The 72,089-nt window shown below is 38.9% G+C and overlaps 3 protein-coding genes across 11 annotated transcripts in view; all 3 read right to left on the bottom strand.

Moving 5' to 3' along the window:
- LOC116782508 (stromelysin-1-like) overlaps positions 1-6,427 on the bottom strand; it is a 6,986-nt gene extending 559 nt beyond the window's left edge. The window contains 9 exon segments of the mRNA XM_032679260.1: positions 1,284-1,469; positions 1,652-1,711; positions 1,713-1,741; positions 2,250-2,300; positions 2,303-2,371; positions 2,696-2,844; positions 2,936-3,050; positions 3,053-3,176; positions 6,377-6,427. Of these exon segments, the coding sequence (XP_032535151.1) occupies positions 1,284-1,469; positions 1,652-1,711; positions 1,713-1,741; positions 2,250-2,300; positions 2,303-2,371; positions 2,696-2,844; positions 2,936-3,050; positions 3,053-3,176; positions 6,377-6,427 (834 nt within the window).
- A 3,484-nt stretch (positions 6,428-9,911) lies between these two features.
- Positions 9,912-16,324, bottom strand: LOC116782456 (interstitial collagenase-like). The gene is made up of 10 exons (XM_032679190.1): positions 16,182-16,324; positions 15,798-16,042; positions 15,197-15,345; positions 14,970-15,101; positions 13,957-14,118; positions 13,336-13,555; positions 12,050-12,183; positions 11,339-11,498; positions 10,389-10,492; positions 9,912-10,192 (listed from the first exon to the last, which is right to left on the bottom strand). Exons 1-10 carry the CDS (start codon positions 16,284-16,286, stop codon positions 10,083-10,085), a joined length of 1,521 nt encoding a protein of 506 aa, XP_032535081.1. The 5' UTR covers positions 16,287-16,324; the 3' UTR covers positions 9,912-10,082.
- A 25,045-nt stretch (positions 16,325-41,369) lies between these two features.
- LOC116783339 (collagenase 3-like) lies at positions 41,370-54,027 on the bottom strand. Of its 9 annotated transcripts, none has more exons than XM_032680841.1 (12): positions 53,618-54,027; positions 49,968-50,084; positions 48,769-49,098; positions 48,427-48,668; positions 47,199-47,347; positions 46,981-47,106; positions 45,831-45,992; positions 45,129-45,246; positions 44,412-44,545; positions 43,916-44,075; positions 43,107-43,210; positions 41,370-42,520 (listed from the first exon to the last, which is right to left on the bottom strand). In XM_032680841.1, exons 3-12 carry the CDS (start codon positions 48,889-48,891, stop codon positions 42,420-42,422), a joined length of 1,419 nt encoding a protein of 472 aa, XP_032536732.1. In that variant the 5' UTR covers positions 48,892-49,098; positions 49,968-50,084; positions 53,618-54,027; the 3' UTR covers positions 41,370-42,419. The 9 variants fall into 9 exon arrangements, with proteins under 9 accessions (XP_032536732.1, XP_032536733.1, XP_032536731.1 ...); XM_032680842.1 differs by lacking the exon at positions 53,618-54,027 and adding an exon at positions 51,726-51,779; XM_032680840.1 differs by lacking the exon at positions 53,618-54,027 and adding an exon at positions 51,188-51,246 and having other exon boundaries at positions 48,769-49,118.
- Between the last annotated feature and the right edge of the window lie 18,062 nt (positions 54,028-72,089).

Genomic DNA, 72,089 nt, shown 5'->3' with positions numbered 1-72,089 from the left:
GATTTTTAGACTAAATTCAAGCTTGTTGGATCCTACAGAAAGAGCTTAAATAGTTTTTAAGCCAGACAAACTTTCAAGGCTAATTGGAAGACAACATGTGAAAATAGAAAGACAACATTTTTCCTTTAAAAATGATGGTTTCATCTTCAGAAATTTCATATGCATCATCGACACCAGGTGGCAGCCGTAGCCAGAACAAAGATATTAAATTAAAGTCAGCTGTTCTGATTGCAGGATGTTTGCGCCAAATATGTCTTACATAAATATAGAACAGGTTTTAAATAAAATTAGGTGTTCACACACACTAATTCATGAAACCTTATCATGGCAATCAGGGTAGGATTTATCTGACTCTGAGCAGTCACATTAAGCTCCCCTAATCTTAATATAAAGAAAGCTAATTCCATGGTGGGATTGCTCTCATCTTGATCCAGACATCTAAAATAGGTCAGAGGAACTGTTTGGTCAAAACATTTGTTTTCCCTTACGCAGAAATGGAGCTTAGAGAGACCTGGAATCACATGGCTGGTATGGGGTAAGACTTTGGGAATGAAGCCCACTCTGGGATTATCAGCACCAGTTCAGAGAAACAGTCAGTGTGCGTGAGGCTCTTCTGCAAAATAACACTTTACTGGCCTTGTGGACTCCAAACTCTGAGGTCAGAACTTGCTTCAATGTTGATTTTCAAGGAGGGTCTGAAGCAGGGGAAGCACAGCGCTATCTCGTGAAAAGAAGGGGAATCATCTCCTTTACCCTTCTACTTCAGACCTTGGGATGTCATGCCCTGGAAAGGGACACTTTGAGTTTAGCACTGAATCTATTATCCTTTCCTTTTATTATTATACAAAATCACCACTACAGAGGTTCTTCAAGTAGGTACTGTGTCAAGACTGGTAAACCCTCAGCTCTCTCAAAGCAAGGACAGCAATGAAGGTGTCAAGTGTCCCAGAGCTGGAATTGTGTTTTGCTGAAGCTGAACTCTCCCAGATGCCAAACACTTGGGACTTGCTTACAGCCTAAAGTGAAAACAGTCTGTTTGCAGAGGAGCCATCTTTCTCCGCCCTTTTCACAGCATGTCCTGTTCCATAGGTCATCTTCCTTCTTATCCTTTTCTCTCTTCATTTTTCCAGCAGCCTCTTTATGTTTGTTTTCCATCTCTTCTCCTGATTCCCTGTCTTGCCTTCCTGTCTAGAATGGTTGATATTCTGGCTAAAGTTATTTTCCCATGCTGTGGGGCATAATTTAAAAAATGATACCCAGCTATTTTACTACTAGAAGCTGACTTTCTTGTCTTTAAAAAACATTATTTCTCCATGGAAAGTGGTGACAGCATCAAAAGTTAAATTGGGGCCACAGGTGTTTGTCAGTGCAGGATCTTTTGGCTCAGTTGTGTCTTTTATCTCAGTAGATTCCCTTTGATCATTGTATGTGTTAGAAGATGGTCCTAAAAGAAGCAGTTTATGGAAGAACTTATAGAGAGAACTCATTGAGGTATACTCAGTACACAAAAATGTCACTGTAAGGCATTCCAAAGTCTTTGAAATTATAATTGCTAGTTAGTCAATAACTGTGAGTTACCATAGAGGTACTGAATGTCAGTAATATCATCCTAATGAAGAGGGAGTTCTGAAGGGTCTAATTTCCTGTAAACTGGATACATCAAAGCATTGGGGTCTTTGGAATGGAAGAGTCCCAGTGATTGGCCAAACTCAATGGGCAGCAACATAAAACAGGTTTGTACCTGAAAACAACAAACAAAACATATAATAGGAGAGCTGCATGTTTTCATTTCTTCTGAATAACATTGAAGGGCATAAGGCAGTTCAGAAGCTTTCAGAACTGCTTGCCTAAGCAAGTGAAGCTCTCGTGGGAAATTCAGTTAGAGATGAAATTCTGGTCAGAAAGAAAAATAATGAAATCATTATAGCAGAGTACAAAGAAATAGCCTGTAGATTGTGTAGAAGTCAGTGTGGGAGAAGGACTTTGTGCAGGTGATATAACTGTTGGCAAGAAGGAAGCAGGTTGGAGGAGTGGAGAGAAGGGGGCCCCCTCCCAAATAATTCTCCATCCAGTGCAGCCCTTAACCAGAGGGCTCAGTGGCGTTTTATAGCTATGGAAACCAAAGAAAAATGCTCCCCCAAGTCAGTAGCAATTTAAGCACTTCGTAAGGAAGAGAAGAGACAGACACTGCACCCTTGATTTCATGTACAACTTGCTTCAAGAAGGGCTTGGAGAACTTAATTTCTTACCCTCTATACTTTTGGTCCAGGTTTCATCCTCATTGAAGTGAGCATCTCTCATGCCTTGCTGGTTGCATAGGCATGAGCAAGGGATCATCCTGGGCCATAAAAGGGGATGAAGTTATTGTGATCTGAGGAGCAAATTCCATACAGAGCTGATGGGGTGTTCATGCACATACTAGGTAGAGTACGGTAGGCATAGATCCAGTGAACTACAGGCAGCTCCTTGTTTTCCCTCTCCTTCTCCTCATTTGCCTCTATACCCTCCCCCAAAGATTGTCAAGAATTATAGCCATAGCACCTTGAGCAAGAACTGTGTTTTCTGTCTGCTTGTTCAACCTGACTCTGAACTTCACATGTGCTATTCATGGGAAGAAATCATTAGCATTTCAAGCCAACTGCTCCAGACAGGCAGTAAACTGGCAGTAACTCAAAACGGTTGCTTGGAGTTTTACCTCTGGCTGCAAAGGAGATCATTATGTCTGCATCACCTCTATCCTTCTTCATGAATTTCAGTGGAGTCACACTGCTCCAAACACTTAATGCTTTCTTGATCGCTGCATTGACATCTGCTGGATGCAGGTCTGGTGTGTAGTTTAGTATCCTTCAAAATATAAGACAGAAAACCAACTGTGTTTTTGCCACTTGCACTGTGGAGTATGTCATCTTGACATGAAGAATTCCACTGTAATTACCTGTATGTCAGAACTTGTTTTGCCCATTTTGGCTCTCCTGCCAAGGTAGAGAACCCAGCTATGTCAGGGAATCCACAGTGACATTTCTGTACCAAGTCCAAAGTGCCAGAATCTGGTATTCAGTCACCTCCAGCCCAAAGAATTCCTGCATTTCTTTCAGTTTTTGGTTCACTGGGCTATTACTTTTCCAAACAAGAGATTCTCCATCTTTCTTAAAGCTATAGTAATTTTCAAGATACTTCTAATGAAAAAAAATAGATAATTTAAGACAGTAAATGGTGTTTGCTTTTGAAGCTCATAAGATATTATACTAAGACCATTTAGTCATGTGTGTCTGCTACTTTTCTTTCTGTTCTATGGCTTTAACAATTGTGTTTGTTAAAGCCTGTGTGAATATTTTTCCTCTTAATGACAGTTTTTACATTTTATTATCACTTTTGCAGTTAACTCAAAATACATTTAAAATTAGTATTTGTCTAGCATTTTCTGATAAGATACCCTCCACTTACTCTGTGCCCTAGGGTTACCCAGAGTCCTTTATAAGAGGTAGTTTGGAATATATGACTGAATATAAAATTTCATCAGTATTATCCCATTTCCCCACATTTTTGACAGAAATAATTCATCAAAAACTCTAACTTATTTTATGAAGACCTATGTTTCACAGTACCACAAGTCACATAAATAACTGTGTTTCCACCTGAACTGCAAAACAAACCCAGACTGACTCAGGAATTTAATTGTTTGTAGAATCAACAAGCAAGTGAATACATCATTGGGTTTAATTTTTCTCTAAAAAAGGATAAAGCAAGATGAGTTGGGGCTAAAGAAGCCTTTGTCATCATGATTACACCACCCTTCATTTTCCCCACCACCCACCATTTTGAGAACTATTCCATCATGTTATTTATTCTGTAAGCTCCTCAGCCACTGTTTACTAGTTACAGAGACTACAATGGATGCTCAACAATTGCTAAAGATCTTCCCAAAAGCTACCTTCCTCACCCGGATAAGTTGCATGTCTTCTTCCTTCTTCTGTCTTGTATCTACAGGAAAAGGACAAGAAAGTGCCACACATAATAACAAGATAAATGGGAGGTTCTTCATTCTCAGTTCCCCTAAACTTTAGAGAAGTCTTTTCTGTTGTCTACCACACACCTGCTTCACCTTTGTATAGTACTTGTTTGCTGTATAAAGCTTTCCCTGACTCATTGATGCTCAAAATTTCTAGTTAGCAACAGAACATGCAAAACAAGGATTTTATCATAAAACAGACTGATACTGTCTTTCATCCAGTTCCACCCATGTGCAGCTTTTGTAACATGGAAATATGATTAATGAGAAGATAATAGACCTGTAGTTCATTTTAATAAACTTATTAATATTTTAGTTTTCAAAATCTAGTCTTACTCTCCAAAACCTAAAGCATATCTCTTTAATGTTTTCCATTCAAAGTTAGTATTGATTTCAAAAGGGTTGTTGAAGTATCTAAAGGGAAAAACATACACAGAAGGTTATACAAGAAGCAGAAAAATTGTGTTCTAGGTGTTTGGTTGGTTTTTTGATTATTTGGGGGTGGGGTTGTGTTTTTTGTTTGTTTTTACCTTTTTTTTTTTCAGTTTTATTTTGTTTTGTCTGCAGTTGTTTGTACAGGAGCATGTACTTTTGGAGGTTATTATACTACCACCATCTTTCCCTTTGATATAGTTCTGGCAGTGCTATAACTCCCTGCTTGATGAAGCAGTGCTTTGTTTATGCAGTTTTTCTTTAATACAGTTCTCACGTGGATGAAACTTCCTTTTGTGTGGAGGAAAATGTGGAATTTACAGAAAGAAATGAAAAAAAATTCTCCCAGAATATGTAAAAAGTATAAAAATTGAGCCAAGATGTTTTTGTGCTACTTTTATTCAACACTTTTTCCACTGTTCTCAGAGAATTGCACAATGACTTTGTATTTCACAGTCTCCTTTTATACTTACTATAAGGTTTTATAAAGCGTGGGAACAAGCTGAGCCAGCCTACACCTGCATTCAGTTAACTAGAACCAAAAAAGAGGGTCGACCTTGACTGAGCACTGTGGTCTCAAAGTGGAAAACTGCTTAATGGTCTGCGTGATTGGATGCATGATTTACACTGTGATTGAAAACAATCACAGAATGGTAATGTGTGAATGTGTGAAATCAAAACATCAGCTCAGCAAAATCCTGGGAATTCTAGTTAACTGCATGTCAACACCAGGTGTTGCTTACCCGAGGAGGTTAATAAAAGGGAAGCACAGAGAGAGACCTGTGGAGAATCCCAAAAATGGAATAGTGTGTGTGTTTGCAGTCCCATTCCTTCATCATCGGTAATAAAGAACTGAAGTTTTCTGAATCAAACTGTCTGACGGCTGTCCTAGTCAGAGGAGAGATTCCTCTGTTCTCTATGTCTGTCACTGGTGGTGAGAACTGCTGATACTCAACAACAGGTCCACTCTAGCATTGGGTCCACTTTTCCACACCCAGTCAAGTCACACCCTCCACGAACTGCCACAAATGAGGATAAAGCAGTGGTGATGGTGAAGTCCCTGGGAATCCTGAAAAGAGATGCTTACTGCCATTGAAGACAGTCCTATGTATCTGAGATTTCTTTGTAGGGCTGACACAGGATTTAGGGTACCCCCGCAGAACTGCAGGGAAGGTGGGATGTTGCATGTGCAGAGAGATAAACCCCCTTCCACAGAGCTGTGAAAGGAGAGGTTATAGTACACTTGAGGTATTTACTAGAATTATTTCCTCCTGAAGAGCACTGTGTTGGTACCAGAAGGATCCCCAGAGCACAGGGTGCCTGTGGCTGTCAGCAGGCCGGACATCAGGGACTGTAGGCCTGGGCAGTTGAAACAAGAGCAGTCCCTGGCAAGGCCGATGGGACTCTGCAGGGGTTGTCTGGTCACTGGAGATGGAACTCGTACCCTAAGAGCAGATACCTAGCTGAAACATTCCCCTTAGGGCAGAGACCCTCTCCCTAGCCCTGGAAGGAGGTGGACAGGCTCAGGAAAGGGCCCAAAAATGGGGCAGCTGAGCCCAGGGGAAGCGATCCCCTGAGGGAGGTTTGATGACTCCCCTCACATGGTTATGTGAGGTGACTCTGAGTGGGTGAGAGGAATCTAAATATTGGGTGTAGAGTTCTCCTGTGCAGCTTACACACCCACAATACCTCTTTGCAGAAATAGCTTCTGGGACTTATATCCCCGCTATAGACTTCCAACATTTTTTCTCTTCCCATATTATCTCCATGTATACTAGAAGAAAGAAGAAGCTTTTCAGCTGGCAGTACTTGATAAATGTTCCTCACTTATCTTTTTCACTAATGAGAGGGCCTTTAGAAGCCATCAAAACCATATAGGAAGCTGTTGACGAAATGTATAATGTTTTCTGATTATCGGCCTTCTCAAACACATACTTTTGCTACTCTGTCAACCTCTTTCTCATTTTGCTTGATACTATTCACCATTGTCCTCAAGAGATCAATAACCTAGAATATGCTTTATGAAGAAAACTATATAACCACAGAGATCTTTGATGTTGTCCTTTGAGGTGGCTTTATTAATAACTAGTACAATATATAATGACAATCTATTGGCTTGGGTTAAAGAAGTCAGTGTGAAAATTGTTATGTTCTCCTCTTTTCAACCTGTGAAAGTGCCTGGGTAAGCTTCTAAGATTGCCCTTTTCTCCCCCTCTTCTGGAGTCAATCTTTTGCCTTGGATGTATTCCCATAGCCCCAGCCCCTCTTGGCTGTACCCACTGGCAAGAAGTGTTAGAAGTTGCTCGTTTTTTGGCAAGGTTATTGCTAGTGCACAGTTTATATATTTTAGAACTAATGCATACTGCAGTATAGAGAAAAGCAAAAGAACATCTTGTAGAGCCTCAACAGGACATATAAGTTGAATTGTTCTGCAAAGTCAAAAGCTTAACTATGTAGAGCTTGAAACTGCCCCACTCTGCTGCCTTATGTACCCTCAGTGTCCTGGCCAGGCTGGACTCTGGTAATCCCCAGTCAAAACCTGGGAGAGCAGTTCTGTGCACAGGAAGCTTCTGAACTGCAAATGTGTGCTGCCATGAGCATTGCTTAACTCAATGCCTTTGGCACCTCATTCCTGGCGATGCTGCAAACTCTCAGGCCTGGCAGCACAAACCTAGCCTCAGAAATATGTATTGCTGACAAAGATGAGTGTGTGACCTACTTCTGGCTTTTATATAACAGTCTTCAGCATGGTAATGCTGATTCACTGATGGGGCCCCCCTAGTTCCAGTCAGTTTGTACACAGGTCACTGTTGCTCTTTGTTGGTGAAGTCATTAAGGCATTTTTGCCTGAGATTTCATGTGCAAGAGATTGGGTCTGGGTCAACAGTTGTGCTGTCAATAATTTCAGATGTAATGGGTTATTTTGTGTGCCTCTTTTTTTTTTGTGTGCCTGGCCTCAGGCTTCAGGGAAAGTTCATATTCACAGAGGATAAGTACTTGAAATTATATTTATGGACAAATTTCCCCTTCTGGTACCCAAGAGGCTTTTAATTCCAGCAATCATTTATGAGTTATAAGAAAATCATGGTTACAAGAAATCTCTTGCCCACTAAGTGTAGCCAGGCAGCTCCAGCACTCCTGTTTCCAATCTCATTTGAATTATATTTTTCATTTGCCAGGAATTTCATTGCTTTTCCCAAACCAAAAGTAATGTTCTTTCATTTCAAAGTTTAAGACATTAAGAAAACAGAAATACAGATGGAAATTCCATGGTTAACATTTGTCACCAGTCCTCTTGTCCTGGTGAAATCCATGCCATATTGTCTTCTATTTATCCTCCAGGCTACACTTTCTAGATTTTCCTTCGCATCCAAGTAAATATCACTCATTTTTCAGATACTGGGAGTTTAAGCTAATTAATACCCAGAGGTCGAAAGAGTATTTTAATTTTGCTGTTTACTTGAGGTCATAACTAAAAAAACTGTACCAACCATATATAAAAAAACATGTTAATATAATGTGAGTCATTGTAAACATCAACAGTATTCTGCTTCACCGTTGCTGAGATGCTCTTTTTTGTTCTTCCTTAACCACTTTGGAGTCTCAGTCAACAACCAGATCCTAAAGGCCCGATTTCTGATGGTAGCCCTCACATATAAGAAGGCATCTATTTAGGATATCAAAGCATGTAGGCATTTTTAAAAACAAAGGGGATTAATCCCATTATTTATGTACAAACAGTACTCACAAGCACCCTGCCTAACCCTGGAGTCATCTAAAGTCTTTGAACTGAAGTTTCTTCAGGATATGCTGTGTACACAGCACAAGCTATTGAGAAAGACACTGAGAGATGTTGGGGCAACACAGTTTTCCTGTGTCTCTGCTCTGCCTGGACTGCTGCCAGGTAAACTCATTCACTTGTCAGTCCATGACTTCAGAGTGATGCACCAGTGCCCTTGTGGCAATGCTGAGCTGTTCAGTCCCTACTTGACTTTTAAGCCACTTCTAACCTATGTTCATTTTATACCTTGCTTTTAGAGGTGCTCAGAGTGAAGCTAGCATGCATGAGGAGGAGAACATGGCAGAGAAGAGATATTCCAAGATTATAGAATCATAGAATAGTTTGTGTTGGAAAGAACTTTAAAGATCGTCTAGTTCCAAACCCCCTGCGTTTGGCTGGGACTCCTTCCACTAGGACAGGTTTCTCAAAGCCCCATTCAAAGGCATCTCTGCTGCCCTTCTTTGGTCTCGTCTGCTAGCACAGTGGGACAGTGGGTCTGTGGGTACACTGGGAGACACATGGCTTCCTCTGGTCCGGATAGATGGTGCAACAGATGTTAGAATGTGTTTTGACAAGATCTCTCAGGGATCTACGCTGTGCGGAAAACCAGGAACAAATCCTGTGGGGAAAGTCTGGAGCAAACCCCTAACGGAGTTTGAGCTGTGTTAACTGGAATACTGTCCTTAGCAGCCATTCCCATCCTCTCTTTCTACCTTTGCCAATGCTGCTAGAGAAAGAGGAATAGCGAGTCAACAGCGTCAGTGTTGTGAGAGATGAGACTAGATCCCTTCAGATAGGATGGACTTCAGCCAAGCTTTCTTATACCCTGAAGGGTGTTTAAGGTCACTGAGCTATTGCCCTGTGAGGGGGACCCAAACAAGGTGCACAGAGGAAGCAGATGTGCTTTTCTCTGTGTCTCACCGCTTATCCTCTGGAGGATTCATCTGTGGTAGTTACATAAAAATTCTGAGATTTTCTTATCATTTCAGCTTGTTTGCTCTGGGATGTAGTTCTTGTTAGTGGTTTCTTATTCAGCACTGCAAGGTGGACTGCCAGCCCTGACTCCATTCCCAAGCCACATGGTCACAGTACAGCAGGGCTAATCCCTGTGACCCTATGATCAGTTCCCAACCTGCCTGCATGCTACCTCCGTCCCCAAACTGGACACCTAACCTTCTCTCTCTTGGCTCATGTTCTGCTATATGAATGACTCTGCTCACCAAATCACCCACAGCAGCAGTGGGGCACTGGTCCTTTCAGCTCACTGCCATGCTCCCATCTACTAGCAGGCACTTGTCTCCATCCCTGCCCTGACCATTCAGTTCCTTTGCCATGGGGTCATGGCAGGTGAGTCCCAGGCTCCAGTCTCTCCCTTCACATCCTGTTGTGTAGAATCTCCTCTTACCTTTTATGCCTCCCCCACATTGTTCCTGAGTGTCTTTGTTTCCCTGCTCTGTCACCTAACTAATTTCTTATTGTCTGCCAGAACTGCCCTCCTACTTCTTCTTCATTTTAACTTTCCCTCCATAGACACTGAGCCCTACTAAAAATGGTCATGATGCTGTTCAGGCTTGCATATGGTTATACCAGGTGCCTTGTCTCCAGTGGAACCAGAACACAAAGAACACTGCTATACTTGAGCAAAATACTTTATTACTCAAAAACAACTTGATTAATAAATAGCTGGAGAACAAAATAAATTAAAACTGTACATTAGGTTTTACATTTTACGGTTTTAAATTAGATTTGTCAAAGGCCATAATTTCAGATTCAGATGCACAGTAACAGCTGAATAACACTGTTTAGAACCAAGAAACGTGTAAAACCATTTCTGGTACAAATACATCCCTGCACCACCACTTAATATTTCTGGCAATTAAACCAGCTGTTACTCTTCATTTTACGGATGAGTTTCTTTTTCTTGATGTCAACTTCATACTGGTTTGGTCCATGGAAAAAGTAGAAATATCCTAGAAATGGAAGGACAGAATATTGGAAAATTAATATTTCATTTTTGTATACCTACTGTTATACACTTAATATTTTCTTGAGTGATTAAAAAATCAAAACAAACATTTAATATATATATTTGAAAGATACATATTTTTGGCTTTGGTTGGTGGTCTTTTGGGTTGCTTCTTTTTAGTTACATTTTAATTTATTTACCATTTTTCTGAAAGGCAGCATCAATTTTGTGGCCAATCCCTTGGAAGTCAGCTGCTATTTTTCTTGGATATCCTCTTTCCATTGACTGAGTATTTTCATTGAAACTAAATAAAGAAATTGCATGAAAACAGAAAATAAGCACAGCATGTTCAATGTTGAAATCAGATGGAATTTTTACAAAATATGCCCACTCTCAGCTGAAAATCCAGTAACTGCAAGCATCTGTGATCTCATAGAACAGTCTATGTGAATCCTATCTATGTGAATATTTACATCTTTAGTGGCCTATGTAAGGCTGTTTTCAGAATATCAGACTAAAGAGTTTACTTTCATTCCCAGAGACTGACAGTGAGGCTGGATGGGGCTTATACTGAGCAATAAACTTAAATAATTATTCATCTTAATTTAATTTAACAGCACACAATCTATGGAGTGACCCCATAAAAGAAATGCAAACTTATGGTGTAATAATACTCTTTTAAGATAATATTGCAGATTAATTATTAAAGCTAAGATTACTACTTAGTTGAACAAAGAAATTTCTTAAGAAGTCAATATTTTAATGTCCTTCCACAGCCTTCTTAATTGATTTGTCATTTATAGATTTCATAGAGCACTTCTGCCCTTTAATAGCTACTGAATGAATACATGATATGACGACAAAGTCTACTCACATTGTCTTTTTATACTAAGTTCATAGTGCTTCCTAATGAATAAACAAAGCTCATTCGCTTGTTAATAACAGGCTGGTAAGGGTAAATGAAAGTTGTCTTTACCTCAGGTGCTACAGACTTTGTTCTACGAAAAGACCTGAGCGAAAAAAATGGAGTAATTGCCTCTGAGTTTCAGCTTTTACAGTCTGAGAAGGCTGACAACAAGAGGATGCTAATGTAACTTGATTTTAAAAGCTATTTTTGTTATCTGCTGTATGGAAGAGGAAAGATCCTTACCTCCAGTACTTGTTGCCTACAAAGAAATTGGTTTTCTTGGTATTTTGATCATGAACAGCTGCATCAACTTTCCTGACGCTGGTGGGGAAGCCCAGGTTCTGAATGGGCTTGGGGAAGCCTGGCTCTATACTGTAGCCACTGACAGCCCAGTACTGATCATCTACAGGAAAACAGAAAAAGTTATAGGGATTCATTGAGGAGCCTGATTTGCTTTTCATCAAAGTCCCAGAGCTTTCTGTGTAGTACATGCCACCAAACAGCACAAATGTTCTACTGAAAAACTTACCCTCTAGGGCACACATAAGTTTGAATACCTCACAGCTGTTTATAGACATTAGTTTATAGACATTTTATAGACATTAAGTTATATACTAAATAGTTAAAGGTCAACAAAGGTGTGTTTGGCACCTTTAAAAATGTATTTAAATAACTTAATGTAGCAATAAATTTTGTCTCACCTATGATCTTCTCTCTCACTGACTAAAGAAGAGTAATATCATATTGTATAGGAATGTTGTGAAGCAGAATTAGTTAATGGCAATAACAGCATTTTCAAAATCAAAATGGATTTAAGTATTAAGAATAGCCCCTAATAGTACTAGTATTAGTATGAGAATTAGTATGAATATTAGTGTAATATTGCTTCCATTATTATTAAAAAGCATTAGCATTCATTCATAAAAAGGACTGATAGAAATGTAAGAGAAATACCTTTAAAAAATAGCACTCGATCAATCTTGTCAACCTCATAAGCAGCATCAAAGCCACCTATCAGTGATGGCCAGAAAGAGGAGATGGTGTCGTGCTCAATTTCTGAGAAATATGGACTTTTGCGCCAGACATAGCTGATAGAAATGAAAACAGCGGTGTTTCATTATCTGTACTTCACTAGTAGATCAGGAGCCCAGAAACACACATTAAAGCCTACTGTCTGGGTTCTGGAGCCAGTGCTCCCTATGAGGCAGAGATATCACCCCTTTTGTGATCGCAGTGCTTCACTTTGCCCTGCTCCAACACATGTATTTGCCCTTTACTATGCATTGCTCTGAGGTCACAGAATAGTGGAGGTCAGAAGCGACCTCTCAAGGTCATCTTATCCAACCTGTTGGCTCAAGCAGGTTCACCTAGAGCTGATGGCCCTGTATACCTCTCCACTGGCATCCTGATGGCTTGTCCAGGACAACCTGTGGTATCTGTGGTAGGGTGACAATTACAGCTTTCTCTTTGCCATGACTCATGCAGGTAGGCACAGTTGCATTCTTCATCTCAGTTTGGTTAAAAATGTTAATTAAATATTCTTGAGGAACATGTTAAAACCTAGTTTAAGGAAGAACTGCTCCTTCCTCACCTTCCTTGAAAATTATTAAGATTTTAAGCTACAATTCTTCATCGTATGTTTTAAAAGGGAAATCACACCCGCATCATCAAAGGGAGCTTGTTCAATCAAAACGCAACTACCAACACAAGAAGCAGGTGAAATCCTGGGCCTCACATTCCATTCTCCCTCGCCAGGGTGGATGTGCCCAGCCAAAAACCTGCTACAGTGCTAGTGTTAGAGTGTGTCCCAAAAGTGGACACCTGTAACAGCAGGGATTCCCTACAGACATCACTGGACAGTGGTCTAGTGCAGACTCCTAGGTCAAAGTGACACCAAAAGTGACATTTTCCACAGCTCCCTGGCCCAAAACCTGGATAGTGTGATGAGGACAGTGCTGGATGTGAAGAAGCTACAGGATGAGGAGTTACACTGGAATTATTCAGCCTTGCACAATTCTAACAGACGTGGGTGATAATGTATGATGGCTTACTCACCCATCAGAAAACCATGTTACTCACCCAGCCCAGGTGGGCTAGTAAAATTTAGCAAATTCACCTTAACACTTTCATAAGAAAATATCTTCCTTTTAACCAATGGAAGATAAATGCCTTGAAATGAATTTTATGCTTTGCCTTTGTGAATTTCACACAAAGGTGTTGCTAGAAATAAAAGCACTCACCTGTCTTTGAAGAACAGTGTTTCCCCACGGAGAGTGGTGATAGCATCAAAAGTCAGATGAGGGTCACAGTCCTCAGGTCTTGGTGGGGGTTTGGAGGGTGTTGTACGTGTTGGTTCTGGCCAGAGTGACATTTCAGTTGTTGCTTCTGCAGGTGTCATTTCAGTCGGTTCTTGGGGGGGAAAAGCTTTTGTTGGAAGTACAGGAGATTCCCTGGGGGATCCTTTGTAAAACAGATAAGAGTAGAATTGGAAAGTGGATCAGAGTAGTTCATATTGCAGAGCTTCAGGATGTACCATATGAAGCCAAATGCATAGGCTACTTGGTATGTGACCATCATTTTGTGGAAGATAAAGAGAGTTTAATACTGTAGACACGGGCTGTTCCTCTGGTATCACTGGAGAAGGACTTGGATCTTTTAACTAAATGGCATGAATACAGCCTATTTTAAAGACACAGACTGTTAACCACAACAAACCCCAAGAGGTTTACCCAAAAATAGTAACAGGAATTTAAACCAGAGTATCCTTCTTCTAGTAGAAATTTCAGTACATTTTAGCTGTTGGGTAAAATTCATTATAAATTATTATTCATCATTCACTAAAAAGGATTCATCTTGCTTACCATAGAGGGCTTGAATGCCATCAATATCATCCTGATGAAGCTGGTAGTCTCTTGTATCCTTGGCCATATATATAGGATACATCAAAGCACCGAAGACATTGGAGTGACCAAGACCTAGTGAATGGCCCAACTCATGAGCAGCAACGAGAAATAAGTTGTATCCTAAAAAAAATTCAGCACAAAGAATAAACATTTACTAATTTTTTTTTGCATGACAGTGGAATAGAGGTGCCATCCTCTCATGTATGATACATTGTTTCTGGTCTTAAAACCCCAGCAAATCTATGTCCCAGTTAAGAGGCTCTCTGGTATCCTGGAGAAGAAATGAGTTTTGAATTATGAAAACTTATTTCTCACTGGGAAACCAATCTGGGAATCGTTTTTGCCCCTGTTGCAGAAATTTTCTTGCCAACAAAGAAACAAATTTTCTTTAATGTTAATAATGACTAAAAACCAGGTGAGAATATTTTAGTCATCTAGAGAGATTTCTGAGGTTAATAAATGACATGGAATTTAACTGGTAACTACTTCACAAAGACCAGTAAAATGTAACATAATTTCTGGACATTGCTGGAAACCAGAACATTTCACTGTTTCATTTAATAACTTTTACCAATAAACTCAAGATATTTTTTTCCTTTCCAGAAGTTAAAGATATGCATCACTTTAAATCAGGGGGAAAAAAATGAACAAGAGGTTATATTACAACTTTTAAGGTTATTACCTGAGGGTGAAAATTCCCTGTCTTACAATGTCATGATTACCCAATATTGCTATTCCATGCTAATATCATTTCCTTTACTAGAGCTGTAATTGCTGTCTGCATTAACTTCAGGAGACTGTCATGACTGCAGCCCAGATCAAAATATGCAGCATTATTTTACTAAATTGCACTGACATTTTACATGTCAGTAAACACTGAAACTACGGCCATGGTGTATGTGACTTTACAGCATCTTCAAGACAACTCTGTCTATTAAAGAACAAGCAACACAACATTTAAGGTTACCTACCACTATAGGTAGTAAATTTGGTCCAGTTTTCATCTTCATCAAAATGGGCATCTCCTCCTATCCCACTGCCAGGGGGATAAGCATGAGCCAGAGTTCCTCCTGGACCATCAAATGAATAGAAGTCACCATGAACTAAAAATAAGAGGGGAAAAAAAGTTATACTTTTCATCATCTTGGTAAGAAAAAGTGACAAACACCATCTTTCCCAGGCAACAGAATCCCCTTACATCCAGCGGCGAAGGAGATCATTATATCTGCTTGACCACTGTAGACCCTGGTGAATCTCAAAGGGGTGACACTGCTCCAGAGCTGGAAGGCTTTTGCAATTGCTTCCTCTACATCAGCTTGCAGCATGTCTGGAGTGTAGTTCAAAATCCTGTGAAATAAGGACAAAGGAATTAAAAGCAACCAGATCACATGTACTGGGACACATGGTATTAAGGTCAAATATTTTAATCAATAATTATTATTATCTATGTGTCTTGAGTTGTTTATTTTCAAAACATTTACCTACATAACAGATGAAGGTTTCACAGTTTTCTTTCATGTCTTTCAGAAATTCTAACATATACACCCTCAGCTGCATCTCTATCCACCGAGTACATTATTTTGTAGGCTGTTAACTAAGTAATGTAAACTATTTTGGTATATTTGTCACTATTTGGAAGCCTGAATAGTCCCCACATTCATGGTCCTTTCATCCTAAATGGAGCTTTTATATGGAGATATACAAGAATAAATAGTAAAGGACCTGTTGACATGGCTTCTACCTAGCATTCACAAAGCTTCCGAGTAGTGTAGAGAAAAATATGCTTTAATGTATGTTACCGATATGTCACATCTTCTTTCTTCCACTTAGGGCTGTATGGGAAGGTGCTGTATGAACGGATGTCAGGTATTCCACATCTAGGCTGCTTCATCATGTCCAGTGTCTTATGGTTCAGCTCCCCAGTCACCTCTAGCCCAAAGAATGACTGCATCTCTCGGATTTTGTCAGCCATGTGATTGAGGTTCTTTGCTTTAAAAAGAGAACTTTTCTCTTCTTTAAAATCATAGAAGCTTTCCAGATATTTCTGATAGGGAAGAAAAAAGCAGTTTAGAACATAAAACTTTCTTTTCCAATGCATACAATAACATATTCTATATCACTAGTACATCAGTATGTTCATTTTCTCAATAAATTATTTCTTAAGTTCTGCCTGTAGTCTCTACCTTAGCAAATTGCGTATCTTCTTCTTTCTTTTCTGGAACCACTGGAAAAGCAGAAGAACATACAACATATAGCAACTCAAGGAAAAGAAGGATCTTTGTCTTCATTTTGGTCTCCCTGTCCTATTAGCCCTTGCTAGAAGACCTCAATCTCTTCTCCTTCTGCCTAAGACTCCCCAGTGTTTCACTATTTATATCAGTGCTGTGCTTGCTAAAGTCAATAATGGCATGACTCAGCTTATAACATCCTCTGATTTCCCACAGAAACACAGAAAACAAATTTGGTTTTAGAAGCAAGCTAACACATGACGGTTTACCTTGCCCAAAATCCCCTGATTTCGCAATCATATTATTGGACAGTATGTTGGTGGTTTTTTTTTTTTTTTCATTCCTAAACTGGACTGGGTAAAAACCACCTCATTTCCAGAGGTGCTAAAGGAACCTGGTTCTTTGTGAGAGACAACAATCTGTAATTTCTTGTAGTACATGAGATGGGACCTCCAGAAACTGTCCTTCAGTTTTCTCAGTGTGGCATCCATGCAGGACCTCAGCACTCGAGGGAAGAATCCCTTCCTTTAGCCCATCTTGTCCCTGATAATTTCAGTGACATAGCTGATTATACAAATTATTCATTTCTCTTTTTTTGAACCTGACATCCTAGCTTTATTAGAGACCCATCACCTCTGCTGCTACCTGGCCCATGTAATCATGGATTTATGGCCTTATCCCCTTGTTCCCCCACACCACAATGTAAAGGTCTCAGTAGAGCAGCACATATCAGGTAACCTGGTCTGCATGGCCTACCAGCCAAGGGTGGTTTCACAGCTAAAGAAGAAATGGCAGAAATTGCCCTGGAGAACTACAGGCACCTTTGGAATACAAGGGTCTTCAGCGGAACTTTTTAATAAATATCTCCAACCTTAGATGGAAAATGACAAAGATTTGAGCCATAGATTCCAAGTTGCCCAATTTCCCAGAAGGCCTGCTTTCAGTTCCTGTGTCCTTTTCTGAACGTGGTGCATTGCACTTTATGCAGGATTGCAGAACCACTGTCACTCGGTTCTCTCTTGCCTGTCATTCTGAGACATCCATCCTTGAAACCAGAATTCTCCCATGTTGACTTAATGGCCGCATGAAAGTTTAAAAGGAGAAACATGAGCTAAAAATAATCCACTTCTTTTTGAACATGAGAAAAAGAAGAAAAAGAAACCACTTTACAGTGAGAGCAAACATACTGGAGACTTCATAAAAACAAGCCTAGCACCACAGCAGCTGAGCTCTGCAGTCTGTAAGGTGGCCTGGGGAAAGGCATGGCCTCCTTCCAAAGGAAACTGAAGTTGGACAGCCAGTCTGGAGTAAGGTCACGCTACATGTGTGACCCAGGTCAGAGCCCAGGTCCCTGAACCCCTGAGTGAAATGGCACAGATGTTTATGTCTAAGGCTGCAGAGGGATGAGAACAGCTCGCTGCTGCTGTAAAGGGGTCTTCCATCCTGACCAGCACTCTTGATGTTTTCCTGTGCCGTTGTGGTATCAAGTGTGTCCTCAGTGAACTGATTCAGAGGGTTGAAGCTGTAGGAAACAGCCCAGAAAAATAACCCCAACCCCATCAACGATAGTTTTCTACTGAATTTAGCAATTGCACTGGCTCCTCAAGGGGGGAGAAGAACCACTATGAATGAAGGATGGTATATCATAGCTGGAAACAGGGATACAGGAAGGCAGCCAGGCATGCTGGGATGATAGGACCTCTCCTTTCAGCAGCAGCTAGGTTTATCTCTGCTGGTCATGGAAGAGCATCCCAAACTGCATTTGTAGAGCATGGTGTCTGCATTTCCATAAAGAAATCCAAACACAAAGCAGAACCATTTTAAATATTGTCTTTGTATCTCCACACCTGGTAGCAGCAACTTCCATATGGCCCTTATCCTCTGCTTTTAGCTAAATGTTTTGTAAACTCGCTGTTTGCTGTGTCTAGGGGTGAAGCAGTCATAGCGGGACATGCAGCATAACCAGTCGGCAAACATTTTAGCCCTTTTGAATGTTTAGGAAGCCATTCTTTCTCACAGACTTTTGCATGGCTGCCAATAGGCATGTTACAGCTCCTTCTTAGCTGTTGGGTTCTGGCTTCCAGAGCCTGTTGCCTGCACGCTCAAGCTGACATTTATGGAATGGCTGGTGAGGGCTGGAGCTGGGGGAAGAGCTATATCTTGCCTTGTGTGTTTGGCAGCAGGAGTGAGTAAAATTCAGAGCTGAGCAGTCTGCATGGCTCTGAGATGTATTAGCAAGTGTGATCTTTGTATGGAAATCCAAGAAGTCACTTACCTTCTTATCTGACTTCAAAGACAGTGGATTGTAGTGTTCAAGCTAATATGAGTATGCATTACTGGGTGTAGGCATTGCAGGATGCTAAAAGAACTGTGTTGTGGCTTTGGTCAGAGGTTTAAGGTGCTTGAATATTACCTTGCCAGAGGACAGGGTGAAGATTTATTGGCAAAGACACGGCTTTAATTTAAATGGGGTGAACTGAGCTGAGCCGAACTGAAGAAAAGACCTCACGTGGCACTCTTGCCTTACCTATAGGTCGACTGGCTCACGAATTCTGCTTCAGTGTCAGAAACACTTAATTCTGGACAAGGCTGAGCAGGTCATATGCCTGTTTCATACCTTGGCCCCATAGATAACAAGATGCTGATATTCCCATCTACCTGAAGTCACTGGTGTCCTCCAGCTGGGTTGGAGACCATGCAGACATGCAGATGACAGTAGTGATCCTTGTCAGCTTATGCAGCAGCAAAGCAGCCAGAATGAGTCCAGGAATACTGCTCATTTCTTCCCTCAGCTCATCAGAGACTCAGACTCATACATCCCATATTGCCAGCAGTTAATTGTGAGCTCAGAGACAAGAGTGGGTGCTAAGCCAGGAAGACCCCTGCAGTAGAACAGAGCATTTCACTGAAACCCTGCCAACATCTAGGTTGATACTCCTCCACCACAGCACCATTTTCCCTCTGACAGGGAAAACTGTATTATCCTGTGGGGTCTAGCCCAAGTGCCAGGATTTTTAGCAGATTTGTTAAAATTCTACCTGGGAATTTTTCCATTTCTCATTTTCATATGATTAAGATCCCATTCAGAAATGTCATTCCAGTTCTGTTTGGCACTTTTTTCTTATGGAAAGAAGTGGAAGGATACTTAACATAGTCATGTAAACAATTACCATTAACTGTTTAAACAATGGCAAATTAGGTCAAAGGAAGCTTGAACTAAATAAGCACACACACGCATACACTATGATTTCATCTCCTAAATTTTTAGAAGGATCTGTAGATGTCTTCTTTTGCACCTTCTCTTCACCCATACTGTTTCTAAATTCTCCCTCTTTAACCTACCTGTGCCAAAGAAGCAGGACATGGTATAAAGGACTTGGACATATCCAGATATGGAAGAAGTTGCTGGTTTTTCTCACTTGAATTGAATTGGGAGATACAATTCATACAAAGAGATTCTGGGACTTGAGGAACAATAACTGAACAGAAAAAGACACAAGCCCTTTACATCATTGTATGAGATAGTCTTTGCTAAATAACAGCCAAATCGCAGGAAATAAGTGGTTGAGGGAAATACGCAAGGAGAAAATTTGTGACATGGAAAAAAGCAGGTCTGCTATTAAAAGACTCAGGGAAACCAGAAAATATTTACTGAAAATTAAACACTTTCAGTCTAAATGAAACACTTTCAATCTCTCTCTGCAAGACAGTATTTTGAGAGTATTGAAATAGAGCCTGAAATAGGTATTGACTTGAATTCCCTGATTTTACCTGTCTATCCATATATTTTAATTTATCAGTGGGATCTCTTCATCCTTCATCTCTTCATCAGTTTTATAATATGGAGCTGCTAATAGTAATAATGTTAGTTACTTTTCTGCTTCATCTGAGCATTTTGTCCAGGTTCTATTGCCAACTGAGAGATGGCATGTAGATATAGGCTCAAAGGCTGATTTTAATTAAACAGAAATTCAGATTCTTTTTTGATGTCTGTATCCTCCTCTCGAGTATTATCAGCAATAACAAAGCTGAAATCACTTCCGCACTTGTATTTAGTGTATAAACAAGTTCCATAAGTTGCATGTCATTTCCTTTCAGCAATGTGTGACTTGGTAGCTTAAAAGGCGTGGTCACAAAATGATTTCAGTCCATTGGTGTTATATCGTCCATCAGTGAACAAGAGTTAGGACAGAATCCAATGCCCAAGAATTCTGAGGTTTGCAGAATTAAACTGGAATACAAAAGTTTGCAATTATGGCACCCTTATTTCATAAGTGGCAATACATGGGAGCCATACTCTGAATTTAGACATGGCCTCAGCAGTGGGTGAGGCAGGAAGCACTGTGGTTATGAGACGCAATTCATTCACTATTTCCTCTTTACCACTTGAAAATTTAGGTAATCAGTTACTGTCAATCTTGGTCTTCAGTTCATGTTGTATATTTTAATGTTGGAATTTCATACAGTATCTGTTTTCCTTCTTGTGTGCTTCTTAAGTAGAAAGTCTTCTGGGTATATATGACTTGTGATAGATTCAACATACTTATCTATTCCAGCACAGAGATTAGAACAAGCCTTTTAAATAACGATTAATGAACTTGACCAGTGCTTGGTGCAGTCTTAAGCTTCATGTGGCAGGGGTCCATTTTTTGAAGGGGACTTGTATATTAATAAACTTTGAATTCAATGACATCTTCATATTTCTTTGACCCTTTTTTGATCTGGATATGATCAACATTTTATATAGTGGTCTTCTCTGATCCTTAAATAGCTGCCAGTAGACCACGAGTACCAAATATGAGTTTTACCTTTGTGGCTTACCCTCTTTAGCTGGAGACTAACATCATTTGTGCAATCCATTATTTCTTTATTTTGACAAATACCTATTAGAGAGTGTATAGTATTCCAGCTATCTCCCTCTACCTCCCTCTAAAAACTCATATGTGTGATCACCATATACATTGTAGACATTTGGGAAATATTAGTATGGATGTAACATTCACACAGTTTTTTATCTTGTCCTCACTGTAGATGCCTTATGCACTGGTTCTGACCTCTGAGTCAGGCTTTGCCAAAGAGAGATGGAGGTGGTAAGGGAACATACAGAACAGTGGAAGACACCATGATTTGGTTCAAAATTCCTGGTGCCTCCACCACTGACAAAACCACATATTTTTCAAATGGCCCATACTTTTGAATCGAATGGCTTCTGTGCTTTCAGAGGGTACAAAAATCACAAGGAAGTGGTACCTCCTGTGGAGCTGCTCACCTGCTCAGGCATGCCAATAACCTCCTTAGAGCCCTGCTCCAAGCAGCCCTGCACTCCCAGAGGTTTCACCTGGCAGAAGAATGTCTTTGAAAAATGTGATGAAGAGGGACATCTTTAGATGCTACCAGAGTAGACAAGGGTGTAATTCATTAGCCTTGTAATAAAATTGGCAATTAGAAGTTTTTAGAGATGTTCTGACGCACAAAGCCACAGACCAGAGGGCAATTCCAGACATAAGAAGCCAAAAGAATTGAATATTGGTTATATGTCTAAAAGATGGAAAACATTTACTTAGTTTAAATTCCTGTAAAAGAGAAAAAAAGGCTAGTTAAGTTTCAAATCACTCCTGTAACAATGCTGACTAGTGAAGGTGCTGTCATTTTGCATTTGTGGCAATGCTAAGCTAAAAGTAAATATTCAGCTTTTCACATCTCTTTTAAGCCTGAACACCAAAGAATACTCTTATTTTGAATACCAGTTCAAATAATCAAACACAGTAGTTAACACACTAAACTGCCTTGGAACACCATACCAAAATGTTTCTTGTCTAAAAAAAAAGGATGAGTTTTAATAAATACTGCAACTATTAGATTTGAAATCTAATATATATTAAAATATTAAAAATTACTTTGAGCATATGATTTTTGTAGTTAACAGAGAACCACTTGTGATCTCAGGAATGCAGACTCAGACCAAAACACAAATGTTAAATTACTAATTAATGCGTCACTTTCTAACAGTGTCTTCCTCCAGCTGACCACTGATTGCCTGCAGAGGGATTACTGCATTCTCAGAACATCTAGCTGAGGTATTAAAATTACCTCATCCAAAATAAGTTGAACAGTTAAACCTTTGTATCTTTAATTGTTTGATCAAATCCAAGTGATCTGAGTGAGGTGTGTCAGGGAGGGATGGTCTGCGCTGCAGAGCAGAGAGAGGGGCTGGTGGGCAGCAATTTCTCCAGCTATCACTGCTGGGGATGGTACAAGAGCCAAGCTTGCATGGGCAGTCATGAACTTGGACAGGGATTAGGTTTCAGATGTTAAATTAAATTACTTTTTCATGCTCGCAGTTTTCTCAAGGAATTGGACTCACAAGAATTCATTGGAAATGATTATCCAGAGTCACTAGAGTTTTGTAAGTCATGATCAAAGTCTTTTCTCTCCAAAACTCCTTTATCTTAATGCCTCACATGCTGAAGACCCACTAAACTGTTCCCAGATCTAAGAGAAGCTGATCAGGTGTATGTGAACAGGAGGAAGTTCTGTGGGTTGTCACAGAGGACATTTGAGGAATGAAGCAATAGGCAGCTGTGTAATTCATAATGACTGATTTTCCCCTAGATCATGCATTTACAACACACATAGTGCTTGTCAGTGCATCTCCTCTGTCCTTACTGCAAACACCTCATCATAAAACCATCATGATTTCCAGATTGTACATGAGCTTCTTGAGTGGAAGACACTTCATCCAGTGCCCCGAGTACTTTCTCAGTAGCTATGGAAGGACAAACTAGGGAAGACTTACACAATGCCTTTCAAAGATGAGTCAGAAACCAAATTACATGGCTGTGCTGAACACCAAAATCCTCAGAATCAACACACACACACAGAGCACATCATGATCTCCCTCCCAGTCACTACTCTACCTGCTGTTGACAGGTCAAAACTTGTCTTTCTCTTTTTTCCAGAGATATCTTTGGAATTACTTATTTTCCCAGAGAAATTTTGGTTAGCCTTACCTGATTCTTACTAACAGATTCTCACCCCCAAAAATAGCAACTATCTTTGCCTATGGAGACTGCATGATATACCCATAATTAAACACTAAATAAATAATCTCATATTGCATTTGACTCTGAAGTCACCTGCTTCTCTTTCACAATCCCCCCCCCCTCAAAAAAATTTCTGTCATGAACGTTTTGCTATCTAATAAGAGTTTCTTTTATCTATGCTATTTAGCAAATGAATACCTACAACATTAAAAAATAGTAATCAGATTCAGCTTAATTAGAATTACAAATATCAAAAGGCCATGGGGAATAGGCTTTAGTTTTTTCAATATATTTTTTTCACATTTTTGTGTTTCTTGAAGTGGTTACTGATCTTCTGACTTGTATTGCAAAATACAGGGTTAGAATTGTCCCAGGTAACACAGAATTATCTTTTCGACACTGGAATTCTTGAAGGAGCTACACTGTGGTCAATTTGTCTTTGTAACATCCAAATTTTGTTTTTTCAGAAGTGAGATGATGTGTAAAATGGATTACTCGTTCATTCCTCTAACATCTGTGTCATATAGTCTCTCCTCATTCTACTTGAGAACTCAAATAATATCTGTGAAGCAATTAAAAAGTCAACAAAATAGAGAGAGGTATTATCATTTTAATCACAGTAGATGTAAAAAGAATAAAGGGAATAATTTCTTTGTTGTTCAGATATTATTATTGTTAGTTGAAGACATACAATGAAAGAAGAGAAGGAACATTTAAAATTTTGATTTCTCTCTATTTTTCAGCTGAAAAACCTCATTCTTTTGACATGCCAAAATTCTGTAAGAACCAGGTTGGTCTTCCTTTATGTTCTGGAAAAATGTAAAGGTGAGGAACAGTTCAACCCAATGCATATTGCAATACATCTGAAACTAGCTTCTAATACAATATCTAACAATTGTTTCCATGGTTTATTTCTTCTGAAGAGAAGCATTCTGTATTGCTTGTTCCCAAGTCTTGCAAAGAAAGGACTTCTTGTTTCCTTTGATGATTATGTCTTTGTGGGATAACACTAAGAAAAGTGTCAATGACATGAAAGATTGCTCATTTTATGTAAAGTGAGCAACAATCTGGTCTGAATTTTTGTTGGTGTCACAGAGATTTCACAAATGGGAGAGTGAAAAATATTCTCCTGTTGCAAAAATGGCTCAAACATAGTTCAATGTTAATAAAAATCATAATTGGGCAGAAAATGAAACAAATTGCTACCCACTTAAATAATTCCAGACAATATGAATTAGTCACTGAATTTGTGTTAAAAATAATCATACAAGACCCTTAAATTATTAATAGAGAATTTTTCATTATTTCTCAAACATAATATTCTTGGCAACTCCTTGTTTTTTTTCCTCCAACAACAAAGTTTCTTTCCCTTTCCCTTAAAAATATATACTAGTCAAATACACTCAAAACTTCCCACATTATATTTTAGCTCTTCCAAACTTCTACACCCCCTGTTACTTCACATATTTAGAAACCATTCAAAAGCTGCCCAAAACTGACAAATAAAGGGAAAGAGCTTATTTACAATAAATTTTAAACCACATTAAATGTGGAAGGTGTTGAGTGGCAAGAGCGCTGAAAACATTTGAGGCCAGTTTTTCTCCTGAACTTGGCAAATTTTAATTTCTGGTTTTACACTTTTTTTTTTTAAATACTCTTAGAATTAAGGCATGAAATCCAATCAAGTATATACTGCTTGTAAAGCATATTTTAAATTCAGCTGGAAAAAATATTTTTTTCTTAAAACACAGTATATGAAGGAGTGCTAATGTTCAGCTAAGTGCTCAGAAACAGAGATACATAGTCGCTAAACTTCCACTAGTACCACAGATGATACACACATCCATCCATCCATCCATCCATGCTATTTACCTGTGAACATACCTCATATACAGAGCAACACAGTGAATGTAAGCATAGGCATGTAGATGGGTAATTATGGTGAAAGAATTAAGTTAGAGCTCTGATGCTTCTGTCTAACAGGCTGCCTTTCCCACTCTTGGGTCAGGAGAACATCCTTACCACCAAAGTATTATATCACAGATGAATAATCTCTCATACACACAAAATACTGAAACACAGCTCTAAGAAAAAGAAAATGAAAGCAGTAATCTTTGACAAAAACTACCTTGTAACTTGCAAACTGCAATAACCATGTCCATCAGAGCAAGGGGAGACCAGCGCTCAAAGCTGGACTTGTGATTTCTTCTATGACAACTAATGAGAAAATCTAAGCACAATCTGTGTGCCTAAAAACAGATGGAGAACAAGGACAACTATAGCAGCTGCTTGTATACCTTGGCTCGTCCTCTCTACCCTAAACCTTTTGTAAAAAAATTAATAAGATTTCTGGATGCACAGTTGACCTTGGAGAGGAGAAAATTTACAGGTAAAGAGATTAGAAGGAGTATATTCCTCCATTGAACTAGCAGAGCCTGAAGGAGGAAGAACATGAAGGAAGGTCTTTGTACATGCAGACAAACTGCTTTAGAGGACTGGAGTACATTGCTGCAGTCATGTCCTTCATTACTACTAAGACCCCAGCGTATGAAGGATGAGCTTCATTTATACTTTCATCTGTGTAAAGGCAGGGATACAGTTTTGTTGTAGTGTAGCTTCCATTACTCTCCAGAGGTATCTGGAGAACATAATTCACTCAAATAACTCCTTTGGGATGGCCTGAACCAATCCTTAGAGAGTTTCCTCTGTTTGTCCACTGACCATAAAAAGAGTTTTATAACAGTGAGATAAATCCTTCCACAAGAGACGTTCCACATTTTGGTGCAGCTGTACAAATAATTTTGTATTTTTCCTTTTAGTAAAATAGATAGTGCCAAAACCAACTAGTTGTCATGTTAACCACTGAATCATTAGCACAAGGAATAGCAAACATGGACAGGAATGTGTTCTACTCACAAGCAATTTATAGGAGACTCAATCTGATCAATTATAGATAATAGTGTTATTGGTATAAGAATAATAATGAAAAAAAAGGCAAGAGAATAATGTGGAAAGTGCAATAGGATTTTCACTGTCCTATGACAATAAAAGAACCATACCTACATAATTTTTCTGGAGACCTTTCTAGGAAAAAAATCTCCAGTGCTGTCATTGATACCACACTTCATTTGGGGAATTAAGCAGAATGCACCAATATGTCTCAGTCCCTCCCAGCAGGTATTTCAGGAAAGGAACATTTAACCTAAATTGTATTGCTGGAAAGTAATTTTTTCTCAGTAATCCATACCAGTTTTCTTGAAGGTAATTCTCTTGCAAGAACATTACAATGGTGCATGACTCAAGTGTTTGCAATGTACTTAGTAGAGTGATTCAATTAGCAGTATCTGCTTGAGGCTCTGTTTGGAGTAAAGTCTATGGGGAAGAATTTGCATTTCGCTGAAGCAGTCACGTACCCACTTCCACACCTGGCAGAACTGCTCTAGTGGGGACTGAACAAATGCCCAGGAGATATAGGTCTGTGGGAATGAGGAAACAGGAGAATATTCTGAAAATCACATGTGCTCTACCAAAGGTCTGGGTACTGATCCTTCCCAAGAAGTAGCTGAGGCCAATAGTTTTTCCAGGAATTTGCTTGAGAGAATACATTCGGTGTGTGTTGCCTTGAGTCTGAGGAACATCTACATCAGTAAATAGTGCCATTGGTATTAGTGCAGGTGAGGCAGCACCTCATGTGTGTCATGTAGGCAAACACTCTGCACCCACAGGGAGCAGCAGGTGGATGACAGCAGCCTCTGGGAACACCTACCCAAGTTAATAAAGACAGTCACCCACTGGCCCCGGAAAGTATGGTGTGCCTCGTGGCCTCCTACAGCTGAGCTTTCATGCCCTCCCTGCTCCACAACAGTGTGTTTCACTGGTGCTTTCAGCGGGGGTGCCTGGGTGTGCCCACAAGCTCTGCCTGCAGGGTGACGACTGGTACTGGGGATGGGCTGAGCACCAAAACCCACAGTCAGTCACTCACCACCCTGTCCTTGCCAGCTGAACAACCTTGGTGTAGTCTCTTCTGATGGACACAGGCAATATTTTCCCCACAAGCCATGGCAGCTGCCAAAGATGGGAAGAAAATTAAGTTAGAAAAAGGTTCCTTCCCTACTTTTCCCAGTGCACTACCAGCCCCCATCCTAGGAACAGAGCCTGCCTTCCGAGCGGCTGCCACCGCATACAGGGTCTCATTGCACTTGGCAGAGACACCACTGCCCTCTTCTCCTAGGCCCAGAACACAGGAGATGAACTGACAAGCTCAGATGTAGTTTTCTGAGATCTCACTTTAGAATACTTAAATGGAGGATTTTGGCACATTACTATTTACCAGACACCTCTGCAGAAGAAATACCAATCCTGTAGCCAACTGATGTCACATTTACCTATCTGTAAATCTGAGTTTATCAGTTGCACAATGTTGATGGGTCTGGACTGTTTCTTCTCTTTGTAGTAGCAAAAGTTATGTGAGAAAATACAGAAAACTGAAAGAGATGTAATCCAGTAATCCCTCTCCAGAGATCTACCTTTCCTCTTTAACTTTCCTGTTATCAAAAAGAGCAAGAGTTTGGCTTGTTTCTGTCTTCTCCCACATGTCTACCCTATTTTTCCAAGAGCATTATTTACCACAGAGGCTTCCTGAATCTTTCTGCATCATTTGTTTTTTATGTCCTCAAGTGTAGTTTTAAAGCATTAGAATAAAACCAAGCAAGCCAGTTCAAAAGAAAAGCAATTTATCTGGATCATAATTGTATACAGTTGAGTATCCGATTGCTGTTCCTATGTAGATTCTGAACATACTCTTTGGAATTCTTTTAGAGAAATAAAGGCTATGAAAGTGATCTTCAGGAATGAAACTGAAAATTGAATTCCCTTGATGTTGGATCTCTCCTTTTGAATGATTAGCATACAGAGAATGTCATTCATTTCACCCTAAAACACACATTTAAAATACGTTAATAGAGTTTTGTAAGAAGATTCTGCTTCTTTGCTTTAACTGTAACATAAGACTAAAGGTGATTAGCATGGGTCTGAACATTTTTGTTTAATCAGAAGGACTCACCCTAGCTTCCTAAGAAAAACAGCTGCAGGGTCCAGATGAACCTTGGTATTATAGTCAACACGGTGCTTACCAGCGATCATTGCCCCCATTATGAAGTATTTCTAATTTGGCTTTTGCTTTGCTAAGTACCAAGAGTATTAAGGAAGAACTGACTACAAAACGTGTAATTGCACTGACTAAGTAACAGCATTTTGACTTTCTTTGGGCAAAATCAACGAATCAATCAAAAGTCAGCTGGAGTGAAACATTCAGGTACTAGAACGAGAGATCTGAATTTTCTGAGAGTCCAAAGGCTAAAAGAAACTGGATGCCCCAAAAATAAAATCTTCAAAAATTACTTCAGCGTATCAATAACTATTTGATTTAAAAAAAAAAAAAGTAGCTGAGGTGTTATATGCAAGGATCAGAAACCTGGCTAAATCTAAGTCTTCCATAAATGTAGATTCTTAATAGATTTCATTAGGTTAAGAGAATAGGCATTCAGTTTCCTTATTACAGTCAATGAAGAAAACCAGATGCTTTCAGACAGAAACTGAGATGTTAGTAGTTTGAATCACTTTCTGCCTATCTTTCTTCATTGACTATATGGGAAGCAGAGGATAATGTTACATTTGGCTTATCAAGAGGCCTGAGGTTAATTGGAATAAAGGCTCTAACTGAGAGGTTAGGAAATGCAGGGATAAAGTAAAAGCTCTCAAACAAAATTAGGCCTTGAAACAAAAATTAAGTAGCAAGAAAAATCTCAATCTTGTAGAGAGATTAAGAAAAGAGAGCAAGAAGAAACAAAGATGAAAGGTGTAAAGTGGGATAGAAATTTAGGATATTCTAGGTATGGCTTGAAAGCAAAATTTTTCATTCCACTTTTCTGTAGGAATACTGACACTGAATGTAAGACAAATACCAGGTAGGTAAAAGGAGGTAGGCATGGAGTAGAAAGCCACATTTTTGTGCTGAAGTATAACTCAGAGAAAAATAAATGAAATGAAACTCAAAAAAAAAGTCAATAAGCAAATGCTGGAACAAATTTGTTGAAAAGGGGTGACAGATAATTACTAAAATTTAAGAAATATAACACCCATATATAGGATGTGGTGAAACAGTAATCCAGGTGAAAGAAACCCTGTTAATCCAACCATAGTATGCAAACCATTAAATGCATTTGAAGGTGATGATAACTAAACATGGAAGCTAACAAAACATGAGAGAAATATGGCATGAACTTAACAAAATAGTGTGATCAATGAGCTTCATATCCTCCTTTGACTAATGCAAATGTTTTGATATACAATGTAAATGTGTTAGATCACATTTTCTTGGCTTCAGTAAAGCATTTGAAGCAATACCAAAAGAAAATAAGTTAAAATGGACAACATGATGATAAGAAGTAGCACTACAGGGAGAACAAGGATCTAACTACAAAGACCATTACACGGTATGCTAAGAGAACTGAAGATCATGGGATCTTTTTTCTTTAGTAATATAACTTCAGACTTGGTTCCAAAAAACTAACTCAGAGGCATTGTCAATACTCAAGAAGATGATGCAGGATGACCCTGGGAACTCATATACAAGAGAAAGACTGAAACTGCAAAATATGAAATTGAAGATTGTCAGGAGGCTGATGTGATTCCTTAATCATAATCCTTCTAATACCCTCAAAGACTTTTCCAAAAAGCTGTTTTCATCACCTGTCTGTACTGAGATTTCCCAAACATCAGATACAACACACTTATTGAAGCTGTAGAGATCTTCCAGATGTTACATCAGGTGCAAGACACTTTTACAGTACGTCCATCTGCCTTTTCAGTCTTGTGAGGATGTTGTCCCCTCCACTTAGACAACACATTTTTTGTCCAGAGAGCTAAATGTTTCATACTCGAGACGAGAAAAAAGCAACTAACAAAAAACACTTATGAAAGATACTGTAGTAAATTATACCAATCCTTCCTAGCTGGTATTCTGAGTTTATTGCTCACAGTCTCTTCAGAATCCTTTGTACAGTATTATCTGTTTCCTTTTGCTGTGGCAAACCAGAGAACTCAGTACTGTGACAGGTATCCTGTCAGATGGTGCTTGCTGTGCGTGCTTGTTAAAATATTATATAGCCTCTAATGTGAATCTCATTCACACAGCATCCCTTATCTCCCAGGACTGTGGGGTTTTGTTGTTGGGGTTTATTGTTTGGTTTTGTTTTGGTTTTGTTTATTTGTTTTTGTTTAAATTATAATTTTTAAAATTAAATAAAAAATTAATATTAAAAATGAACACTGAGTTATATATATATTAGAAAACTTCTGGGATATACGTTAGAAAATTGGTATCATCTTTGTCTTTCATTCTGCTTATTGTGTTCAACTAATTTAATTGTATTTTTCCTATGTTAGGAACAGCTGAGTCACCGTTAGATGCATAAATTTATCTCCATTGACTATACGGAATGTCTAGACAATTTGACCCTCAGATGACTATAGTCAAGTAAAAATTAATCCTAAACTTAGGGTCCCAAAAGTAATAGTCTAAAATGTATGATATTTCAGGGGCTATTTCAAACAGCTTCGGTCTAACTTCAGTTTCATCTCTCTAGTCAGTCAAGATTCTTATTCATTTGTGCATATGCCTCTAAAAAATCTAAACCAATTGAACTTGGCCTTCCCCTCCCTTTTTATCCCATTTTCTCATTCTTTCAGCTTCTAACAAACAAAAAAAAGAAAAAGAAACAAAAATATTTACTCTGGTAAAATGGTGGACTATGCGTTAAGAAGCTGGTCTCCATGCAGAGAGGGTCTGTGAAGTGGACCCCAACAACACCCCAACACAGCATCACAGAAGCCCCTTGGCCTCCCAAAGGCTGCCATGTGCTTACCGGGAACGTGTGCCCAGCTCAGATATGAGGAAGATCCCTCTTCTTAATACCATATTCAGTAGGTCACGATGGCTTCAGCCTTTTACCTCTGCTATGGTTTGGTCCTCAATCTGCTCAAAAGGACATACAAGAAAAAGAGAGCCACTGTTGAACAATGGAGATGATTAAGCAATTTGTACAACTTTAGGGATACCTCAGGATGACGCAGAAAGAGAACAAGACTGAAAAATAACGAGAGTCCTTTAGGTTATGTAAATCAGACTTAGCTTATGGACACGAATGAAGCATGTTGTCTTTATTTAGAGCGTTGACACCTTCAATAATGGCCAAAGACTTTTACTTTCCTTACATGTTTGGCCAGCAAGTTAATATTTTTATTTTGCGTTGTTTTGTGGTTTTGTTTCTGTGATAAAAGTAAAAATTGTTTCATTTACATAACACCTGGTGCCAGTATCACCAGCAATACGACATGAGGAAATGGAATTAAGCTGCATCAGGGGAAATTTAGATTGGACATTAAGACAAGGTTCTTCACTGAGAGAGCTGTAGGTCACTGGAGTAGGCTGCCCAAGGAACTGGTCATGGCACCAAGCCTGCCAGAGTTCTGGAAACTAATTGTGAAGCCACTGGGGTTTTCCCTCAGATCAATAAATAATTACTAAAAGCAAACTAATTCTTTAACCAAAATAATTTATATCTTTTCAAAAGAGGAATTTATCTTTCACAGTCAATCAGTTCTACTTGAAAGATACATCAACTCTCCCTTAAGCTCAAATTGAAATTTGTGCGCATGATGTCTCAGTTATTTGACAAGTGAAACTTGATTCAATGAATGAAAAGAAATTACATTAATTCAGAAGTGATTCAATCGATAGAAAAAGTATTCACTATTAAAAAAGAAATAATTGCTCCAGTGTGCTGTTTCTGCCATTTTTATCTCACAGCTAAGGATGAAAAAGGAGTTTTACAATTTATTCTGTAGTTCCATTGCACAAAAAATTTTCCTTCTTTCTGTTGTATACCTATCTTATTTTCTTTATTTTTTTTTTCTGTAACACCGTGGAAGCATTTCACCTGGTCTGCTGAAAAAAATGTTTATGCAAGCACATGTTGTTTTCTGGGTTTGTACTTTCTCCTAACAGCCCTGTAGGTTCTCCTGTACCTTCCTTCACTGACTAATTCTATTTTGCAATCTTTCATTATAAGAAATGAGTCCCTTATGTTCCATCATCTGCCATCATGTGTTATAACCAGTTCACTGCCAGGTGTTTTGGGGACAAGACTGTAACTGTGAAGTATTTGATGAAGTCTCAGAACATTTGCATTGCATCTCCTTACCTGCAGGTGTTTTCTGCTGGCTAATACTTGAGCCTTTGAAACTGAATGACATGAAATATTTTAAGGCACTTGGACCTGGCAAGGGGGGAGAAATGAGTTGCTTAATGAGATGCCTAATTCATGTCATTTATGTGACAGCAGAGTCCAGGGGATCCAATCAGGATGGGAGTCCTGCTTGCTTCAATGATATTGAAAGGCAGATACTGCTACAGAAATCACATATAAGCACATTATCAGGCTAGGGACTAAAGCTGCTCTTTCAACACTAATCAAAACTATATTAATCTTCACGCAAGTCCTAGCAAGCATTATTTCCTGTTATGTGATACACCATAGACTCGTGTGTTTGTTCTTTTGCTGGGTGCAGAAAGGCCCTCCAGGTCTTTGATGTTTACTCCATGCCATCTGAAGTAAGAATGCCTGACACAACAAATGAGAAAGGGTTTGTGGCAGCTGAAAGCTGAAATAAAACTAAATTCGTGCAATCTGCTTGATGGAAACATCTAATGATTCAAAGTGAGGAAGCAGACTAGTCAACTCGATCATGCTAGACAACTACTACACCCACACAATAAATCTGGGATGTTCCCAAGAACAAAACTCAACAATTGCTTATTATGGTCTCCAATATCAGAAATAACTGAAAATACTGCTGAGCAGTATGGAACAGAGTCACTTTCTCAGATCTCCACAGAAAAATTGTTTGAATTTGAATGTATTTTAACTGTTTAAGTAACAATTAAACATAGTCTCAGATACTCCAGAAATGTAACATTTTTTTAATTCTTTGTGTTAAAAGCTGTGGAAGTGACCGCAATGACTCTGCCTGTGAAGGCACATCTCTGGCATCATCATTCTACCACCAACTGGCATGTTTGCTCTTTGCTCTCTTATCATTGTAATGGGAAGGAATGAAGACAATACAACAACCCAAAGCTGCTTCTTAATTAATCCCACACATGGGGCTACACAGCTTTCCTTGGCATTGCTTGTGTTGAGTAGCCACAGAAATGTTTTTCAGGAACATACGTTATTTAAAATTGAACAGAAAGTCCCAGTAAATCTTTCCTTATGAGAGACTTGAGAATGCAGGATCTGGTAAACCAGCTCACAGAAAATGTTTACTGTTTATGTAAAAATAACTCATCCTTCATCCTCTGAAACTTCAAACAGGAAGAGCTCAGCCTGACTCTGGAAATAGTCCAGAGAGAATAAATAGGCAGGCTTGGAAGCCTTTTCTCTCTCCAGCTCTGCATAAAAGCCTACCACTTTCTTAGCAGAGGGTCCAGTATAGATCATACTTTAAAAATAAAAACTTATTAACCAAGCACTCTTAGTATGAAAACCTGAAGATAAAATGTCATGCCATTCAGTGTTATCTATAAGAAAGCCAGGGCCCTTAAGCATCTTCCCTACACCTAAGAAAAGCAATCTGGGAGCAATTCCCAGGTCTCAGGTACCTGGATATGTTTCAGTTTCCTCTGGGAATCAAATCAAGCACAAACTATATCTGCCATAGAAAGGAAACTAAGCAGCAAAAGACCTGCTCTACATTTCTTGTATAAGTGGGATGTATTATAGCATTGAACTGCCCTGCAGTCCAGGCAGTCTGAGACAGTTATCTGTCCACACCTCCTCTGGCCATCACTCGCCTCCTTCCCTTCCCTACTCCCTGCCAGGTCCTCTTCATGGTGGGCCTTCTCTCTGTCTTTACTGGTCTGCCTAGTGCCTTCTCCAACCAACAGTATGCCATTCAAACATGGGGAAAAGGAATAAACTACCAACGGGCTCTGACTCCTGCAGGCTGGAGCTCTGTTCATGGGCTACTGCAGTTATACCTGCCAGCTCAACATGAGTTGCATCTACCTGAAGCATAAACTCTTTGGAGGAGAAATTGACTCATCACAACTGAAGTTACGAAGACTGTTTTTACCTGGTCCACAAGAAACAGCATGCCTGTGCCAAAACAGAAGTTTTACCTCACGTTCGGTGGCCCCTAAAAACTGTCTCTGCTTCTTCTCCAGCACTTCAGAAGAAGCCAGAATCCCTTCTAGTCATTCTCAAAGTGAGTCACTAATGATACAGTAATTATCCTATCATATAGACTTGCAGTATCTGTGTTGACTATGCAGACACACAGTATGTTGTCATTTAGTCATCACACACAGAGGAAGTGAGGCTAATTATGTCACTGAGATATTTTTAAAAATAGACATTTTACATGTGAACTATTTTCAGCAACAAATGGCATTGCTAGAAATAATACTGCGAATTGTTTTGATTATTTCATCTCATCAAAATTTAGTCTACCCTCTCTGAGCCTAAACAAATCTGTGCCACCTACACAGCTGTGGTTGTTATAAGGTGTGTCGGGGGGTGGTGGTGGAATTACAGCTCTGTGATCTTGTAGCCTAATCTGCGATGATTAATCTACCCCTGCATTTCAGCATTGGACCAAAAATGCGGGTCTCACATATTTGTAAAAGTTGACTTGATGTTTCTTGCTCCTGAGAGTTTTGTTTTTACATATCCTCCCTTGAAAGGATAATAGCATTGGTGAGTTTTCTGGTAATAGTAACCTTTCCCCTTTCCTGTTGCCATAGTTTGTTCCTATCCTGTCCCCCAAAGTCTGCATTCCATACATTCATTAAACCTCTACCCTGTCATAAAGTAGGTTGTTTTCACAAATCCTTTACTTCTGAGAAGTGTATTTTCAGGCTACATTTCTTTCCTTCTGGATGTTTTTAAACTCATTGTCTCAAATCTGGCATAGGTTGTCATCTCAAAATTGGCATAGTAATCTGAGCAGGGGAGTATCCTGTGGTAAGATACATCAGGGAAAGGAAAACAACTGATAGTTTCACAAAGCCCTCTGTCTTTGTCTAACACTAATATCTATTACTTTATTCCTGAGTGATTCCATTATAACAGGATGGCTGGGGTTTTTTGTGATTCAATACTGGCATTTGGTGTTGATAAATATTAAACTTGTAAGTCTCTGACCTTCAATAAACACAGAGAAGATGGTAAATTCCAGATAACTAATCATTGAAGCAATATCTATGATGTCACTGACTCCTGCTTATTTGTCTGTAATTTTGGAGGAATTTCTTAAATTTGTGTTCCCATGGCTTGCCTTACCTTATTAGATGGTATCTCTGATAACAGAGGTTAAAGTAAACCTGTCATAATAAGTAAAACAAAACATGTCCATAAACAATAAGGTTATAAAGTGTAGAGAAAGAGATTGATGATAATTCTTGAAATATAATGGCCCGATTCAGTCTGACCTGGATATCGTGTCTAGTTCTAGTCACACAGACTTACAAAACAGAGAGCAAGAAAAAAAGTCTGCCAAAACTGTCAGGAGAATTAAAAAATATTGCTCACATCAAAGGACAAGAAATTGTAACATCAGTTTTAAAGTTAAAACAAATAAGAGGTCTGCTAAAGATACATAAACAAGCAACATACAGAAAATAGGTGTTCTTATTTACTGTTTCTTGATATAAGAACAATGACACTGGTTAACTAGGGGAATAGTTTAAAAATACATCACAGAGAAGTAGCCTTTCATAACGAACTCACAAAATCTGTTGAGTTTACTGTATTATTTTAAATTTGAGATTTAGTGGAGAATACAGATATTAAGAAAGCTTGTATCTATGCAAGAAAGAATAAAGAAAAACAATGAAAATTTCAGCAGCGCTTGAAATATCACATACCAGGGTCTTGTTTACTCCTCATTTCAATTATGGATAGAAAAGAATAGGACCACCTGAGGCGGCCTCTGATTTGGACAGCTTGGTACTGCTGATATTCTGCAATGGCAATAATTAGATCCAAGGAGAAATGTCAGTCTTTAAACACGTCAATATAATGCAAGTCATTCCTTGGAGTGCCATGCAAATTCTAATGGAGAGCTGTGAATTGAGCAAGAGGAACCATAAAAATTGCAATTTCCAATGTTTATTTAAGGCTGCATGCACAGTCCTGGTTTGTTTGAGCCTGAACTTTTAACAAGTATTTTCCTTCTGGAGATGATGCTTGTACAGCCTCTTACAGAGAGAGTGAGCACACATCCAATATTCACTTGTGCATCAAGTCGCCTGGCCACATCCTCACTGCCCTGGTGAGTCACTTCATCAGGCTGTCCCTTGTTGAAGCTGCACTCCGTGGCTCTGCAGGCACCTTCTATTGGTCCTGGGACACCTGTACCACAGTTTGCTTTGGGATACTTCAAACATGTCATCTTATCCCATAGGCCCTTGTACCTTTCCATGATCAAGCTTTTCTGGTATTTTTTTCACCATGTCTTCTCTGTATCATGGATATCTTTCAACCCAATCATGCAGCTCTGCATGGTTTACTCGCTGTTATATCACCCATGCGCTATAGAAAAAGATCCCATCATTTGGGCCAGGGGTAAGATTTATAAGTTAAATTCACCTGATTCACCTGGAAACAGCCTAGAATCATGGAATGGTTTGAGTCGGAATGGACCTTAAAGATCCTCTAGTTCCAAACCCCCTACCATGGGCAGGGGCACATGTATATGCGTGGTATACCTTGACTACTGGGACCCTGAAGTCACGGTTATCTACAAAAGCCACCTAAATTATTTTGGTTCCTCTACCAACAACACTGACTCCAGCAGTCAAAGCTACAACTGTTCATGTCCTTCCTAACCGAGACTATAGACTGTCTACCTGGACCACTTAAGGGTCACCAGCAAACAGTACAGGCAAAAACACTCCCTAGAATGGATCCCTCCTCTAAAACTGCACTTGCTTGCTCATGCTTCACCCCTAATGCTCACTAAATTAGTGCAGGGTTGTTGCTGTCAAGCACTATTGACAGTGCTTGAACTACTTACCCCTCTCAGAATGGGACACAATGGAGGATATGGCTCAGGAGGCAGTCCAAGCTGAGTCTGAAAAGGACATTTGCTAGATAAATAGATAGTGGGAAGGACACTGTGAACTCCAGACCCTTCAGACACCGTTGGTTCCCAAGAGGATCCCACAGGTTCCTCTTAAGATGACAGGTTCTGAAGAGGGCTGTATCATTTTTGTGTTCCTGTGAAGAATATATTCAGACAACAAAAATCATGCAGATATAAAAGAAATTTTTCCTACTTTATTCCTAGGGAGGTAATCCCTGCGATGGGGAGTGTTGTAATAATGTCATTTGGGATGAGAAAGCAACACTTTACCCTGGAAATGACCTATCTGCCTCTTCTAAGAAGGGCAGAACAGGATCATGTGAGGTCCGACAGAGACTACACAATATGGATATGACCACTCTGAGTACATTGCTCCATAAGCCTCCTCCTGCCTGGTGGTAGGACCCTGGTGTAGTCTGTGCAAAAAGTCAAGACAAAATTCGGATGGCTTAGTCAGATATACATAGAAATGCACCATCTGGTATTATTATGGCAATATGAAATTTGTTACATGTATATGAGAAACTGAAATCTGATTCTCTGTTGCCTGGTAAGAGTTTTCTTGGAGGAAAATGTTCTTTCATTCATTTTCTGTGACTAAGAGCGCACTCTCTGTAGCACAGTGCATGGGACATGTGGTGTACAAAGTTGAGGGGATAGGTGAAGCGAATGCCAGAAATACTCCCGAACGGCACCGACTGGAAATTCAAACTGCAGTGTTATCAAAAGGCTGTGACTCAAACAGATGTACCAATCATATGAAGACTGCGTTAGGTAGAAAAGAGGAAGATCCTAGGTCAGACAGAGTCTCTGTGGGCTTTGTACTCTCTGCGTCATCTTAGGGAGAACTAGTGAGGTTTTCCCTGGAAACATTGGTTTTCATGAGAAACAGCGGAAACATCAAAACCAAAAACTGGTGTGGACTCACAGTATGCATAGACACTCCACTTTGTGCAAAAAATCCTCCAAATATAATTAACAGAAGGTCTTGATCCTACATCCCAAATGAGCATTCTGGTTAGTAGGCTGTCAGGCTTTCCAAAGATTACTGTTTAATTGTATGTGTGTAAAGGGGAAATATCTCCAGCAGGACAGATGAACAGACACTCATCACAACATGAGTGAATGTGCAATTCTTTCTCCTAGACTGAAGACTGAGGTCTAGACTCTTGTTTAATTCAATCTGAGCAAAATACTGAACCAGTAAGTTCTCCTCCCCAGACTCAGTAAGAATCTTGAAAGACTATGTTCCCAAGAAACTGGAACATGTCTATGTATGGGTATGAGTAATTTTCCGGTGAATGAGGGTTTGCATTATACCTAGGGCATTGCACTATTCCTAGGAATTGCGTTATTGTTAGAACAAGTCTGGGGAAAGGGTTAACATTATACAGGAACATATGCATGGAAGCATGGGAAGTGTAGTCTTTGTGCTACGCCTCCTGAAAATGACTCTACGGTGCATGCCCATTATAAGGGCTCGCTCAGGACTGTGGGAAATACCGCGCGTGAAAAAATGATTTTACAGCTGCACATGCATCTCTTTTGTCGGGGAACTCAAATGCTACAAACAAGAGTATCCTGTTTTAAATGTATTGCACTGAATTTGAGAGAAGACTAAAAAATTAGTAGTCCTGACGGTGAATATATCTGGAAGTTTCCTGAACATCGTAATATCCTAACTTGTTAATCAGAGATCCACATTTAGATAGAATAAGTCATTACATTCTACTTATTAGTATTGGAGGTTTTTATATCTTCACCAAATGTAAGAATTCACTGTAGTTAGCTGTAGCTTCTTCACCCACCATGTCATTTTTAGTTTTGTGCAGAATCTCTAAGAAGTAAAGCTGTCACTGCCATCTAGTGTCTTTATAACAGGTTTCTGGTAACTGTACTAAGAAAAAAAAAAGTGTTTTCATAAGACTGAATTCCTTCTGCGGTTTCTCAGCTACTAGTAAATCTCAAGTAGTTCATAGAAACTTGTAAACTTTGGAAAGTTTAAAAGATGTTTGCTTACTTTTTTTCTCTCTGGAATATATGTTTGCATCCTCTAAGTCCAACTTTTTCAGGATCATGTAACCAGCAGAGAAACTAGCCCTGAGGAGCATCTGACAGATTCCTTTTCCTGCCTTATCCTTTTCCTCCCTTTGAATGACACATTAATCAATAACAGTTCATGTACTATTAAGTGAATTTGTGTAGTTCCACGTAAAAACTAGGAACCTGGTGTGAAGTTATTAGTTCTGCTTATATTACATTCTGTGAGACATCTGTCTCAGCCTCTCATGGTCCTTTCCTCACAACATCTCAGGAAAACTGTCAGTTCAGTCCCTCCCTTGGGAAAAAGACATTTCTTTTCAATTCTTGATGGTCTTGGGAGATATCCCATCAGGTCACCACCAGGCACCCATGCAATGTTATTCTCATGGGAGGGCAGTGGGTCCCAGAGCATCGGGTACTGTGGAGAGTGTTCCTTTTTGACTGGCAGCAGCAGCAGAACCCCTCTGGCTCTGATCTCAACCTTCCACTTCCACAGCACAAGCAGTATTTTCCATTTTTGTTTAGCAAAATGCCAGGAACTGACAGCCTGGTACTTAGCTGAGGTAGAGCTAACCGCAGAACAGCTCCCGTCTCTTGCTGGGGATGAAGATGCAGAAACTGGAGCTGTGGCTGGACTTGTGCCGAAGACTTCTTCCAGTCAGCTGAGCAGCAAACAGGAATCTTTCTGTTTGGGCTGGGTAGCAGCTGGATATGATCATGCTGATGGCTTTTGAAGTTCCAGCTTTCTATGCAGTACCTTTGTCCGCTGCCAAGTGTTTAACAGTAATTTGCATAGATATGAAAGACATTCATTGACATCTCCTTGCTTCCCTGTCCACCTTTGCATTCCCTTATCCACTGTGGCTCATGTCCTTCGAAATTCAGAGGACTCAGACTCAACAACTAGCCCTTATGGAAGGCTCATTATTATTTTGACACAATTTTCCAGCAAGTCTTTATACTGAGAATAACAAGGACTAAGTTTACGTGTCCAGACCCTTATTTCATTTCTGAGTAATTAAGTTAAACTGCAGCCCAATACCAAACATTATTTTTTTCAGGCATACTGTGTCTGTCAAAAATGATTTTTCTATATAATTGAACCAATTTTTGTTGTTATGCAGTGACTTTCCCTTTAGCAGTTTTTTCAATATTTTATCATAGAACAGAACTTTGATTTTAGTCCACTTTAAGTTTTTCCATTTGTAAAACTTTTTTTCAGCTCTATTTCTGTGCATTTCTTTTACACATATTAAGGTCTGGAATTCATTAGTTCTCAGTTTTATGTTCAGAAGAGACCTCTCAATCTATTAGGTTATATCAACTAACCATCTATGTTGTGTAAATTACAGAATTAACCTCATCAAGTGGATAAGCCTGGTAATTTGAGTCTATTTAGAGGTATTAATTGTTGATGGGCTTTGCTTGGTAGGCCTGGCTGATTGATTAAGTTAGGGATTGGTTTTGAGAAGGCAGAATAGGACAATGCAGTTTCAATTTTAATTATGAACGTTTAACATTCAAATTAACAGGGAACTGATTTTCCCAGTATTTCTTAATAATTTCTTGTTCTCTCCGTAATGATAAGGACTAATTCCAATTTTATTCTTATTTTGCAAATTTGAGGAGTCTTTTCTTTTCCCTCTCTTTCTGTTTTTCTCTCCTCCTCTTTTCTATAGAATGAATTGCCTTGGAGGAAAAAAAAGTAAATCACATTTTTAAATAGAGGTGAAAATTTTAATGAATAAAATGCACAGGTTAATGTTCCTGATTTCTTTTGTCCAATAGCTCTATCTTTTATGACAGGCAGAATATGGAATTTTAATATAAGTAATTTCACAATGTCATCTTATTTCTTCAGTTTATTTCATATTATTTTCTAAAATTGAAAAAATATTCACAGTCCCATATATTTTCCATTGATTAAAAAAAACAAACCAGACCAAAAACTTACAATGTACTGAAACAATTGATATAGATATTGAAAGAGTAACAAACATGAAAAAATATATTCTTTTCAATATTTTGATTTGGATGTTCAGGTTCTCTTCTGGCACAGCTAGGCATAACCTCTATAGACGTCACTTCAGTTTACATCAGCTGAAAACATGGGCTGTGATACTAGATGTAGCATCATGCAAGTCTTCAACCTGCATGATTCTTTCTCTTGTTGCTGCTTCTTTCTAGTTTCCCCAGTATCATCCAGGCTGATGATTTCTACAGGGAGTACTTTTCCCTTTTCCTGTTTTCTGTCTCCTTTGGAATGACACCTCACTGCTTCTGTACTTTCTCCTTGTTCTAGCGATGACATGCGACTGTTTCCAGTGAGACATTTCTAGTCAAATGGGGATACTTTCAAGTACCTTTGAATTCCCTAACTTCATCTGTGTGGCCCGGTGTTACCTTCTCAGGGAGTCACCATGCAGTCCTCAGTCATTCATTACGCACCTGAATTCCTAGTATGTTAAAAGGCATTTCAAAAAGAGTTGAAGGATTACTTTAAAAATATAATGCTCCTGGGTTTATCAGGTGTATTTCTTGGGACATGCTAAGAGATCCTTGAAAGATGCTAGACATGCTCAGATTACCAGAAATTAGTAGTGTTCATGATCATGTGTGATGTATCCAGCATCTCACTTCAATACTAGACAAACTTTAAGTGGTGCAATGCCCCTTGAAATGCTAGTGATTTATTTTCTCCTTTCCTATTAAGTTAATTCAGTTCCAGACTGGCATGCAGCTGTATAGTTCCATATATACAGTATACATTTGGTGGTAGGTAGCCCAGTGCTTGTTCACGGAACCTTGCTGTCCTCTAGTAAACCTATATGCCCACATTACTATTATTTCCATGTACTACAAGCCGCTCTGCAGCCTATGACATGGCACTCAACTGTAATTAGCACCAAAATAGGGAGTTAGTATGCAGGACACGGACAATTCTTTTGCTCCAGATGCTGTATTCAAACTGCAGTTGTCCATTGAAAAAGTAGAGATAACCTAAGGAAAAGGAATGTTAAAATGAATTAACACAGAGAAAACAGTGTTGTCATGTTAAAATTATTGTTAAAATAGAAATTATCTTACTTGTCTTCATTTTTAATAAGTATTTTAAATGCAACATTTTAGTATTTAGAATGCTGAGCTAAATTGTTTAAAGATCCTCATTCCATTTGCCAGACCTGCATCAGAGTTTTAAAATAACTGATATTCTTTAATCTTACGTCAAATTCTGTATTTTATTACCTATACAGCACTTGCTTAAGAAAATAGAGTGTTTGCATGTTAATGGTTAAGACTGACTTGGAAACACTCCTTGAAAAGTTGGATGGGAATGGGCTCCATTTGAAGGAACAGACACATAATAATACTTCTGTATTAAGCATATCACTTTAGTTTCCTAAGCAAGGAGGTAGATCTTTTTTTGGCCCAGAGCATGATTTAGGTTAGAAAACTGATTCAGCCAAGAAAAGAAGTGTTGATGTGAAAAAATCAAAATTACAAATGACAGAGTTTTCCCTAGGACATTAATCTCAATTTTCAAGGGCAACTGATTGTAATCAAGTTTCGTCATCAGATTATGTACCATTTCTTTCATAGACTGCATCCACTTTATCACCAATTCCCGCAAATTCTTCCTCTATCAGCCGGGGGTAGCCTGCTTCCATAACTTCTGCCTCTTCATCGTAACTATATTAAGTATAAAAGAAAAAGAAAATCAGAGGATTTAAGCAGCCTGGGAGTTTGATCTGTACCCTTTATTTGCTTTGAAGTTACTCACACCTGAAGCAGCCAGTAGCCTTTAGATGCTTTCTGTCCAGTGCAATAATGAAACTCAGGACAATAAACAGGGCACATCTCCACCAGAAGTGGAATAAACACTAGAGTTTGTAGAGTTACATTTTCAGAACTGATCTATGAAGTATGTACTCCATGGAGATTATTGTACCTGTATGTACTGGCACTACAAGCCTATCCAGAGGCTGCTGGCACTGTGGAGTGATGATAGTGTCTTAATTATATATGAGACCTGGCTGTGAGCTGCACTCATAGACAGAAAAAACCAGACACCCTGTGGTGAGACAGATGTCTTACTCACAAAGTACTGATACCATTTCATGTCACACAAGCAACTCAAGGAAGCAAGATAGGAATTTTGTCTTGCAGACATGACCACAAATTCCCCTGGATCAGAGCACTTTATTCTCCTTTCCTTTCTTTCACTCATTCAACTTTTAAAGTCTGTGCCCATATGTTTATAAAAGTCTTGCATACACCTTTACAAGATTGTACACAGCTATAGCAACAATGGAAACCACAGAGCTAAGTTCCTGATTTGAACCAGCCAGTTGATCTTTTGATACGACTAGGGACACTGATCTGTCTCCAGCTTACCTCCAGTACTTATTTCCAGTAAAAAAGAGAGTCTTGCCAGTGTCTTTAATATGGACAGCTGCATCTATTCTTTTCATTTCTTTTGGGAATCCCATTTCATATATCTTTTTAGGAAAGTCTTCAACTATATCATAACCATTCAAAGCCCAGACTTTCTTTCCTGAAAATAAGAACAAAGTATGGGTGAGTCTTTTGTAAAGACTCAGCTTTGAGAGCAGAATGAAATGAGTACGCTGTGATCCCTATTTTTATACAAAAATAGATTTTTAGGTCACATACTTTGAAGGTATTAGACTATTTATGCTATGATCCTATGCATTTGGATTTAATTGTACATCTTCTAATTCACTGAAAACTGTATAGATGTGCATGAGGTGAAACCAACAGTTTGTTTTTTGAGTAAGAAAGTAGGATGTTTTGTTCGTACTGTTACACCACCTACTGAGCTTAATTAAATATTTATATTTTTCTACCAACAGCAAAATTGAAAGCTCACCCTTAAACATAAACACAAGATCTTTGATGGGATTTTCATAAGCTGCATCTATTTTATTTGGAAGCTCTGGCCAAAACGACTTAAGTAACACCAGTTCTGCCTCGACCATCTGAGGGTGCAGTCTCCAGAAAAACCTAAGTCAGAAAAAGAAAACATATTTTATGTTTCCAGTCATTCCATAAAATAGCAGTATTTTTGATGTGCTAGAGTAAAAATTAGTTACTGATGAATTAATGGTTTTTTTCATAACATAGAATATTTAATACATAGAGCTCCTTGTAGACCTTTCCTTTCCTCATAGTCATCTAGTTGCAGATAATTTCTGTCGCTCCCACAGTGATCATCTCAAACAATAACAAATTTAGAATAAGAGAAACACAGCTGTCCCGTGTAAACTTTCTGAAGATAGTACCCAAATACATATTAGTAGATTTGTCCATGTTGAAGAAAGTCCCGTGAAATGAAAAATGTGTACAAAAAGTGTCAGTCTTCAGCCATATTATCTTCACTTCAAATTACTGGGCTGTGAAGTCTGCAGTTGTATTATAAATCCTGCCTAAAAAGATATATGATGTAGTTTCTTAGAGACATCTGTATTGATTTGTGATCTTTTAAACTTATGTTCATTCAAATCTTTAGTAAAAAACTGAAATGGTGTTTTTGCTTCCTCAAAATTTTATCCAGTACCCACCATCAGTAACATGGAAGTCTCTTTACCTGTCCTTGAAGACCAGCATCTCTCCACGAAGTTCTGTTATTGCATCAAGTGATAATTCTACATCACATTTCTCTGGTGTTTTGGGATGTTTTGGGTTGGGATCTTTGTCTCCAGCACCTGGAACCATACCATATGATCTAAGCTTGACAATGTTATTTTCCTTCTGTTGTTCATGATATTGAATAGGACATGGAAGAGTTCCCAAAGAGCATGATAAATACAAACATAATATGCAAAACATTTATACTGGGGAAAGTCTATTCTCTCTCTTCTGTGGCCAAATACATTCACAGACTTTGCAGTTCAACTCTGCTGCAAAGACGTTAAATGGACTTTCTTGCTTTATCCCAAGTTTTGAAGGTCCCCCCAAATTTTTATTCTTTCCATGATGAAACATAGATAGTTCTGTTTCTTGCTTTAGACTCTATTTTACCTCCTCTTTTGAGGCAGGTCAAAAAGTATAAAGATTCTGCCCTCCACCCCCTACCACCAGAGGAGACAGCACAGTGACCAATGGTCCTCTGCAGTATTACTTCCTTTTTTTCTTTCTGAACTATTAAATCTAAACCTCTTCTGTTCCAATGAACTGGTCTTAAGCAGTGATGACTGTTGTTATTGAGCATCTGCAGCTCTATAGCAGCTGTGCAGTGCATCTGTAACAGGTTATAATGCTACAGGAGATATATATTATATAGACTTACCATAGAGCTCTTGGATCCCTTGCACATCATCATCAGGAAGAACAAAACCGGTTTTTCCAGTGTATGTGTAAATTGGAAACATCAAAGCTCCAGGGTCTCTAGAGTGTTCAAGTCCCAGTGAATGACCAAATTCATGGGCAGCAACAAGAAACAAATTATAGCCTATAAAAAAACCACAGCAAAAGTAAATGTATATCTCCTTGCATCAGCAAAGGGGACTTAGAATAACCAACTAACCTTAACACTGTGCTTTAACATATGGGACAATGAATGAGACAACTGAATAAATGGAAAAATTATGCGTAATTCATAAAATCATAGAATGGTTTGGGACCTTAAAGATCACCTACTTCCAAACCCTCTGCCATGGGCAGAGACACCTTCCACTAGAGATAATTTCTTGCCTTTGTCAAGCTACCATGGGTTCTGCATTAATAAGGACCTAATCGATTTAGTATCTCATAGCTGGTGTTTAGCCTAAATCTTATTTGGCAACATTGCTATCTAGGCAGATTTAGATTTCTTGAAATTTCTTAACAACACAGGAAAGCTCTGGGGTGAAATCTTGGTCCCACTCAAATCAAGAACATTTTTTGGTTGGGAATTCATCTGCAGTAGAAAATCCATATTATTTTCGGCGTTGCAGAAATTAACTTTAATGGCAGCAGGGTGAGCTAATCCAGTGCTGAAAAAAAATAGTTGGGTTTGTTTGTTTGTTTGTTTGTTTTCTGTTTGTTCTATTAAAGTTCTGTCCTGCGTAGGCAAGGTAATGAATTTTCAAGGTAAATGCAAACAGATAATTTGCAGCTGAGTTATATGTTTTCTATAGGCGTCAGTAAGGCACTTTCCATCAGTCTGTGATCAGAACTAGCTGACCTTGACCTCAGTGAAATGCCAAAATGACAAAATCCCTTGGTTGTGGTATTTTTTTAATCAATTCACTTATGAGCTTTATATTCCAGAATTTATGCTAGGCAGATGTAAAACTTGTATTTATGACTGGAGGTTAAACCCAGCTTTCTGTGTGTGAACAGTGAACATGACAAAGAAACAGTGAACGTGACAGGCAAAACAAACTGTTCACAGATATCAAACTGGGAAAAATTCTCCATCTATCACCATTTCAAATAATCTCAGGAACTTCTGTTACCTTTAGAATCATCTGACCAAGTTTCATCATCATCAAAATGGGCATCTCCTCCATAGTCTGGACCCGGGGGAAAAGCATGAGCCAGTAATCCAGAGGGTCCATCGAAAGGGTAAAAGTCACCATGTTCTACAAAACAAAATTCAAAACAATTGAATTAATTACCCCATCTTATTTGGAGGAATACTACTATAAAGTAAAAACAATTGGTTCTGTGTTACCTTTAGTGCCAAAGGAGATCATGATATCAGCTATACCGCTTCGTATTCTGGTGAAGTTCAGCGGTGTCACATCCGACCAAACTTTAAATGCTTTTTTGAAAGCTCTGTCTACTTCAGCACGTCTCAGATCTGAAGTGTAATTCATAATTCTGTCAAACAGATTAATATCTTCAGTTAAACTGTATGAATTGAAGAAAGGTGCAATGCACTTTTTTCTGACTGTACACCCCATTAAAAGTTTTTGCTTTTTTCATATGTTCTTATCACATAACAAAGAGCTCGGCAGCTGCATGCGGTATTAAAAAAACCCCCAAACAAACCATTTCTATTTTCATTAACATAATTCAGAGACATTAAAAATGATCCAACAGCTGTCTTTAATTGGTTTTCTATACACCAGAAGATATAGAAAATGACAGATATATTTGATATTAAGTCAAATCATGTCAGTAACTTCAAACTTTTTTTTTTATTTCATATAAAATATCTCATGACCCTTATTTCCTGGAGGAGCAAAATATAATCCAAAGATATTTTTATAGGCTAGAATCATCCATATTAAATTAATATTTATCACTAGATACCAAACTAATAGAGTTCAGTGATTTCATATTTGGAACTGCTAAATAAACTCAGGCTGCAGCTGGTCAAAACCCTGGGCTGACAACCTTGCAGAATTAAAGGACAAGGAGCTACCATGTGAACTTTCATCACCTTCACTTCCTAAGGTCAACTTTCGGGGGTCATGGTACGATGATTTGTCTGACCAAACATAGATATCTCCATCTAGAATGTGAAATGGAAGAGCCTGCTCTCACAGCCACATTGCAGAGACTGGTTTACATCTACATTGCTTTGTCCAGGACAAGACCTATGTGAGGCAGACACTAAACCAGGTCCAAACAGGTCATAGGAGTGACCTAGAGAAATGCATGATCTTAGTCCCTACTCTTCTTTCATTTGGTTGGATGAGGATTTACTAACTTACACCACACCAGCTTTCCTCCACAAAAAAGTACAATGGAAAAAATTAATGTTTACTTCCTTGGGCTGCAGTGTGAGCTGAGGGCACCTTTCCAAAAGTGAGGCTGTAAGGGTTTTTAACTGCAACATTAATTTTTTCAAACTCAGATGCGTCCTTCTCACATCAACCTTATATACTATCAACCTATTGGACAAGGCACTTGGAAAGGAGGTAATAACAACACTCAAAATACCATGAATTTACCTGTATGTCAAATTCATTTTTGACCATTTGAGTTTTCTAGGGAAAAAGTTATATTCCCCCACATCTGGGACACCACATCTTGGTTTCTGCATCAGCTCATACGTTTCTTCATCTAGTTTGCCTGTCACCTCCAAGCCAAAAAAAGCTTGCATTTCCCGAAGTTTAGATGCCACTGTGTTACCACTCTTTCTTATTATGCCAGCAGGATTCAGACGGAGGTCATAGTGAGTCCTGAGATAGCGCTAAAAAGGGGAAAAGAAGTAATAAGACTAGTTTCCAAACAATTGTAACTACACAACTTACTATTTACTAGACATGTGAATTAATTATTTTATACTGTACCTCTGCAAACTGAAGGTCTTTCTCTGTGAATTCATGGCTGTCTTCGAGGGGAATAGGGATTGTCAGGCAAAAGGACAAACCCAACAAGAAAAAGAAAACAGCTGAAAGTCTTGATTGCATCATGCTGGATTTCTGAAATCTGTAGCCCTGATGTTTCAGAGAGCAGTTACCTTTACTTTTATAGTCACAACCAAGTGAGTCACCACTTAGGGACAAGTTAGAACTTCCTTGTCACTTGAAGTAAACATGCTTAGACAGCTGGTTTTTCTCTCCTCCCCAAAACTGTGGTTTAGGCATCCGTTCTCCAACTGAGAGCTCTGAAACTACATCCTTATATAAACACAAGGTCTCTGAATATTGACATAGGTTGTGGGAAGAAATGGGCAGAAGCAAACCACACTTTTTGATTATTTTGCAGTAACTTACACTGGCAATAACTGGCAACAATGCTGCAATAACTTACTCTTCTTTGCTAGAAAAATTGTCTTTTTACTATTTGATAGACAGTAAAAATATATATGCTTGATGATTTTTCAAATAAATTCTGTAACTTTTTAGTAGTTACACTCATGCAGCAGAGATTTTTAACAGTCAAACTGATTCACACACACTTCAGTTGTAAATAAATGTTGGCTTGGCTGATAAGAAATAACATTATAGAATATACAATATAATATTTTGTTTCTTTGTTTCTGTAAAGAACTATAACTCCAGAATATTAACACAAATTTTACTTCCTAGATCCTTACACAGAATTACAGAAAAGTTTAGTGCCTGTGATATACTAAAAACCAGAAATGCTAAATATCAGGAAATAATTTTGAATATTAAAAAATATTTTAAAATATTTAAAACTAGTCAATACAATTTATCTTCCTCAAAAAACAGGAATTTAGTTTACTTTATGAGAGAATCACAGCCAGAGATTGATGAGACAGCTACTACTCTGAGAGAGGCAATTTACCAGCTACAGGTAGGCAATGAATCTGTGCGTCTAGAATAACAGAAAAATGTGATTTTTGACTTATGAGGTGGATTATAGGATAAATCTGGCATTATGACAGAGACAGTAATTAATATACTTCAAAACTTAGAGATTATTTATGTCTCCCCAGGGTCACTACAATCTCAGCTTCTGCTAAAACTTGTATGCTGACAAGCATGGGTCCAAGGGGAGATGCTCTTTCTGCTGAACTCACCTTCTTCTTTCATGAATGCTTTTTTTCCTGTATGGAAAACATGGTAAACCTCAGTCAGCTTTCTGGTAGACACTGGTACAGGCTTCCTGGAATACACTACCCTCACATGGATGTTGCCTTGTTGACAAAACAGGAAAAGGACACAAATCACTGAGGCTGAATGTGTAAAAGCTTGATTTGTTACTCAAATAATGATAGCTGTTTGTCTCATGATGACAAACAGCAAAAGCAAATAAAGCTGAGAGGAATTTGTTATGTAGGCTATTTCTGCCTCACTGCCCGTCTCAACCAGTGCTAAATATGGTTACACCAATTAGGAATAGACAACTTCTGTTAAAGCAGTTTGTATATTCTCCTTTACATTGTCTGTCACCAGTGCTGAGACTTCTTTACTCAGCAATGGTGGCATATAGGTAATTCCACCTTCTTAAGAATCACAGAGTCACAGAATCAAACAGTTTGGAAACGATCTCTGATATCGAGTCCAACCCATGACCCAACACCACCCTGTGAACTAGCCCATGGCACTAAGTACCACATCCAGTTTCTTCTTAAATACCTCCAGGGATGATGACTCCACCACCTCCCTGGGCAGCCCATTCCAATGTCTGATCATTCTCTCTGTAAAGAATTTCTTTCTAATGTCTAACCTAAACTTCCCCTGGTACAGCTCAAGACCATGCCCTCTTGTCCTACTGCTGATTGCCTGGGAGAAGAGAGCGACTCCCACCTCGCTACAACCTTCTTTCAGGTAGCTGTAGAGAGTGATGAGGTCTCCCTGAGCCTCCTCTTCTCCAGGCTAAACAACCCCACGTCTCTCAGCCACTCCTCATAGGTCCTGTGCTCCAGTCTCTTCACCAGCCTCGTTGCCCTTCTTTGGACACTCTCCAGCACCTCAATATCCTTCCTGAACTGAGGGGCCCAGAACTGGACACAGTTCAACAACTCAAGGTGTTGCTTAACTAGTGCTGAGTATAAGAGCAGAATCACTGCCCTGGTCCTGCTGGCCACTCTGTTCCTGATCCAGGCCAGGATGCCATTGGCCTTCTTGGCCACCTGGGCACACTGCTGGTTCATGTTCAGCTTCCTGTTGATCAGAACCCCCAGGTCCCTCTCCACCTGATTGCTCTCCAGCCACTCTGTCCCCAGCCTGTAGCACTGCATGGGGTTGTTGTGGCCAAAGTGCAGGACCTGGTACTTGATCTTGTTAAACATCATACCATGGGATTCAGCCCATTTATCCAGCCTGTCCAAGTCCCTCTGCAAAGCCCTCCTACCCTCCAGCAGACTGACACTCCCCCTCCACTTGGTGTCATCTGCACATTTGCTAATGATGTACTCAATCCCCTCATCCAGATCATCAATAAAGATATTAAACAGAACTGGGCCCAACACTGATCCCTGGGGGACACCACTAGTGACCGGCCGCCAACTGGATGCAGCACTGTTCACCACCACTCTCTGGGCTCGGCCCTCCAGCCAGTTCCTAACTCAGCACAGAGTGCCCCTGTCCAAGCCATGGGCTGCCAGCTTTTTCTGGAGTATGCTGTGGGAGATGGTGTCAAAGCCTCTGCTGAAGCCCAGGGAAACTACATGCACAGCCTTCCCCTCATCCACCAGACAGGTCACCTGATCACAAAAGGAGATCAGGTTGGTCAGACAGGACCTGCCCTTCCTAAACCCGTGCTGGCTGGATCTGATCCCCTGTCCATCCTGTAGGTGTTGTGTGGTTGCACTTAGGATGATCTGCTCCATAACCCTGCCAGGCACCGAGGTCAGGCTGGCAGGCCTCTAGTTTCCAGGGTCTTCCTTTCAACCCTTCTTGTGGATCAGTGTGACATTTGCCAACTTCCAATCATCTGGGACCTCCCCAGAGAGCTCTTCCGCCAGTTCCCTCATCACCCTAGGATGGATCCCATCTGGTCCCATAGACTTGTGAGGATCCAAGTGGCTCAGCAGGTCACTAACTTCTTCCTTCTGGATAACGGGGGGGCTATTTGGCTCCCTGTTGCTGTCTACCAGCCCAGGAAGCCAGTTGTCCTGAGAACATGTCTTCTTGCTGAAAACTGAGGCAAAGAAGGTGTTAAGTACCTCAGCCTTTTCCTTGTCTTTGGTAATTGTTCCCCTCCATGTCCAACAAAGAATGGAGGCTTTCCTTGCCCCTTCTTTTGCTATTGATGTATTTATAAAAACACTTTTTGTTGTCCTTAACAGAATTGGCCAGATTAAGTTCAAATTGTGCTTTTGCCTCTCTAATTTTATTTCTACATGACCTAACTACATTCCTAAACACTTCATGAGTTACCTGCCCTCTTTTCCAAAGGTGATGGACTCTCTTTTTTTCCCTAATTTCCTGCAAAATCTGCATCTTCAGCTAGGCTGGTCATCTTCCCCACTGGCTCACCTTCCGGCACACAGAGACAGCCTGCTCCTGCACCTTCAAGATTTCTTTCTTAAAGGATGTCCATCCTTCCTGGACCCCTTTGTTTTTAAGGGCTATTTCCCAAGGTACTCTCTGAACCAGCCTCATCAACAGGCCAAAGTCTGCCCTCTGGAAGTCCAGGGTAGAGGTTTTGGGGATGCCCCTCCTTACTTCACTGAGTATTGAAAACTCTATCATTTCGTGGTCACGGTGCCCCAGGTGGCCTCTGACCACCACATCTCCCACTAGCCCTTCTCTGTTTGTAAACAGCAGGTCTAATGGGTCCCCACCACTGGTAGGTTCATTTATCAGCTGCAACAGGAAATTATCCTCCATACACTCTAGGAATCTCCTAAACTGCCTCTTCTCCACTATGTTGAGTTCCCAGCAGACATCCAGCAGGTTAAAGTCACCCACGAGAACAAAAAGTGTTCTCCCCACAAGTGCTTGAGGATGAGCAATGAATCCACACTGCTGATTCTCTTACTGCACTGCCTTCCTTCCCAGTGCAGACCATCAGACTATGTATATATCTCATTTCTTTCCTTCCAACACTGGTATTTGCAGCATTGCTTTCATTAATGTTGGGGCACTCAGTTATCAGATAAGCAGAGTTTATAGTGGATTTTGCTTGCTTTGTGTGGAGCTTAGCAGCAGTGGTGCTACCTTATCATATTTTCTGTGACTGTAAGGAATGCTTTCTGGAGACCATGAGGGTGTGAGTGTCACTGTTCTTCAGAACAGTACCAGACATATCTCAGAAATCCATGATCAAAATGAATAGCTTAAAAGTCCACAGGTAACATATTTGTGAATTTCAAAGTCTCTGAAATTAGGGGTTTGTACCTAAACAAGCACAACTGTATACCATCATTTGTATATCACTGCCCCTTACCAACCAGCTCAAAGTTTTTTATTCTGTGTCAAGTCCTTAAATCACTACTCTTTCTCAGCTCGGATATTGGAATCTTTATTCTGGAATAGGAGAAATTAATTTCCTAACCAACTGTTACTGCAAAAATGTGATCAGTCCATCACACTTTAGGAGAGGATGATCCCAAATTATTCCTAAATGGTTTCAGGTTTGCCTTAATAAACATAGTTCAGCCAACTGCTAATTAAAGGTGAAACCAAATATTCAGAGGCAATATTTGAATTTTATAGATGTGGAATAACAAAAAGTATTAGCTAGGCACAAAAGTAGAATTAAAAAGCAGTGTTAGCCTACGGAATGATGCTCCAAGGATGTATGGAGCTCTGTTCTTTAAAATCCTTAACTGCAGTTGTCAAAGCAGTAGTAAATATAATTGTATTGCATGAAGAGAATGATATCTTAGGCAGGGATGGACGATTTTTCATTTTCTGTGATTTTTTTTTTACACAAATACTCTGAAGTCCTTTGAAGTTCACTATGAAAACTGTCAAAAACTTTGGGTTTGGTAGTCTTCAGAGAGCTGTCCTGAGATATTTCCAAGGAATATTTGAAAAGCTGGACAAAGCAATTATAGCAAAAACCTAGAACAGGCAGCTTTTCTGAAAACAACTGATCTTTGTGTAAGAAGAGATGCGTAAAGTTGATCTTTACTACTGTAGGACAATGAAATGAACAAGTGGAAGGATAGTCCACCATATTGAACAGATTCTGCAAGTGAGTAGAAAAACATACAAATAGAAAAAGAAGCAGCGAGTCTCTAACTGTTTTATCACAGAGAGTAAAACAAAATGCCAAACAAAATTGATTTCTGAAAGATTGTGTGCAACGAGGCGCCTGAGAGTGTATTATGGCTGAATCGTGTTTTCTGAATGTTCAGTTAAAGACTTTGGGAGTCCTGGACATGTAAATACACAGAATCCAGGATGTTTTCCTACACATTTTATTCCTATTTATATTACACCATGGTGGCTAGAAGCCTATATTGAGGCATGGATTTTTGTCTTCTGTAGACAAACTGAAGAAACACTGGTGAAAGACTGTGCAAACAAGCAAATAAAAGGGGTAATGAAAATGAGCTGTATTCCCCCTTTTTTTGGAGACAGCACCACAGATGTAGTGTATAATTTTTTTAAAGGAAAGACAAAAAGTCTTGACTGGGAACTAAGTACAGACCTCTGAAATTGCTATTACTTTTATATACAGTGACTCTTTAAAACCTCCAACAAGTGAAGTTTTTAAAACCAGCAATGATAAATGATAATGTCAAAGCCAGCCAGTGTTGGACACTGTAAGATATGAAATCTGTGGCTGAGGTGATGCCACTGTCTGAATTTAAAATGAAGAGAAGTATAAATGAGGGTAAAAACAGCCAGCAGTGGTTCATAGACCTTGTGCTGACCCAGAGCAAACAAGTAAGCATGGAAAGTTATATTTTAAAAGCACTGAAACCCACAAAACTGCTGAATAGTAAGATTTCAACAAGCACTGCAGAATTTCTGCAGTTCTGGCATCTTGTGGATGTGGGTAAAGTTAGCTGAACTGATGGTAATTTTTCACAGGCACAGCAGAGACTGGAATAATCATGCCAGGGTTCCCCCCAAGGAAAAATGGAGGAGGAGGGATAGGAGATGTGATGAGAAGAATGAAGCAGCATTTAGATATTATTTATTTGAAAACAGGAATTGTGCCAGCCATGTGATTTCAACATATATTTTGCTACCACAAATAATTGAAAGGTGTCATGTTTTGATTTACAGTCTGTGTTTGGTGCCCAAAATAGCACTATATAGTGAATGTGGTGAATGTTTTGCGACCCTGAAACAGCAGACACTTCATTTAAGACAAATAAAAAAAAGTCAGTGGTCCCATTTGTTAATGTTTCTTTTACCAAAAGGTAGTTGTATTTCAAGTGGAATGTTTCCAGTTCCTGGCGCTATGCCATCATATTTCAATCAGCTTCCTCTGGGAAAAAACAAGTTATTCTGAGGCCTATTGTGCAGATGGGTAAATGGAGTCCCAGAGTAGTTCCAAACACACACTCTGGCTCTACCTTTCCAGGTGGGACTCCATCTGTGGGACCTGTTGCAAGAAGAGGGCCAAGAGCTGCGATGACAAGGGATGTTACACCAACCTGACTCCTTTTCATAATAAACAGCAGCATCTCTCTGCCATTTGCTGGCAAAAAGGTGCAATTGGGGTACCCAGAGGCATTCAATATGGTCCAGTGCCAGAAGCAAGAAATATATAAACATCTTTCCAAGAGGCAATGGCTCTTGTTTGAATGTGACCATGCAGACCCTGTTGACTAGATGCAAAGGGCACCACAGATTGACTATCCTTTTCATCTGCAGAACTAAATTCAGGCACCCTCCTGGGTGCTATGTCTAAACTCTCATCATAAACAAAGAAGTCAATGCATTCACTAAATCCTAGAGAGCAGTTTAGCTTATACAAAGGTAGACAACTTGGTATTATTTCAGTTGCCCACTGAAATAGATAGCTAAAGTTGTTTGAAGGACAGAGAGCTCTCATTGGTCCTGTGTCATATCTGACAGTCTCATGCAGATATTTTGGGTTCCCCCCTGCATCTCAAATGGCACTAAATGCCTTTTTTCAGGCTGCTGTGCTGAGTCCCTCACAGTTGGGCTCTGCTGACTCTAGTGGAGCCCCATCAACTGATGACTACAGAGATACTTCAGTTCAGGTGACTTTTTCTGTAGTGGAATTTCACACCTAGTTTCTGCTGATGCCTGAAGAATCCAGGAGCTATGATGTTGCAGGTGTTTGTTGTGTTGCTGTGCAAGGTGGCAGGTCTGCAGCTGGCAGGAAGTTGGGCAATTTGCATCCCTTCCAGGACAGTGCTCCTGCTCACAGCTGCATCTGACCTTGGAGAAACAGGGACTCCCACCTCATGATGACAGCCAAACTGAAAGGGAGAAAATGCCTCACAGAGGTGCATGAACACAAATTTTCTCTGTCCAAACAGCTTCTTCATAGGTAGAAACTTGTGAGATTCAGGACAATTTCCCCAGAGAATTTCCCCAACTGTTCCATGCAAAGCAGCAGCTGCAAACCGCAGGAGGTCAGGCCGTGCTTTGCTCCTCCCTACCACTCTGAAAGCTTCCCAGGACTGAAATTTGCCTCCAGTTTTGGTCTAACCATTCTATATGATCTATCCACAACTTTTTCTGCTTCTGTAGGATGCTAAACTACCTTTTATAACTTGGCAGTTGTTGCCTTTGCAATGGCAAATTTTTTTTGCATATGCAGTGGTATGTCACTAGATGCTCATCTCCTCAAGACTTGCTCATTTGTTGTGCTTCTTATTGCAATCAGAATAGTATCGAGGCTGCACTAACCATTTGAGGAAGATATTTGTAGCAGCCACTGTAATTGCATTTTATTAATTCTTGAAAGAAATAGATGAAACATTTTAAAAAAAGATAATTATTTGAAGAATGATTGCAGCCATTATGTTCTGGTTCTTTCAATATGGTTACTTTATTGTTTTGTAAAATGTGGTATCCAGTTGTCAAAGTCCAATCCTCTTTGATTGGGCTTTTTCAGACAATACATACATACAGGGTTTAATGCTTAATACAAAGTTTCTGCGCTTGAAATTATTTGGAATAGATATTCCAATATATATAAGTTGTATTCCGTATATCATGCAATTTTGATCTAGCACAGTGATTTAGCAATGTCCTCAAATCACAATGTAAGTACAAATTGCATCTAGCAATTAATTGCAACACACAGTTGAATCACAATGCAAATGTGATAATCAGTCTCTGATAGATGCTCACTGTAATGACACTGGGCGTCCACTGTCTCTGGAATGTAACACATAGGTTGGATCCAGCTCAAGATTCTTCCTCTCTTCAAAGTTCTTCGGCTGTTTTTCATACTCTATGTGGTGCTGAGCCACACATAAGCTGCCCCCACACATACACCCCCGTGCTGCTCTGTCTAGCTCAGGAATCTATTTTGCACTCTTGATTAACTCAGAGATGCACAGTTACACATCCAGCTGATCCACTCAGCAGTTGTAGTGTCCAGGCCCAATTGTGTTGAGACAAATTCAGCTTTCTTTGCAACACCGATGACCAGTCCCTTTAGTATTCTTCCCTGCAATTCATGAGGACATCAACCTTACCCATCTCCTCAGAGCCTTCTTTCATTGTAAGGGTTCAGTGCCTGCTCATATCAAGGTCAAGAGATCCAGTTATCTCTACCACTAGAAAACTGTAGGCAAACAATGAGTTTATGAGTTTGTGTCTAGCCAACAAAATTTTGCTCTAATGAGAAGGAGCTGGTCAGCAGTACAATAAAAAATAATGGAAAATGAAACCCCAGGAACCTAGTTCAAAGGTAAAAACTTAATTTTCTAATTTTTTTTCCCTTGATACATCCATCACCTTACACCTATTATTTTAATCTTGATATTTAAGATTGCAAACAGTCTCAAAAATGTATTTAAAGACTACCTTAATAGCACTGTGGCTCTCTGACACCCATAATTAGGTCTTAGCATGCTTCGATGTATTTTATTTCTTATGTCAACCCAGAAATACATACACTGTGTCCTTAAAGCATTTTGATTTTAGCTCTTTCATCATGGCAAAAAATGTTCTCTGTCTTGTCAATTTACTGTTTTAGTACTTTGCTGTAGCAACTTCAGCCTCGAAACTTAAGATCTCTTATAGCTGTAATAAAAATCAGCATTAGGGAGAAAAATGTATTTGATGATTTACTTATAAAGCAATTCAACATTTCTTTCTAAAATTTTGTACACTCAAGAGTTTGAATAAATTACCTGAGTAAAACAGAAATTTTGCATGTTGAATGTCTAAGTGGAGTTTGAACTTTAAATGTGTTGATTCTACACCTTCAGCGGGGAAAAACAGCCCCTTCAGGAGTGTGAAATAAAAAGTAATGTAATGTCTTCTGAAACATTTAAGTTCAGACTACTTATAATTTATGAAAATTGGGGCTAGGAACCCAAGAGAAACATATAAATGCTTTTCCTGCCTCCACAAGCCCTTTTCTCTGATGTATGTAAACACATTTACTACTAGTAATGAAGACTCATAATTTCTGACTTGGTTTTCTATTGATTACTATTTAAGAGCACTATATCTTCTATACCTCTTAAGTAATAACAAATCATAAAAAGTACTATCCTTACTGGACCTACACATGTCAAACCAGTGATGTAAGGTATTGTAAGACAAAATGCATCAGAGGAAGAGTGCAGGTGAATGATGTGGATTTTGAGGGGGGAGAGAAATCCTCTCTTCAGAACCAATGAGAAATACGAGAGTTGTGTCCATTGTGTTCACAAGATAATGATCTGTACTGAATGAGGTATTACCTGATACTTTCCAGATGAGTCATTCATTAAAAGTACAGCCTAACTGAACTGTATGTCTGATGCCTGTTATTTTTCCAGGACAATACCTACTCGAATTTTCACCTGGGTGCCTATAAATTTCTTTTCAGGATCAAAGCCTCCCATATATGCAGACAAGTAGTTCAGAATGATGTCAAATAAATGAAAAAATTTGCATTGACATTATCCAAAAGAGACAGCATCACAAGCCCTAAGGACTTGTGCTTGTCCTTCACAGAAATACACGGAAGTGAAGTTTACTGTAAATTTTTGATTTGTAAGGAGTTTTATGAATAAAACCATACATTTAAAAACATTTAGGAAAGCAAGTATAATTTTTTAAGCCCTGGTTTTTCCTTGCCAACTACATTAATGTTTATACAGCTGGGTTTTTTAAAAGCAGTTTCTCAACTCCATTGCAAAAGCTCTTGAGAATAAGGGAGACCTAAACTAGAAGTCTGATGCATACAGTTTAAGCAAGTGCTGAGCTTAAAACAATGGTTTGAATTACTGGTAAGGGATTACTAAAGGTGGATTTAAGAAAATTCCTAGTGCTATCTAGCAAAGTGCATGTTTTCAACTATGAAGTTACATGACACAGAAATAAATGTCTGATCTTTTTCCATTACAAAGAAATATAATATAAATATACATTTAATCAAAAAACTCTCTCCCCCATATTAATTAAACTCAGAGTAGGTCACCAAATTGGTGGAGGCTGGAACACTTGCTCTGTGAGGAGAGGCTGGAGATCTGGGCTTGTTCAACCTAGAGCAGAAACAGCTTCAGGGGAACCTAGCAGCAGCCCCAGTACTTATGGTGAAGTTTTAATGATCTGAAGCCAGGCATGTCACTGTGGTGAAGGGCAAAAGGGTGACTGGCAGTGGGTGTTAACTGAAACAAGAGGGGTTCTGCCTGGGTATAATGACAATCCTTTTCTCCATGAGGACAGTTGGGCAGTGTCATAGAGTGCCCAGAGAGGCTGTGCAGTCTCCATTCCTGGAGGTTTTCAACACCACTTGGGTGAAACCCTGAGTAGCCTGGTCTGACTTCAGAGCTGACCCTGTTCTGGGTGAGATCAGACCAGAAGCCACCTGAATTCTCTTCCAGGTTGAATTATTCTGTGAATTTTTACCTTAATATAAGTAACTGAACACCATAGTTAGGTATTTTGAAAACATTTTAGTGAGTATGCTCCTAAAGCTTCAGCATCCTCCAGTTTGTTTAGTCCACTTTTCTCTGGCCAGATGTGAAGTGGAATTTATTATATAAACAGATTAGAAAATATCTGTGCATAGTTGTGTCAGAATCTTTCCAGTTAATAAAAAAATCTGGCATCATATGTTGCTTGGTTCCCTTAGCATAAAGAATGGAAATTCCTGTCTGAAAGTGAACTATGACAAATGTTCACTGAAAGTTTCACAGAGCTTATGCCTTAAGTTGTGCTATTTCTTTATGTCTTTGCAATGCAAAATAGTTTATAAGACCTGTTCAAAGTTGACATAGAAAACTCTGGCTATGAAAAATACTTCTATTACAGTCAAATAATGACACCATTTGAATGGTTAAAAATATGGTTTGTGTATTTGTGTTTTCCTATAATTCTGGATGAGGAAAGAGGAACATCAAAGCAACAGTTTTTAGCCTTGTCTAAAAACTTAACAAAATGCTATGAAACACCAAGATTTTCTCTGAAGATTGCTTTTCTATAAAGAATTGTTTGAAACTAATCAAATAACTCTGAATTAAACATTTTTTAATCACTTCTGTTTAGGAAACATCATGTAACAACTCCCAATTTACACCTGAAAAAAGAATAAGTGTCGTTTCTGTGCAGTATTAATCCATCACTGACTTCCAGAAACTGAAAGTCTTCAGACTGAAGAGAATGTTACAACATGACAGATCTACTTTTGGTTACTAGGGAATATCTCAGAGAAAAAAATTTACATCTATGCACCTAACAAAGTAGGCACTTGAGATTCACCCATATTCCAGATGAACGCCCTTGTCCTTTACTAAATGGCTGAATCAGTTCCTCTTACCTTTATGTGAGAAGGGATCAGTCCAGTTTTTAATCCTGTCTGATGGGCTACCTAATTAGAGCACAGAACTTTGATTGTACCATTAAGTAAGAATACTTTCATTCAGTTTTGCTTAATTGCTTCAGTTTCTCCATTTAACATACAAATGACTAAATGACCCATCTATCTTAATATTCTATCTCTTAGCAATGACAATAAGAGAAAATACCTAGGGAGAGCATGAGTATGATGAGTTTTTGACCAATGCTGGCTGCTTTCACAATCTTCTGTAATAGCAAATTCCAGATATTCACTTACTATTCTATGAGATGTTTTCACTTCTCTGTTTTAAATCAGGTTCCTGCAAGCCTGACTGAATGCCCCATACCTCTAATACTGTACAAATTGGCATATAACAACTTTATATTCTGCTGTTGATGTACCTTCACAATTTTGCAAATTTTAGTTATATCAAGATTTTGATCTCCCCCAAACTCCTAATTTGGTAGCTGGTCTTTTCATTTAATAATTGATATTGTCTTTCTGGGTACTTTCTTCACTGTCATATCCTTTCTGAGATTTGGAGAACAAAACCGCATAAAGCTCTCACGAATAGGACACAGGCAGGTTTGACATAGAGACAAAATTATGCTCTCTGTCATTCCTGCTCTCAGTACTTATCCTGATGGTGCCCAACACTTTGTTGACTTCTTTTGGCTGCCACTGCATATTGAGCCTTGATTTTCAAGTGGAGATTTATTCTTGTACAGTTCATTCTTGCTCTTGTGCAATAGGCAGTTTACCTTCCAAATCCTGAAGCAAGAAGGAATGTGAACTAACAACAGAATCAAAGTTGACATGATTTCAGATTTTTGGTAGCAAGAAAACAACTCTTAGAAATGAACACTGTCTTCTAACATTATCAAAACATATGGATTGTTTTACCTTATTGTGCATCTTTAGCTGCATTCCTTCATTATCATTTACAGGAAAAGAATAAATAACAGGAAGAAAAGATCAATTTCCCACTCAAAGCTGACGACCAAAAAACCCCATGCGGCTAAACAAACTGTGAGTTAAATTATAGGATATATGATGCGTTGTACACTAGATAAATGTGTGGGGTTTTCCTAAGACTGTGTGAATAACTGATGTTTTTGCTCAGTTGGAATAAGAAAAATTAAAAACCCCACTGATTTGATACGAAGTTTTTTGTGTTTATCTTTTTTGTCAGAACTAAAAAACAACCTATATCTTTAATGAGAGGTAGACTTAAGCAAAGCCAGTTTAAAAACCATGGGTAGTATTAGTAAGTGCAGCCATAAGATCCAGGGAAGTGATCACCCACTCTGTTTGGCACTTATGAGACCACATCCGGAGTGCTGTGCCCAGGTTTATACTTTTTAGTACACAGAAGAGGTTACCAAGATGGTTAGGGGCTGGAGCACAGGATGTAAGAGGAAAGGCCAAGAAAGTAGAGTTTGTTCATGCTGGAGAAGAGAAGGTGAAGGGAAAACCTTACTGCTACCTACAAGTACCTGACAAGAAAATGCAGAGAAGATGGTGACAGACTCTCCTTGGGTGCGCACAAAGGACAGGAGGCAATGAATGCAAACTAGAACGCTGGAAATTCCGCTTGGGAGTCACAAGAGATGTAAGATGTTTGAATGGGCTGCCCAGAGAGGTTTTGGTTCTTTGTCCATGGAGGCATTCAAAATTCAAATAGTCAAGTCCATAAGTAAGATGGTCTCATTAAATATGAGCCAGGGGTTGCCTGTATGACCTCTGAAGGTCCCTTCCAACCTAAATTAACCTATATTTCTGCAGTTCTTTGAATGACGGTTATTACTGATCCAGTAGATCATTGGAAGATCTTTCAGAAGGAACCTAGTATCTTTTGGTATGAGCTGCTGAGAAATGACACTCAGGACATTGCCCATGGTTTGCTGACTTTTGTGAATCTAGTCTGGATCACGTTTCTTCCCTGGGTCAGATTTGTGAATATTATCACGTCCACTGAAATTGTAATTTTTTGTGAAAAAATATTTGTCTAAAATGTTTTTTTTAGCTCTGAGTTTTCTCAAACTCAGTAGTGAGTCAGTGATAAAATTCTAAAAACTAATCTTCTAGCTTCAGAGTGTTTCACAAGCATTAGATATTTAATCCTCATATATATCTGTTCCTTAACTAAGCAGTTTTATTCGGGGTATATAGTAAAATTGAGAAAGATTGGTCCCAAACTTCAAAGTTATCTGTCAATTTCACTGCATTAATTTCTGACACTTTGTTAAGTACCTCAGTTTGGTCCTCAAATCCAGGTCAATGAAAATTCACTGCTATGTGTATAGAGGAGGATCCTAAAAGTATTGATGAAATCCTCAATAAATATTAATTTACAGACCAGTAACATCAGCATTAACTCATTAATGACGGTTACAGATTTGAAAAGCCAAATTTTAGTGCATGATGTTCAAATAAAGTTTGCAAATTAATTCTTTAATCAGTAAATATGACAAAAAGGTATCCACTGCTAATGGTTTCCCAGTGCAAACTCCATGTAATCATAGTGTGTTGACATTACAGCTCCAAATAAATATCAATTTGACAACCCAAAATACATATATCTTTGGTAGGTTTCTTCCTTTAAATTCTATGCCAGGATATCTACTGATTATTCTGTAATAAAGTAGAAATTCAACATTCTGTGATATGCTTAGCACATTCGAGAAGAAAAAAAATTGATAAAGTGACTAAAAGTTGTCCAAGTGGCTAAAAATGTATTGAAAATGCTACAAACAAAGGCTTCGTAAGAGGGTGGAGTGTTCAAAATGGGCTATTTTTAATTCTTTCATTCTGAAATTTAGATGTGTGAGTTAGTACCATGTATATGAGAGTTATAAAATGGTTGGGAACATAAAATGAGTAGGCACGTTTCCAAAGCTAACATGCAGTTGTTATTGTGCCCACTTTAACCCAGGAGAATTCAAACTGTTCTTCTGGGATTTGATAAGACTTGGTTGATGGTTATATGAGTCATCTAAAACTATGACTCAAGTCTGAGCCTGAAACTCAGTCTGTATTTTTAGATTATTAAAAAATGGGGAGACAATTGAGGCAGGGAACTCCTTTGCCTTGTTTACCTGAGGAATGGGGAGTAAGGTGTTTCCCAGACACTTGAAAGCAGAGGTCTTTTCAGTGAGTCAGTAGTGGATTTTCCACAACAGCTGTTAAACAATAACTAGAAGCATAACAGCAAGCAGCTCAATTCTTAAATGAGCTGCAAGTTAAAGGCTCAAATTAATCTCTTCTAAATATTAAGTCTTTCTCTTTGAAGCAATGCCGACTTCAACTCTGCCCTCGCACAATAGCGTGTTGTCATTTTCTCAAATCCCTTAGCCAAATGATCCATTTGATATCATATTATTTTTAGTGTCCTTTTTTCATGTGTATGGCTGTAGACAGACGTTGCTCTGAACAACCTCTAAATCTCTTTGAAAAGAGTCAAAAAAACTGTGTTAAACTATCTGGAAGATATACTTAATTTATTCACATTAGTATTTGCAGACAACCTATATTGAATATATATAGTAACATGCAACCAACTTGCTCATTGTATCAGAATTGTTCCATAGTGCCAGGGCTCTGATAAATCAAAGATTTTTCTGGTTAAATAAAAGATGTGTTTTCTAATATGGTCCTATACAGACAGTAATAGTAATATGATATTTATTCAGATATTTAGATACTCAGATATTCAGATATTTATTCAGAACTATCTTGTGAAGAATTTGGATATCTCTCCATGTCATTGGACTTGGCTATGCAGACACTGAAAATGTGTAATTGGGAAAATCCTGCTCAGTTTGGCCCAAACACCTTTTATCTTGGAATATTCTGTTTAGAGTAAGCATTTTCTGTTTCTGTAACAGAATCTGGTGGTTCAGCTCTGACATTATTTATCACAGAAGGTGCAAAATACTTTAATCTGAACATTCTTTGCTGATAGCAATGAAGCTACAGAGATGTTGATTTCTCTGAGTAGCTGACAAGTACCAGGGGCTTTTTGTTAAAATGTTTGAATAGTGCCTGACTCAGACTGAAACCAAACCAAACCAAGTCATCACAAGGGGTAACCTTACTGTCAGTCATCTGTATAGGGTAAGTGGTTAAATTCCGATGCGATGACCCCTGTCTTGATTAACAAAGGGCAGACCTCCAATGCTAAAATGTTGAACCTGAACAGTTCTAGGTTAAATCCCAAACCTGAGATGGTAGGACTGATACACATACTATTACAGTGGGCATGGCATAGGGGAGAATGAATAATATGCACTGTAATTATTTAACCTGAGTTAATGAAATCTTTGACAGCAGCATTTTAAGGATAGGTCAGTCATATATTCTCCTTAATAAAAGCCAATGACCCAACAGTTACGAATAAAACAGTTATTACAGTCTATACTGTAGCATCCAATTAAACAGTTAGTTGAGGGGACAAGAAACTTTCCTAAAACATTAATGTGCCTTGCACACTGTATTTATAAATATATTAAATTTTTTAATGCAGAATGAAAGTTCCCAAGACTATCTCATTTTACATAAATTCAGATTTTAGACAGGCCTGGCATCTGAAAATGTATAGAGATGCAATAAGAGAGACCAGGTTTGCTAACTAGAGAACATCCTATGATTTAGGCATTAAGAACACAGGGCATTTGGATGAAGCAGTGAAGGAAAGCAGATAACAATGTACAGTTTTCATAAAGGGGTACAGACCCCTAAATAAATTAGTCGAATTAATTTGAGTGATTAGTTTGAATGACTGTCATGGGACCAAGGAAAAAAGATTTGATGGAATTACTTCTTTATCCTGCTCCTGTGAAAGATGCTACAAGTTGTCCCAAGTACAGTCCCAGACTCAAGCAGAGTTAAAAAAGCAGTAGTATTGCTAGTGAATGTATTTATTTTTCCCACAAAAAGAAGACACAGGAGAAAAGCTGATTTATGTGTTGAAATATTTTCCTCATGTATTTCTGTTTTCCCCTCCACATTTCTCTTGAAGGACTAGCACTTTTTATATGAAATTATGTATACACTAGTTGAAATTCACTGAGGAGGAGCATGTTAAAAATTAGGCTCTTTCAGAAAGATATGGCTCAAGAAATTTTTCTTACTTAGATATTGGAAGGTAAGTTCACAATTAACCATTTATTGGTAAAAACCCCTTCCTAAATAAACACAAATATAACAATAATAGCAAAACACAGTGCAATTGTGTTCTTTATCTGAAACCTCTATCAAGAACAATTAATATTCTTATTTGTTTGAAATTATTAAAACTAAAAGGGAAAAAAGGGATGATGGAAGGAAACCATGGTCCAAAATCTGGAAAGGTGAAATATCTGCAATCCTAGGTGTCCTAGAGCTGACCATCCATATTATGTCAGGAAATGAAATTAAATAAAAAGTCCAGTAAACACATCACAATTCACATCCTGGTACTGGACTCACAACAGCTAGAAATAAATAGAATAAGTAGAAAATATTTAATGACACAGAAGATCATGATTTCTAAGGTACCTTGAACTTGCTTTGTTTTGTCCTCCATCGGAATGAGTTTTTGCATTCCAGTGAAGAAATGTTTATTGCCTATTACAGAACAAGACATTTAAAAACATTGGATATGAAAACCTCAAATCTTAGTCATCACAAATTAATGATAAAGAAAGGAAGTGAAACAGTCACATTTATAGTAGCCCAGCAGCTGTTGAACTACATGGCAGTTCCTACATTGTCAAGCCAGAGATGTACTTACTGGAGCATGTGTTATGAGTGGTTGTAAGTTCATGAAGTGCTCTCTCTCTAGGTCTGTGGCTTATGGAGAAGCTTGCAAACTTCAGAAATGTGGATTCAAGTTTAGTATATAGGCCCATAGTTAAAACCCAAGTGTACAAGATTAAATGCCTGTTGAAAACCATTACCAATAAATACACGAATTTGAATAGGTTAAATACTGAATCAAGGATGAGCTTTTGTGGCCAAAGGGAGTATAAAACTCCTGAGTCAGGGCAGTATGCTGTTCTCAGCCTGTGGTATCTGGGACAAAATATAGGTTAATCATCGCATAGCTGTTTTGGCTAATAGAATTGGACATTTTAGGTAAGACTGAAGTTCTTGTAGAGGTTGCAAATGTTCCAGGACAGATCCTCATGGCCATTTATCAAATCAGGGGAATGATGTCTCAAACATCTGCTTGGTAATACAGAAGGTGAAATGTGATAGAGTTGAAAAACTGCATTAAATATTAATAACATTGACAATGCCTTAGAACTAATGATACTAGGAATCATAGATATTTCAAATATTTTTATTTTCTATTTGATTACCAGATGATTTAAAAAACATAGGTTATATTTTGAGTTTCTGGGCTTAATTAATGATGGTTATGGAAGACATTTAATTGTTTTAGATATCAGAGGTGATATTTCTATTCAGCAAAAGATAATACTTGTGCATACTATTACATTGCATATGTAATATATTGCATATATTTATGTTGTTCTAAATCAGTCATGAACAGAAGCCCATAAAGAATTTAAAACAGCTGGCCTTAACACCGATGCCCCTATACATGTGAGTTACAGGGAAGGTCTTGTATGGTATCAGTGGATATCAAGTGAAAACTTAGAAGTGGAAAAAGGCAACAGTCTGAAATAGGAGGTAGATTTTTCAGAGTGATGAAATTCTACAGAGAAATAGGCTCAAGAGCTGCACAAGAGAGCCTTTGTTGAGTATTAAATAATTTCTCTTTAGATCAGTATTTTGCCTCTTGAACTTCAGTAAATCTATATTTTGTACACATATGATCCTATAATTCTGTCATGTCATCTCACTGATGTAAGAAACCAACAAAGAGTTATAAGATATGTAAAATTTTTCTTGGCTAACATGGTATATTAGTCTTTTTTTCTTTAATCCTCCATTTACAATTATAGTATTTGAACTGGGATCAAGAACTACATTTTCAGACTTTATCTTGGAAAAAGATATTAGAAAAAGAAAAGATGATTTATAAACTCTTTGTTGTAGTCTGTTAAAATAAAAGACAATAATTCCATCGATTTTTTTTTTTTAAATTCCACAAATTAATTTGTAGTAACTTCTTTGGAGTCCCATCTGGATAATATTTTCTCCATCACATACTGAGAACTTATTTTTCTGAAAGAAAAGATGGTGAGAGTACAGTCTGAAAAAAGAGATTTTAAGGTTTTGTAGGGCACATTAACTCCCAGTGTCAAACCAGCAGCTGCTGCAGAATAGCACTGTAGGTTTTCTCCTGCCTACAGATGATTTTGATATGTGCAGTTGTGGAGAGTGACAAGAATGAGAAGCAATTTGTGGTTTTCCCTTTAGTTCAGTCCTCATTTTGGGAAGTAAGGAATCAGCTAACTTTATCTTTTTTCTTGGCAGGGCCTAAGAAGGAAGAAAATGTCATTAGGCACTTGGGTAAATTCTTCCTTTATTCTAGCTCTTTTTTTTCCTACTGAATTGCTACACTGGTATTGGTAAAACTATCCAGGATGAACTGAAATTGAGATTGAGAAAGTCATCATCATTGAATATCCCTGCCTTTCCCCTGTGCTGCCCTCAAGAAGTGGAAATTACAGCCGTAATACCAAGCCACTTGTAAATAAAATGTTTGCCTTGAAATAATTTAGGCAGTTAAATAAAAATAATTCATCTTGTGACAGTAGGGAGCTATATAATCTTAGCAGAGAACAAAGATAAAATTATGGCCAGTTGTAGCAAACTCAGCCTCAGGAGAAGGGGGCCAGAGTGGCTCAGCCCCCTTTGAGCCCAGCATGGTCTGGCAGAAGATTCCAGAAGGTGCTGCTTTTTTTGGGCATGTCACAGGGAGTCTGCAGCCTGGGCCAAACCACAGCTATGGGAATGGCTTGAATGGCTTCCAGGCAGACTGTGTGGAAATCTTGCCTGTGACCTACTTCTTGCAACACAGAGTGCATAAACTTACCTCCCTACCTGAGCTCTAGAGTAATTTCCAAGAATCATTTCTTAATACTTTTCTCTTGATTTCCCCTTTTCTTTTCTCTCTCCTGCTGCCTGGCCTGAGGGTACCAGCCTACGGTGGCTTATTCCCCATCCTGTGCCTCCCCAGCCCTGTTCCTTCCTAGTGGGCCAAACTTCATTTCAACACCATTTAAGTACAAAAGCTAGTTTTCTCACAATTAAGGGTGACAGTATTATATTCCTATAAATCATCCAAACGAACTAAGATATTTATATTCATACACTTCTCTCCAGGGCACATTCTCCGCAACAGCAAAAGCCTTTTTGGATTCCCTGACTTCCTGCAGCAGGGTCTGGAAGGCTTTCTTTATGGGAGGCCTTGGTGTTCTTCTTGCCATACTCAGAGCAGTGAGAGACAGCCCTGTTCTCGCAGAGCCTGAGATGGAGAGAGAGAAACTTGAAGACAGGAGGACAGTGCCAGCAGATGCAGCAAAACCCCGTGTTCTGACAGGCACCTCTGTCACAGCCACAGGGCAGGGCACTCCCATGGGGGGACTCAGTGAGAAGAACAGAAAAGAAGTTCATCCTCATTTTATGAATAAGATGTTGTCATAGAAGGAAATCAGCAAATACAGGTTTCTGTTATGACCAGTAATTGTTTTTCATAGGAGAAGCACTGCACTAGTTACAAGTAAATCTCGAAATGAAGCGTTATCAGCTATACTGTCTGCTGGTTTGGTCATGTGGGGTAACAAAACATGGACACTACTGCCCCAGTGCGTGGAAATATACGCAAAATAAAAACATAAAACCATGAACATCAACTTTTCTTGCAAAGAACCATGAAAAACAAGGAAAATAAATTTCCCATGGAGTCTCTGTATGTTCTCTTTTATCTCTAGGGTGCTGTTTATCTCAATTATTATCTTTTGTTGAACATGGGCTGCTTTCTCCAGCTTTCTCTGAGGGTATCTCCAATCTCCTCTGAGAGTATCATATTTTTGCTGAGACCTCTACTCCTGTTTATGGTTTCCAAGCATTCCAAGCAATTCCAAGATTTGTTTCTCAATAACAGTATTTGGACATCCCATTGGGCTTCTGATTATGAATTTTACCAGAAAATTAACTTGAATACATCAGTCATAAAAATTTCATTGAAGGGCCCTCACAACCCCAAAATCACAGTTACAGTTAAGTCCTGCATGATGTGGATTAACCCTTAGCAGAGGCTTAAACATAATCATGTGGTAGTGAAGTGCAGATATTGGACTGTGAGTTATAGGACTGGTGAAGTAGTGATGCTATGTGGGCATGTCTGTGCTGTGTGCTGCTCAGGGCAGAGCAGGAGACACCATTCTAGGCTATATTAATGGAGCAGTATGGCTCTCCTGCATTTTATGTGCTCTTTGGGAACAGTGTGGTATATAAAGCTTCACAGCAGACATAGAACAGAGTTATGGAGTGGATTTCTGTTTTCTGGACATACCTATGGGGGTACATCAGAAAAGACTGGGAGAGGCAGAAGAAACAGTCATGATGGCCTGTTTGAGAAGGCTGGCTTGGGGATAAGTGTGTAGGGAGGAGAAAATACAATGTCAGCATATTCTGGCCTCATACCAGGTAAATTGAAATCTTTTCTAATCTGCTCTCTCTCTCTGGAGCTGTGAACCTGTTGCATCTCACTTGGCAGCCCCGAGGCTGTGTCATACCTCTCCAAGAAATAAACTGTGAGATGTTCTTCCCTGTAGTGACATCCAAAATCTTATCCCACTATCTTGCTGCAAGATTAATTCTTAATCTATATAGGGTAGCATGCTGAGCTGGCAGAGGGGGTGGAGCAGTGACCTGACATTAGGCTCTGTAACTCATTCTTAAGCATTGTGTAACTCATAAGAAGATTTTTGGGTAATAGCACTGGTTTCAAGTCCATTCAGTACGGGATCTGCATTACAGACTTCTGAGTGGCCCTCACTGCTTTTTCCTGTTTTTCAAGCAAAGGGGTTTTTGTTCCTAGAAGCAACACTTTTGCCAAGAATGGTAGCCACAAAAAATGCTGTTTACATCCCAAATTCAGAGGGTACAGACGGCAAGTCTCCCTCTTGTCAGGGTAGAGAAGAAAAGAAATTTGAGGCTCTGGGTCACCTTAGTGGGGAGGTTTGAGTCAGCGTGGGAAGAGTCCACCACAAGGAACACAACACTAACAGTGGTTTTGCTGCTGCCAGTAAGGACTACAGAGTGCCACAGAATAGAGCATTTCTTGTCTTTCTTTTGTTTAAGTGAAAAATACACCTTCCTCACCTAAATAAACTTTGCCCAGTTTGAGAATCGTAGTGACTATAAACAGCAGAACTGACAGGAGCTGCTGACAGTAATCTGAACTAATAACAAAGAAATCAGCTGTATGGCAAAGAGGAAAAACATGCCAACAGACAAATCATTAAAAGGCAGGAGGAACCGGAGAGTGCTTCTAAACATTTCTTCAGATTTGTGTCATTTGCTGTCCTGTTTAAGCTCTACAATACTGTTGGGGAGAAAGCAGGTTTGTACAACTACAATTCATTGTGGGCTCAATCCTGCCACGGTGCCCAGCAGCAGAGCTTGCAGTGTGCCAATGGATCTCCTGCAGATGTTAGGAGCAGGAACACAGTATTCTTCACTTTAGAGCTGAGCCCTTTGCTAAGAATAACTCTCTGATCATTCTGGAGAGACTGATTTCAAGTCAATCATAACTTGTTTCTTCATCCATTGTATAAAGCCAAAGGATCCAGCACCTTTATACTCCTTAATCTGCAAAGCACATTTTACCCCTTCAACTTTTCATGACATGTAAGTTGCAAAACTTTGCAGTTTCTTTCTTTTTTTCCTTCTTTGTTTAGTTGTGATCTTCATAACTGAAGTTGCCTCTGATCCTTAAAAATCCTCTGAAAACCTTAATGAGAACACAGGTTACTACTGGGTTTCTTGCCCAAAGTATTTCCTTCCTTTCTTTTAGTGTGTATCACTCAGATGCCTCATCTGACTTCTAAGTTCCAATAAATTCCAACAGTGTATAGACTTCATCCCTTTCATAATTTTATTCTTCTATTTAGCATCCTATAGAAACATTAACATTCTATTAAAGGCACTTAGTTATTTAATACAAATCACTAGTTGTTTTTCAAATGAGGCAGAAAGTATCCCTATCTGTTTTTTCAGACACACATTTGAGTAAATAATTATTTATCTGCATCTCAGATGTATTTTTTTTTATAGAATTCTCATGCCTTCTTCCTTACTAAATTTTACAAGGTTCTTCTGTATACCTTTAAATGTTTTAGAGATC

Source organism: Chiroxiphia lanceolata, chromosome 2 (assembly GCF_009829145.1).
Source record: "Chiroxiphia lanceolata isolate bChiLan1 chromosome 2, bChiLan1.pri, whole genome shotgun sequence".
NCBI classification, from domain to species: Eukaryota; Metazoa; Chordata; class Aves; order Passeriformes; family Pipridae; genus Chiroxiphia; species Chiroxiphia lanceolata.
The sequence above is the reverse complement of the archived record's forward strand: the minus strand, read 5'-3'. Positions and strand labels throughout refer to the sequence as shown.

Bases quoted from the DNA above. Each gene is read 5' to 3' on its own strand.
- LOC116782456 (XM_032679190.1), bottom strand. From the start codon at position 16,286: ATGAAGACAAAGATCCTTCTTTTCCTTGAGTTGCTATATGTTGTATGT. The intron at 15,102-15,196 runs GTAAGGGGATTC...TCTTATTTTTAG, and splicing joins GATCTCCTTCGCCGCTGGAT to TTCATGGTGACTTCTATTCA. The intron at 11,499-12,049 runs GTATTTCTCTTA...GTTTTCCTGTAG, and splicing joins TCGAGTGCTATTTTTTAAAG to ATGATCAGTACTGGGCTGTC.
- LOC116783339 (XM_032680841.1), bottom strand. From the start codon at position 48,891: ATGATGCAATCAAGACTTTCAGCTGTTTTCTTTTTCTTGTTGGGTTTG. The intron at 47,348-48,426 runs GTAAATTCATGG...TCTGTTTGACAG, and splicing joins AAAATGAATTTGACATACAG to AATTATGAATTACACTTCAG. The intron at 47,107-47,198 runs GTAACACAGAAC...TTTGTTTTGTAG, and splicing joins GATCTCCTTTGGCACTAAAG to AACATGGTGACTTTTACCCT.